The sequence below is a fragment of the Cryptomeria japonica genome, chromosome 5 (assembly GCF_030272615.1).
Source record: "Cryptomeria japonica chromosome 5, Sugi_1.0, whole genome shotgun sequence".
NCBI lineage: Eukaryota > Viridiplantae > Streptophyta > Pinopsida > Cupressales > Cupressaceae > Cryptomeria > Cryptomeria japonica.
The window spans coordinates 667,598,152-667,670,240 of NC_081409.1; the positions used below are offsets into that span (position 1 = coordinate 667,598,152).

The 72,089-nt window shown below is 33.6% G+C and overlaps 2 protein-coding genes and 1 long non-coding RNA gene across 3 annotated transcripts; all 3 read left to right on the forward strand.

The window, feature by feature from the left end:
* The first annotated feature begins 44,303 nt into the window (after nt 1–44,303).
* LOC131047360 (replication protein A 70 kDa DNA-binding subunit A-like) lies at nt 44,304–46,640 on the forward strand. The gene is made up of 3 exons (XM_057981242.2): nt 44,304–44,348; nt 44,752–45,029; nt 45,131–46,640. The coding sequence occupies exons 1-3, from the start codon at nt 44,304–44,306 to the stop codon at nt 46,638–46,640; spliced, it is 1,833 nt and encodes a 610-aa protein (XP_057837225.2).
* A 3,730-nt stretch (nt 46,641–50,370) lies between these two features.
* LOC131876042 (ATP-dependent DNA helicase PIF1-like) lies at nt 50,371–52,806 on the forward strand. The gene has a single exon (XM_059220809.1). The coding sequence runs from the start codon at nt 50,371–50,373 to the stop codon at nt 52,804–52,806; it is 2,436 nt and encodes an 811-aa protein (XP_059076792.1).
* Nucleotides 52,807–57,155: 4,349 nt separating this feature from the next.
* LOC131876379 (uncharacterized) lies at nt 57,156–59,885 on the forward strand. Its single transcript, XR_009372686.1, has 4 exons — nt 57,156–57,262; nt 57,983–58,066; nt 59,371–59,444; nt 59,544–59,885. It is a non-coding gene; the product is annotated as an uncharacterized LOC131876379 (long non-coding RNA).
* The last annotated feature ends 12,204 nt before the right edge of the window (nt 59,886–72,089 follow it).

Below are 72,089 nucleotides of genomic sequence, written 5' to 3' on the forward strand. Positions count from 1 at the left end.
AGGGTGCGAGAGGGAATCAGAGGCAGAGTGATTGGAGTATCGAATAGAGGTGTTCCTGGACTGAGTGTTATTCTTTCCTGCTAACAGAGGGAAATTTTTAAGTATGTTTCCACTTCTTCTGCATTTATGACAGGCGTTAATACCACCCAAGTACTCTAAAGGATAAGAGAAGAGTTGGTTTTCAATGCATATATAAATTATAGAGGGAAGGGCTGAGCCTGGGTTGAGAGCGGTAAGCACTCTCGCATCCATATGTGGAAACAAGGCAGCGGAGGAATCAATTTTGATTACCTTACCTAGGGGTTCAATAAATTTTGATATACAGTTCCATAAAAAGGTGGTATGCTTTTAATGGTAACCCATTTAGGGCTAGACAAAGCCAAGATTTCTTCATTACATGCAACTGGACTCCAAGGGATGACCCTAAAACATGAATTTCCAACATTCCAGAATTGTTTTTCTAACACTTTCTTTTGGGTTTCTTTATCATTAAAAAAAAAAAGAAACAATCCTTTTTGCAACATTCTACAAAAACAAAAAAATGAATGCCAAGTTTTGAAAACCAAATTCATCTTGAAACCACCTATTCAGATATTGTCTAGACGGTATTCTATCTACATCAAGGGCTACTAAATAAATTGCAGAATTCCTAAGTCTAGTTATTTCCTTAGAAATACATTCTACCATGGAAGCATTAGGTTTAATGACAACTTTAGGAGCCGAGGCAGCCTCACCTTCAACACGGGTTTGGTTTGTGGTTGCATCATAGGAGGACTCTGCTTCGAACCTTGCATCCTCCGTAAAGATGGTGGAGTGTCCATTGAGCGCCTATCGAAATGTTTTCTTCCCTTCAGTGTGCTTCTGAGCGTTTTTCTTCCCTTTTGTGGCGGTTGTGTTAGATTTGATGGTATCTCAGTCTTTATGCTTCTCCATTAATGGAGGTACTAGGCAAATTGAATGCGGGGGCCTCCCGATATGCTTGGGAGCCCCCGGCTAGAGAGTCGACCTGCTTCCAAGGACGGTTCGTTCATCCTTGGTTGCAGAGCCCTAATTCATCCTTTAATTAATATTTAGAAAAGGGTTGAATGATTAATTGAATAGAGATAGAAATTGAAAATGAATTTATTTAAATAATAAATATTATTTAAATTGAATAATTAATAATCACAATTAATTAAATAATAAATATTTAATTAACATTAGAAAAGGGTTTAAATGATTAAATGATGATAGAATTGAAATAGAATAATTAGTAAGATGATGAGGAAATATAATTTTTTTTAAAGTCCAAGAAGCTTGCTAATTTGTTGCAAATTAAGGATTGAAAGTTCAAAAATGTTTTTTTAATTTGAAGGGGTTAACTTTCATTCGTCTTTGTCTGTTGAGGCTTAACTAGTAAATCGTATCTCAACCAGCTCGATGTGTACATTATTTATGTGTACTTTGAATGTCAATGTTCTATATCAACTCAAGATTTTGTCTAAGGTGAGAGGTTGTAAGCTAGGTACCTCCCATGCCAAGTAAAAAGATCTAATAACGTCTTCAAGCAATACCAAATCTAGACAACTAAGGCAAACATTTTATTGAAGATTAAAAGTACAAAGATCATTCCCATAATAAAACTTTAAAACGGTGTTCAAGATAGAACCTATAGGTGTGAAGCTAATTTTGACTGTGAGTCTAGATTGAACCCAAATAGAGGACATCATTTGTTAGGTTGATAGAGCTTTATAATCTCATATTTGGTAGCAAAGAACAAAATTAGATAATTAGGTATAACTTATAGTAAAATATATCCACATTACAAAAAATCTAATTATTGTAAACCTCTATGGCCATTTTGAAAAGCATGTTTCTATTGTTTTTAATACATTTAATTATTCTAGGGTAATTTGTTTGATAGTGCATTTCATATTTATTTATCATGGATAATTAAATAAATTATTTCTTCTTTTCAACTTGCTAACCTTTACTCAACTTACTCCTCCTAGGGTTTAGCCTTTAGAGTTTTTCTTTTTAGTTTTTTATTTTTAGATCTATTTTTTATTATTTTAATTTTTCAACCAAATATGAACCAACTTTCAAGCTTCAACATGCTTTTAGTGATTCACCTCAAATTTTGACCTTGCTTGTCATTTCCCATATTTTATTATATCATTCACCATGAATTTTGTTCCTTAATGCCTCAAGGATATTTACAAGTTTTCACATGTTGTACAAAAGTCTTCGAATTTTAAAGATCTTATCTACTTTTATCAAAAAGAGGGTGCTCTACGATTTAAGAATATGTCAAAGTAAATAACAAATGTCTATTTTTTTTGTAAGATATATCAATATTGAAATTAAATATATGATTAAATTAAGATAAACAAAAAAGGAAGACCACATCTACTACATTGAATACCACATTGAAGCATGAAAATTAGTAAGCTTCAATTGATCATGCCCAATATATTTATCATTTGGATAGCTATATAATGATTCACCATTTTCTTCTCATACAAACCAAGATCCATATTTATGATTTTCATCTAAATAACTATATAAATATGCGCGACAACATAAATCTCAAGTACATAGCAATGACAACATGAAGTGTCTATTCCCATCTATGGGTGGGGCCTTATATTAGATCCAACATTAACTCATTATGAAGTTAAGAAAAATATAAAGAATAGATACATATTTGTATAACCATACATAGATCTCACAATATTTATTAATCAAAATACCAAACCTCCCATAAACTATCCTTCCTTAATCATAAGTAATATTATCCATATCTTTCCCATTTAACTTCTGAATGATTCTAGTGTTTTCTTATGAGTGTTCCATTCTTCCCAATTACTATTTCTATATTGCTATCATGCAAGTAAATTTCAATAATTCATATTCTAGTTAATTAAGATTGGTTAGGTGAACTATTCAAAAGAATCCATACCTCCCTTGTAGCTTTCATCCTCTGCCTAACCTTTACATAAATATATCTCCTTCTCAAATGAAGATTGTTTTCTTCCCCACAATTTTTCCAAGCCTGTACTCAGATCAAATTCTCAAGTGCATTGATTAGTAGATTATAGTAATATAACCAAAGAACCATGGATTTATTCATAGTCCACATATCTTAAAATAACTAAATCATCTAGTCCATATTACATTTAAAAGAGCACTCTTCACATCATAAAATTTATTTATCTTAGGTGTTCAATATTTAGTCTCCACTTACACATTTATTTCCCTATACAGGTATTCCTTCCGTTAGAGTTACCAAATATAATTGGCACTTGATCCTTACACTTAATCTTCTTTAAAAATAACAAAATAAGGCAAAGTAGGAAGATTGCTTACCATAACATCATGAGATTTCTTTCTCTCAACTTGCTTCTTTTGAGTCTAAGGTCAAATCACCCTTAGTCACAATTGCCAATACAAAATAGTATCATAGTCACAGTAACATGAACTTATAATCATCATATATTATCTTTTAAAATGTGTTCCCATTCTAAACTAATACAATTTATCAATGAAGTCATTTTGCATTTCCAAATTTATCTTGAAGTATAAAAGATTATATAAGTATAATGAAATCATTTTACTCATGCAACATAATCATAATGAAGGTCTTATCATAAAATAACTATCTGGATTATTTGAATCAACTAAACCAACTCAAAGTAGTATCAAAACACAAATATTTAATTTGCATCCAAAGGTGGGGCCTAACAATCATCATTAGGGAATAATTTGATAAGACAAATTCTAAGGTCTATATGTCATCACTATTACCACTATTATGTTTTGGACTTGTCAAAGAAAATGTTGATTGGTATGATCCCTACAAACACTAGGAGGTGCAAATTCAATTTATGATTAAGTCTAGATTATGGTACATTTCAAGTGTAAAGAGGTATAATTATAATTTCAAATCATTCTAGTGTGATTGGATTGTGCTTATGTTTCTATTTGTATCAAATTTTGTTTGATAGCGGAATATGCCCTTAGTGATTTGATAAATGATCCATTCCAAGGTAAATCACTCTAGTTCATATCGTGGTTGAGTAACATGTATCACATTTAAATTGATTACGTATTAATAATAATGGCATACATGCCAAAAGTTTGTTTACAGTCTTGATCATATGAATTTTGTTAAGGTAAGATTATAAGTGTGAATTAAAAATTGTATGATGTACCTATTGATCATTTTATTATTGATTTCATATAATGATTACCTCTATATTAGAATAATGAACATAAAGTTTTAGAAGAATCACAATGAATAATATTAATACTCCACTATTAACACTTGTTTCTATGACAACATCTATAATGAATAAATAAAGTATGTTGCTAATTGAATTTTCTCTAATATGGGGAATATGACAATAGATTCATAAAACACAACACAAGACACTCAAACACAACTCTCTCTCTCTCTCTCACACACACACACACACACACACACACACACACACACACACACACACACACACACACACACACACACACACACACACACACACACACACACACACACACACACACACACACACACACACACACACACACACACACACACACCATCTCTTTACCTCTAGCTCTTTATCTCAATGTTCATTCTTTTGTCTCCCCCTGTATCTCTAAATATGTCCCCCTCTCTCTCTCTCACTCTTCCTAGAGGTATCTCCCCTTGTATCTCTAGACATGTTTCCCTCTCTCCCTCTCCCTCTCCCTAAAGGTATCTCCCCTTGTATCTCTAGTCATGTCTCTCCCTCTCCCTCTCCCTCTCCCTCTCCCTAGACCTCTATATTGACATATCTTTACCTTTCTATCTCTATCTCTCACTATTTCCTCTTCCATCTCACCCTTTATCTCTATCTCATTACCTATCTCTCTATTACTATATCTCTCCCTATCTATATGTTTATGTCTTCTATCTCTATCTATCTCTCTCTTGTCCCTCTCTTGCTCTACATATACTTCTCCATCTTAAAATGTCCATCTTCTCCTATCTCTATCCCCTAAATCTATCTCCTTATCGTCCCCCCCCCCTCTCTCTCTCTCCCTCTCTACCTATTGCAAACATAACATGACTCCAGATTCGTAATGGAGCATGATTATCTTCTTGATTTAATTATCACTTCCCCATTGATACCTTTGTTGTACAAACAATATTATTTTCTAAATTTCCTCAATTGACCTCATGTACTACATAGATGTATGCAAATAATTGACCTCATGTACTACAAAAATGCATGCAAATAGACCAATTTTTTTTCTATTTGACCTTCCATACCTATTCGGCGTACCTTCCATAAATTTTGGTGTTCCTTTCAAAAATATTAAGATAAAATATTGTTGACTAAATCAAGCTTTGCACCTATTGAGATTAATTAGACAAACTATATTAGCTTATGGTGTATAAAAAGAGTGAGAGGTAAGAGGGAACAAAATGGTAGTAGAAGAGAAAATCATTCTATAAATGTAGAGTTGTCATAGAATGACAAGGAGGAATGGTAGTGTTTATATGAACATGAATAAACTCTATCCAATTTTAAACTAAAAACTTTAACTTATATATATATGTCATCAAAATTTAATATTGTACACATCCATAAAATAATTATTTCACTAGTTTCAACCTAAGCATATACCTCATGATTTGAACCTTCCTCAACTACCTTAAACTCAGATATTCTTTGCTAATTTGCATGTTGCATTGCAACTACAATTATTTATGATATCAACACTACTAAGAAATATGTAGCTACATTGTGCATAAATGTATACTAGAGTAGTTGCAAACACCTCTGAGGAAATTCCCCATCCTTTTGGATAGAGTGGGAAGGTTGTAAAGTCTAGCTTTAAACCTGCCAATTGCCAATTGCAAAGTCTCTAAAGCTTTTTCAATAAATCTATTTTGTTAATATTCTGTACTCAGGACGTTCCACTAGACAATATTTTTTTGAGGCATTCTACCAAACAGTTCACCTGCCTAATTCGGTCAAACAATTTTTGGAGGCATTTTGTCAAGAAGTTCGCGTTCCTTGTCTATGCGTACACTTTCTGCATACACATCTAGCAGATCAATTGCAGCTACATCTGACTAAATCCATCTATCGTTTGTCCTTGGATGTCCATGCCCTGTTCCAAACCTCTCATTTCCACACAGGCTGGGAGGATGCTGGAAAAGTTTGCAGAGTTTAGATTTATACCTTCCTATCGCAGTTGGTTGTATATTTTTATATCATTTTGGACAAACTCATTTTCTGCATTTCCTGCAATCAAAGCATTCCACGAAACAACATTTCCTCGAGCCATCGTTCAAACAGTTCAAAAATGATAATACGATCTTCTAGTGTAGTCTTTATCCTGAACTTAACTAGCAATTGCACCTTGGTGTGCAATGGGTATGTCAAATACAATAAAATTGGACCAAACAATAAAGAGGGGTAATAGAAGAATAGCTGAAAAGTCAATTTGATAAATTGGTATATTATAGTTCATTTTTAAAGAAGTTAAACAAGTTTAGTAATTTTTCATATAGAGATAATTCATTTATAGCAAAAGAAGGTGTTAGAATGAAGGATAGGAAGATTGAAATGTTAGGATTTGCAGTCTATATAAAAATGGGAATATGATCAACGGACAATAGTGTTTTTTTTAAAATATGTACAAAATGCACAATATAATTGTAAACATTATGGAATTGAGCATAAGGTTTACATTTGAAATTTCTTTGGAACGTCATAAGCAAATGCACAATTAATATATAAAGCTTGCAGGTCTTAAAAATCTTTGAATTGTACATAGCTGCATAGTTCATTTCAAACTATATAGAACATGAGTAACTAAAACAATAAGTGGGTGTAGTTGATTTCAAACTATAAAGAAGAATAGTGGCCAAATCAATATTTGGCAAAGTCACGTATTGTAAAATTAATATTTTGTATAACTTTGAATGAGTTCAATAATTTACCATATAGAAATCATTCATATATCAGCAACATCAAGTATTTGAAATAAAGGATAGGAGGATTCATATGTTAGGATTTGAAATATGTACAATATTATCACAACCAAAACCATTCTTTTGAACACCTCACACACAGTTACAAACACCACAAATTTGTCAAATAGAGTTCTTATTTTTCATATAATTTCAAGTTTGACATTCGTTATATATAGAAGCATGAGAATATGATAGAATTCTTAATGTTTGATAATACATGCTTGGTAAGATTAAGAAGATAGGTAGCTTTAATTGAACTGTGATAAGTTTCAATAGTAGGCACTGTATAAGTCTTGTAGAAATATGAGATGAAACCAACCTAGAGTTTTGTAGTTATGGTTGATTGCTTGAACAGTTTGCATTTGATAATGTTGTCAGGCGTGCCTCTTCTTTTTGTGAAGCAACATATGGTATTTTGTGTATCTGTGCATATCTTTGGAATGTTAAGGGAGGGTGAATGCGAAGACTTGCAAGTTCACAAACCCTTGAAATAGCTGTTAATGTCAAGCCTTGCTGATCAATGTTGTCGATATCGATTGTTTCTCTTTGAAGTGTGATCCCTTGTGATTTGTATATTGTTAAGCCTCATGCCATTTTTAGTGGCATCTGATGTCGAAGATCATGACTTATTGGAGTTACAAGGATATTTTTTGGGTTGTTTTGATCCCAAGATGGCAATATGTGATTTTTGGATTGAACAACACAAATAAGGGAAGTTGAGGTATTTTTTCACCATTATTGTATACAACTACTTTGACTTGTCTAAGTACACAAATAACAAGTCCTATTTCAACCCATAGATTTGTACATAACATAACTTCTTGGCCGGTACAAAAGAATATCTTAGGTTGAAGTTGTTCTTCATCTAGATTTGAGCATGTGAATCCCAAGAGTTATTTTACAGTAGATAGGGCAACAAGATTTGCTAAAGGAAATAACATGTGTTTATTATGCAATGACAACATTTAATTTGCTGCAAATAGATGTGTTGACGATAAGAAAATAGTTTTTTTCTGTAGAGGTGAGTGAGGAACTTGAGCAAGACATTAGTAGTTGCCAATCTCCAATTGTAGGTTCTGCATTTCGTTAATTTGAGAGAAGTGCACAAAAATAATTTTGGGAAGGTTGCTCTCTAATTTGATGAAATATTTTATTCAATATTATAATTATTGTGAAGCTACGTCATAGTGTACCTCAATAAGAAGTTGAAGCACACACAAGAATATCCTTGACAGGTGGTAGTTGGCCCAAGTCACCAAAGAGCATGATTAAGCGTCCTCCAAATGGGATTTGGTTATGGGTAAGGAATGCCTCACATAACCTAATACCAATGCATTGTATCAACTTTGGACCAATGAAGCTCATTTCATCAATTAGAATGTAACGAATGAAGTACATGCTTTCTTGGAAGTTTGCCAGTGTTTGTCCTTGTAGAGGGACCATTTCATTGATTGGAATTTCAAGGGTAGATTGAATTCTTGATGCTTTTATGTTGAATGTTGTGACACTTATTGGTGCATGGAGTACAGTAATGGTGACTATCCATTAGGTGTTGATTCCATGAATGTAGACTTTATGCTTGTTATCAAGTGTGATTTTCAAGTGCCTGTAGTTCCTTGAACAATAATTTTCAATGGTGGTTGTAAAGTATTGGAATGTAGATGTGAAATAACTATATCATATGCCTTTTGTTGTTGTAAAAATAGGCGGTTGTTGTAAAAATAGGCTACAATGGGTTGGCTGGTTGAGGACATGGTGGGCTTGAAATGTTGCACAGTTGGAGTGTATGAAAGTAGTAGCTATCACTTTTTGGTGTGGACTTAAGTGGTTTTCAGCCCAATCATGGTTAAAGTCAATATCACATTGGTCAAGCATATCAAGTTCATCTAGGTGAATAGGAAGCCCAGCGTATAAAGCTAATAGGACTTGCCATTCATTAAGAAAGTTTTCTTGCATGTCTTCTGGCTCACTTGAAGGAGTGCTACTAATAATTTCTTCAATTGATTTTGAAGTTGTCTGCCATACATGGCATGGATGGTAGTTGTGTGAGAATCTCTCTCATTGTGCTTTTATTCCATCATTTGATGAACCAAAATCTAGTTGAAGGTTGCGGAATGAATGGTACAACATTAGTTCACTGTAATAGAATGCTTGAATACATTTGTCCTCCTTTGCAAGGATGGATGTGGAGTGAGGAGATACTTGAACAATGACCACTCTGGGATGCTATTTCCATTGATCATGCTTTCAAGATACATTGAAGGACCATTTTTGAGTTACTTCAATAAGAGACATTGTCTCTAGATGTATAGGTCGTACCATGTAAGCTGCAATATAATTTGGGTATGTGGTTGTGTTTGTGGGTGAGAGTGATACATGTTGGAAGTTTTTTTGGTTTACATATAAAGAAACAAATCTGCTAGAGAGGGATAGTGGTAGCTTTAGCAGAAGGTGGCAGCTCTCTTGAGCACCTATATCATGGTCGACAAGGCTATCAAGAAGTATTTTTAGAAAAGCATTAAGAGTTGGTTTATTAAACTCAAAGTTGGTTTAAATGAGAGACAACATTGCATGGAATATTTTGTAATAGTTTTGATCACAACATCAATTGAGAGAAAATAAAAGACAATGGAATGTCCTTAATCTCTCTCTCTCCCTCTCCCTTTTCCATCCATCTCTCTCTCTCTCTCTCTCTCTCTCTCTCTCTCTCTCTCTCTCTCTCTCTCTCTCTCCCTTTTACTTCACATTTTATTTACTTCAAGTAACACAGATGGGATTTTGATAAGTTAAAAGTGCGTACGGGTTAGTGGGAATATGGATGTTGGTCTGCTGAGCATTTTGTACGTGGTTCTTGGAAATACTTTCGTTGCCGGCCAACAACCTCAACAGCCTCAAAAGAAGTTTTTGAGGTCTTTGAAGGCCCCACTGCAACTATTATTGCGCTTCTGTGACAGTTTTATATGTATAAGTAAGTGAAATTTTGGTTTTGCATGATTTCAAATGATTGAATTATTGTTCTTATTATTTTGGTCAATGTTATTGTGATTGTTTATTAGTTTTGATTTAAAAAAATAATGATAATGCTCAATTTTATGCTTATTTGATTGTTTAAGAACTTTTGTTTACATATATATGTAATATGATTCTATTTAGGATAATCAGTATTAATGACGGGAAAGAACAAGCGAGGAACGATGGAACAATGAGAGGTTGAAAAGGAAAGACAAAGACAATGTATGAAGACATTACATGACATAAGAACAATGGGACAAGAAGGTATGCCATCCTCAACATCTAAATTCGATTTACCAAACAAACATAATGCAATTGAAAAAGAGATCACAATGAATAATCAAACAAATGATGAAGATGCACCAACATTTGATTTATCGTATGAACCTAATGCAATTGAAGAAGAGACCACATTGAATATTTAGTTAAATGATGAACATACACTATCTCTATTTCATGCGATGAATGTACCTAATTCATGCAATGCACTGATGTTAACACCTCCTAGAATCATTCATCGGAAACCAAAGTATCAAATTGACATCGATGAGAATATTCTGAAGCCAATGTCCAATAAAATGAATGAACAAGCTTGTAGGAGAATGGTTAAAAGAATATGAAAAAACTATTTTGAAAACTTAAATCAAACTGCAATATGCCAATTAATTGTTGATAAAATTTGAATTTTAGAGAGACAATGAAAATTCTAGGTCTAAGATCATCCAAAAGTAATAGCGAAATAACTATTGTGAGAAATATATTTTATGCATATCAAGCTATTATTTCAAAACCACATACTAAAGATTCTAATGTTACTCGACGCGTTATTACATCAACCATAATGAGAAAGAAAATAAAAAAAGATCGTTTCATAAGCTAAACAAGTAAGTCATTAAACATAAGTAGAACAACATTACGTAAACCATTAGATAGGTGGGAGAAAATAGAGGATCCTAACAATAATTCTCTATGGGCATTCTTGGGTAGACTACCATGCAAAGACAAGTTTGTTGTTGAAGCACTAAGAACATTAATTGAAACTTTTTGACACGACAACACACGAGTTTCGCCTAACCAAAGAGATGTTGTTAGAAGGCGAATTGGATCTAGAAATCATGAGCCGCATGCCAAACACTATTTGTATATGACTCAAACAAAATTTTATGAAAGATTCCTTGAAAAGTTTCCTCAAATAAGAATTAGTCAAAGATTTTTTGAAATGGCAAAACCTTTTTATGTTAAGATTAATCATGTACGCACCACATGTTATTTTAGGATGCATATTGAATTTTTCATGCACTATGATATTTATCGTCATATATGTTGTACTTTGCACACTAATGATGTTTTACAAGAATGCAATATACAACCACCTCCTAAGCCACCAAGATAATTTATTTTAAGTGTGTTATGTAAAAGAGATGATGGTTGCATTTATTATAAGATGATGTGTTTGTAAGGTTCTTGTGCTACATGTGGTGGTTTGCAACATTTGCCAAGATATCTGCATTTGGATAGTGCACATGAAATTGGTAAGAAACTATTATCTTTTAGAAAGTACAAGACAGTGACATATGGGGTTAAAGATGGAAAAGAATTGAAGAGATGTGAGCTAGTGAAAAATGATATATATGTAGCTGATTTTATGAGAACGTTTAAAGAGAAACTAGTTTATGAGTACATAATGCATACACATAGAGCTCGATGGTTAGAAGAGAAATTCATGTTATGCAAGGACACATTTCCTCTTGGTACCATTTTATCTATAGTTGATATTGCTGAAAATTATACACTGCAACCTCAAAATGAAGTGCAATCTATGTATTACCATTCTACACAAGTTTCTATTTTTGTACACATAGCATTCATGCATGCAAATTATAGCACAAAGGAGGATAGAAAGGTTGTAAGAGAGTATCACTTCTACATAATTGACAATTGTACACATTCATCAGAGTTTGTGCAAGGATGCTTTAAAGTTTTCTATGATAGTTTAAGGGAAAGGAACACATGATACAAGCAACACATAATATGGTCAAATATTTGCACCTCACAATTAAAAAATGCAAGGATGTTCTATTGGTTGAGTAGGATGCATGTGACAAGCAGTGTACAACATTTTTGGAATTTCATTGAGGCTGGACATGGAAAGGGAGAGCACGATGGTGCTAGAGCATGTGTAAAAAGAGCCCTAGCTAGAGAAGAATTAAAGTAAAAAGGTGGTGCTGAGTTGATAGATGCAACAACAAGTGTGCGATGGTGTAACTCTACAATGGGACTAGGTAATGCAGGTATGTCAATGGTCCATAGATATTTTTGGTTGATCACTAAATTTGACATTGAAAACTATCAAGATTATTGTATAGTTGCAGGATCCAAAGACATGCACTCATTTCAAAGTTCAAATGCAAGTTCATCGGTAATTTAACATGCACTCATTTCGAAGTTCAAATGCAAGTGCATCGATAATTTATACTAGAACAATTGAATGTTTTTTCTCTTCATGTATATATTTTTTGTGGGAAGAATGTGAATCACGAGTGGGTTGACAATTGGTCTTGTAGACCGTTCGTACCTACCAAATTCTCAGAGCATTGCAGTTGAACCAGATCGAAGCATCAATTGATTTTGATCATGTATTCGACCTAGTGGAACCAGATGATTTTTTGGGTAAATTTTATTGCATGAAAATTTTTTGGCTCATTTTGTTACATCAAACATTATTTTTTGTATTAATTATCATTCTATAATATGCACGTCATGTGTACGTAGTTGTTGCAGAAGAGAACAATGAAGAATGAACATATTACTTTTTGTGTCGTTGTATTGAGCCTAAGAGAAAATTGACAACCACAATCATTGATGGAGAGGGTATTGAGTATCCAGTAGGGTCTGTTGTCGTGACAGACACATGGCTTAGGAGATACCCTATCAAGAATTCCGATGTTTGGTTGTTCAAGGATTTTGAAACACACAGACATATTCTTCATTTCTCCAACCTTGTTGTTGCAACAAATATTCATTTGATTAAGTATTGTGGTAGACCTCATAACAAAACTTTATGGATTCGTAAATCTGACCACAAGGCAATACTTGACACAATACGAGTTAGAGTTGATCTAGAAAGCTCACTTGATTGATTCTATGGTTCAGGGTAAAATAATTTTGAGAATTTTGTATATATCATCGGCAAATTATTCTATATTCGTTTTTTGTATATATAAATGCCCATGAGATGATCTGTACATATTTAGGGGCATAATTTTGTATGTTTAAATGGCCATGAGCTGATTTGTACATATTTAGATGCCACATTTTATACATTTAAATGGCGATGAGCTAATTCACACATATTTAAGTGCCAAATTTTGTATAAAATCCCATGAGGTGATTTGTAAAATATTTTTTGAATACATGTGACTATGTTTTGTGACTATTTTTTGAATATATGTGAATATATGTGACTATGTTTTAAATATCTTAAGGTTTTTGAGTTTATGTAATGTGATAAGGTCAATCATAACCATTCTTGATTATACTTCAAGTTTCTTCAACCCACCAATGACACACTCCTACTCCACAAACCCCATCCAATCATGGAACATGCTTTAAATAGGTCACAACAACATAGATTTACTCAAGACCAAACATTTCAACCCCAAACACCATACCAACCGACCATAACCAACCTTCAATTTCTTTCTATAATCATGTGCCCAACAAGAAGATAATGGGTCTTCATCCAAAAAACCTTTTGTCCAAGCTTCATCCAAAAAAGTTCTGCCATCTTTAGATCCTTGGGTCCAAAACTCTCACCAATTTGGTTTCAGTATCATTTGGGGTAGGATATTGTGGTATAGTACATTTGAACAATAATGATGGGAAATAGATTGGGTTGGCTCGGTTGGTTTTGGCATTGAGATAAGCCACATTCGGAAGTGGGAGTTATGGCTTTTCTTTTGGTGGGTTTGCAGTTAGAGAGCTTGCGAAGGGAGACTTTTAGAGGTGTACGGGCCATGACTCTGGCATTATCCCTAAAACTTTTGAATGCACATCAGTTGCTGACGCCATTTTCTTTTGGCTATGTCCTGCCAAGTTACAATAAATTATATATATTAGTATCATTGTACTTGACCATTTGTATCTTTTTTGCCCTGATAAAATGCTGTTGTAGCTGCCCTAGGGCTAGAATAGGCTGACATGAATTCATCCTATTGGGGATTTAGGGAGGAGAACAAAAATTAGGCATTTGGATTGTTTGAAGCAGGCCAGAAGAGAAAAAGGCCCCTTTTTGGCTTAGACGAGAGAAAACACCCTTTGGGGAGATAGAGTGAGAATGGAGGAGAGATAGGAATTTGTTGCTTTCCTTCCTTCTCCCTCTTTCTTTATGTTCCATTTCACCCTCATATTTGAATAGTTTGTTAGGAATGGGCTTGTAGAGGGTGCCATGATAGTAGTAGGATTAGAAACAACTGATAAGCATTTTGGGATGACCAGGAAGATAACCAAGATAGGTCATTGTAGACAAGCATTGCATGAACCTTTAGGCTCAAATGGATTGATCACATGTGTCTTGGATTGCAAGAAACAATCCGTCAAAGTTTGATAATTTTTTGGACTCAAGACACTTGAGAGATCGCGTCGGTAGGGTATGGATCTTGATGTTCCAATGCATTGGGAGGAACAAAAGGAGAATGTCTAGCGTAAACCTACCCTCTTAGACGTGCTCATGATGTTGGTTTGTGACCACGACCATCAGAATCAAATCTAGACTATCTTGCAACTTTGCATTGCATGCAACTAATGGTTTTTGCAACAGGTGAAAAAACACTACCATTTGAAAATGGCTCTGAGTCATCACAAACCAAGATAGGCCATTATAGAAGAGCCTCACATGAAACAATAAGGTCAAATAGATTGATCATATGTATCCTGGATTGCGAGAAACTATCCCTCAAAGTTTGACATTTTTTTGGACTCAGGGCACTTGAGAGATCACACTGGTAGGGTATGGCTCTCGACATTTCGACGCATTGGGAGGCACAACATGAGCATTCCTACCATAAACATGCCCACTCGGATGTGCTCATGATGTTGGTTTGTGTTCACGATGAATGAAATCAAATCTATCCTATCTTGCAACTTTGCATTGCATGCGACTAATGATTTTTGCAGCAGGTGAAAAAATGCTACCATTTGAAAATAGATCTAAGTCATCTGAAACCAAGATAGGTCATTGTAGATGAGCCTCACATGACCCTATAGGTTCAAATGAATCAAAAATATGCATCTTGGATTGTGAGAAACTATCCATCAAATTTTGACAATTTTTTGGACTCGGGGCACTTGAGAGATCGCGTCGGTAGGGTATGGCTCTCAAAATTTCGGTGCATTGGGAGACACAACAAAAGTATGCCTAGCGTAAAATCGACCATCCAGATGCGCTTGTGATATTGGTTTGTTCCCATGATGAATGGAATCAAATCTAGCCTATCTTGCAACTTTGCATTGCATGCAACTGACAATTTTTGTAGCATGTGAAAAAATACTACCATTTAAAATGGCTCCAAGTCATCAAAAACTGAGACAGGTCATTATAGACGAGCCTCACATGACCCTATAGGTTCAAATAGATCAATCCTATATATCTTGGATTGCGAGAAACTTCCCGTCAAAGTTTGACAATTTTTTGGACTCAGGGCACTTGAGAGATTGCACTAGTAGGGTATGGCTCTCGACGTTCCGACGCATTGGGAGGCACAATAGGAGCATACCTAGTGTAAAAATTCCCACACAGACATTCTCATGATGTTGGTTTGTGTCCATGATGAAAATTTGACAACATTGACAACTTTGACAACTTTGACAACAACTGAGCAACTTTGACAACAACTGAGCAACTTTGACAATAACTGAGCAACTTTTACATCTTTTATCCAAATGACCCCAAACTTTCACAAAAGACTACTAATGATCATTAATGATACCAAATCACCTTATTTAGATAAAATAAATGGAAAACAAGACAAAAACCAAAATTTTTCCATTGCAAGCATGAGGGTGCTCTTGCACCACTCATATTGACAAATATAAACGAAATGAATCAAAAGCATCAAATGATCATTACCATAGATCAAATTTGACCATTACCATTGAATTTCATTTTGATTGAGACAATGAATTTTGTAGGGTTAATTCAATATTTTAGAAAGCTTATCAGATCATATTCCATAATTGCAATGGTTTATATCATAGATTTTTGTTGTTTATATTCATATTGTTGATTACATAGGCAAACATTCATTTAACTTTATAAAAGGGCAGCCACCAAATACACCGAATAGTTTGAGAAAAAATTAAGCATATCAATTATAAATAATCATTTATATATATCAAAATGCACAATAATCAACACAATGAACAAATTCTATATGTATTGAATATGCCTATCAATATCAATGAAATGCACAATAATGAACACAATACACATTTATTAGATCGAATATCAACATTTATATATATCAAAAAAGGCATATATGCCAAGTCAATACAAGTTTTACAAAAATGTGGCAACTCTTATGAGAATAGTTGATGTTGTCATTGATGGCAACCAACTGGCAAGTCATCGACAATTGGTTTCTACATGCCCAACATCACAAACTTCATACACTAGCAGACACCGACACCGACAGGCACTTACACCAGCATTTAGATTACATTGACAACAAAGAATACCAACACTCCAGTTGACATGGGATAAAATTTTGTTTATTATAATATAATTATCTTTTGTAAGCCAACATGGTATATTGTACAAGACTCATATATGTATGAGATCTTATAAGTCATTTTGGTGTGTGTGATGAGACATTTTATTGTATGAGGTGATATAGTTGACAGTGAAGGTTTTGGTTATTGACTGAGCTTAAACCGATATTGAACCTGACATTAGAGATGCTATTTTGAGCAGTACATTGTATTGGGTTTGATAATCCACTTTTGTAGTTAGTGTGACTCTTTATTGAGCAGTGAGCTCTAGGTTGTTGGCCTCCCTACATGTGCAGACCCCTTATTGTAAGTAGTATTTATTCATTGGCCAGTGAGTAAATATTGTGGGTCACAAATCCTGCTGAGGTTTTTTCCATACCAGGTTTCCTCATTAAATATCTTGTGTTATGGTGTGTTTCTATGCTGTCTCTATCATTTTTGTTTACTGCATTAATTCTTATTTACTGGTACACTGTTTTGGGTTGCAAATTTATAATAAGTTTAAATATTCTGCTAACCGGTTAGACACTGATTCACCCCCCCTCTCAGTGTCTTTGGGACTGTCATTGAATCTAACAATTGGTATCAGAGCATGGTCCTCTATTTGCAAAATCCTAACAACTTGAGGGAGATTTTGACACTGGTACAGATGGAGAACTTAAGAAAATAGTTGGAAGGAGCTCTTGAAGATTTTGATGCAGAAAAAGTGAAGAATATCAAACTTGAAGATGATCTGAGGACTGCTAAGGAACTCATTAAAGGACTTCGGGAAAATATGGTTATAGCACAAAATAAGAGACATGAACTTAATGAGAAGATGCAGAATGATGATGATGAAAAAGAGACTCTTAGAGACATTGCAAATAAGTTGAGACAAGAAAACAATAATATGAAGAATGAAATGCAAGATATGACTATGAGGTTATGTAAGGATATTGAAGACATGAAGAAGAATGAAGAAGACTTGACTAGGAGACTCAATGATGCTGGAAATGAAAATCTAAGACTCGGTCATGAAAATGATATGCTAAAGACAGATCTGATTCACATGCAACATGATAAAGTTGAGCTTGTGAGACAAGTTGGAATTTTGGAAAATGAGTTGGTTACTACAAATAAACACAAAAAAAAAATCAAGAAAAGTTCAGAAGAACTTGATGACATGCTTAAAAGATAGAAACCTGATGGAGATACAAATGGAATTGGATTTGAACATGGAGAAAGTTCTGGTACTGCAAATAATCAAGATCAGAACAAATCGGTAAGAAAACCTAATGCTTATAATTTCACTGAGAAATGTTTTAATTGCAACAAATATGGTCATAGAGCAAATCAGTGTAGATTTAGAAATAATCAGAATATAAACTCACCCACCAGTCAATGTTCCAAATGCAACAAAGTTGGTCATAATTCAGAAAATTACAGAATGAATGTGAAATGCTATGTTTGTGGAAGATTTGGGAATTTATCTAATCAATGCAAATCACAAACCGGTCAAGGATATGGAAAGGCTATTCAGAGGAATAATGTAACTTGTTATGCATGCAACAAGATTGGACATATTGCAAAATTTTGTAGAAGCAAGAATGCACCGACAAACAACAAACAATCTAGTTTGAAGGGCAAAGAAAAGGTAGATGAAGTAAAGCAAGATTTTTCAAAATAATGGATTAAGAAGAGTGATAAGAAAACTGATGAAACTATCTCTGCACTAGTAGAACAGAGTAATCCTCCACCGACAGGAGATTCTTCATCCAACTGAGGAATAATCCTTAGGGGGTATTGTGACAAGTTGAAAATCATGCATTCTACCCTCGGTTGATGGTGAGAAGATACATTTCTTCTTTACCGACAGATGTGTTAAGTTTTCACTTAACCGGGGAGCATTTAATTGAATTTAAAGAACCTTTTTGGCTATAAAGCACCAAGAAACCCTCATTTCGAACTCACCAAGCATTAAAACAATTAGAGAGCACAAAATTGAGCAAGGGCATTCTAAGGCAAAGCTGCGAAGTAATTTTCAGGCATTCAGAGATGAAATGTGTAAATGATATAAAAATGAATATTGACCCTAGGTTTATATGCTCTTTTTGTTCAGATATGTATAAATGTATGAAAAATCATACTTATGAATTCACTTTTGTAAAATTGGACAATAGTATAATATATATATGTATATGAGAAATTGGTTCAATCATATATATATATATATATAGTTATAAATACCCAATTATCGTGAAATTTGATTACTTCATGAATTTTGTTTTATCTATACATAATCATTTGCGATTAAATATGTATATGTATTAGAGTTATAATAGTGATTCAATTATAGACTTATAAGTACGTATGTGAATATCAAATATGTAGATAAATTTGCATAAGTAAATAATTTTATGAAAATCAATACCATATATATATAATCATAGAAACGGTTTATTAAAAGAATTTGTTAACGATTTTAATATTTAATATATATAAATGAAGTCAATAGCTATATATATGTAAATATAAATAAAATTAAAATTAAAATTATAAATAATAATAGCATAAGGTGGCTGATTTATTAAATCAAGCTTTTAGAGAAATCCGAGTGGGAGTCGACTATCCCACGTCACTGAACTCATGCCATATCACAAGGGAGAGAATGCCCTATGGATCATGATATGCAGGGAGAGTCGAGGTGGTGTCGGCTAGACATATATTTATACCATCAAGAGTTCAAAATAATTAAAGGTTGTTTATATGCAACGTGGGCACCATGATGACTAATCCACGTAACAACCATCTTGCATGCAGAAGTCGATAAGTCGACTTAACACAAACTGTAGATTAACCCTTCCACATGGTGGCTCGCGACCGATGGGGAAGGAAAGCGACTCGGCACGTAGTGCCATGGCAATTTGAAAACCACAAACTTCTCCCCATTTCATGATGGTAGAAGAAAAGACTGTAGTTCCCGTGGAGATAACTAAGAAATCAAACAATCTCCTCCCATGATCCATGGTTGGAGGTGGCCAACTTAAGCACTCCACGACTGCAGAGAACAACAGACGATGGCCAAAGGATAGGGACACGTGTCGACAAGGGCAGATAAACCACGAGGTAGGTAAACTGATTGTTTATTGTGCTCTTGCTGTTAATTAAAACTCTAGCCAAGTCAAGAAGTGGTGAAGACGTGGAGCATAGGTAAGCAGATCTATCAACCATAGATACAAGATTTGTCGACAGGTATGCAACCATTAGAGTTGTAAATCAATTAGAACTAAAAGAGATTTTTATGATTATCAGTGGTGTCATTATGACCAAGATTATAGCAACCAATTTAGAATGAGGACAATATAAATAATAGTGAAAGCTCGAGGGAAGAGGAAGGAGAAGAGCGACAAGAGATTAGAGAGAATGGAATAGAGGAGATTTTGATGTGTTTACGACTAAGTCATAAAAGATTGACGATGATCATCTCCGATTTAGTGTCAAACTTAGGGGTTAGGCTCTTGAATGAGTGTTAGTTGCTTTGTTATTATCAGAGAAATTTTTATAAAATAGAAAGGATAAGGACTAGAAATAGAGAGCCTGTGAGATAGAAGAGTGCTGAGAAGGAAAAAGCATCCGAATCTTGTTCTCATCTTCATGCTAAAGATTGCATTGGCGATAGCTTGGGTTGCAGATCAATGGATGCATCTCACCCTTTACTTTGTATTATTTATTATTGAACTTATGGCAACTTGAAAAGCTTAATTATTGTATGATTGAGATACTACTTTTATCGATTTATTGAATGAAGAATCTTTATCTTTTATAGAAATTTTGTGTTTATTACGGTCTAAATGGAATGATCAAATGAAGCTATGGATAGAAAAGTGGAATGAAATAGATTTATTAACTAATTTATGAGTTTGTTTAAGAATAAAGAGTATTTCAGCTATTATTGAAGTTAGCACGATTTACGTCTTTACAAAATGTCAAATGCCTTAGACCTATATTTAAGATTATCCTTGAGATTGAGAAACAAGATGATTCTGTAGGAGCTTTTTCAAAAATACCGAAAGGTGTAGCATTTGTAGAAGACCCTAGAATCTACATACATTGCAACATAGAAAACCTAGGGACTGAGGATCTAAAGAAGATATTCAATGAGGTTATTACCAAAGGAAATGGTGTGATCAAACCTGAACATAAGATTGTGCAAGACTTAGGTTTTGTAGAGATTCTGAACATTCCCAAATTTCCAAAGGAAGTTGTCAGACTTGTTTTGAGTAGAGTCCATGGTGAATTCATGTGGTTAGAGTCAGTTTGCAAGATAACCAAGGAAGCAATTAAGGCAGTTACTGGTTTACCTTCAACCGGTAGTAGGCCTGATAAAAATAAGAAGATACCTAACAAGGGAGTTATGGATTTAACCAGGGCCACATATGATAGCAGGTCACTTAGAGTGAATGATTTTAAGGATATCAATGTGAGATATGTGAGTATGGTACTAGGATACAAAGCAACTCATGCAAATAGATTGAATTCTATTTCTAGCCTATGTATTCACAGTGCATATGAGATGGTGAGCAATAATGCTAAGATTGATGTGTGTGAATGGCTTAAAGATGAATTAATTGACAACCTGAAGAAGATTAAGGGAGACAAGAAAGGTACTTTCCATTTTGGAAACCTTCTAGTATGCCTAATGCTGTACTTTACCAAAGAGATACCCGACATAGGTCACAAGGATTTTGGTTATGAAATCCCGATAGGAAGACATATACAAGATGCTTTCACTGGTATGGGCATTGACAGTGTTAAAAACATCACAAACTACTTCAAAACATTTCAATCTAAGATGAGAGCAAGAGAGAGACTACCCCAGAGCATAATTGACAAATATGATAAGGAAATTTGTTTTGTGATTAAGAGAGATAAAACTTGGATGGAAGCAGTAAGCCCTAAAACTATTTGGGTTACTGAGATGGGTTATGAGGTAGACCTGTCTGTTCTGGAAACATATGCTAAAGCTCTACTTGATGCACCAAGAGAGCCATCTGAGAAATTATTTGGAAATGCAGAAACTATTGAGAGCAATATATCCATGCAGAAGAGGACAAAAAGAAGAGAAAATTTTATTAGAGATGCCTCCAATAAGGTCAAGGAAATCAAAGAAAATATCATGAATATCAGTGGTATATCAGCCTTGATGAACTTGAAGGACTACAACCTGAAGCACATGTTTCACCGGTTGTAACATCCTCTGATACTAATAGTGGTAAGGCTGCTGAGTTTAAAAGAGTAGAAAGGAAGAGAAAACCCTCACTAGTACCCTCTCCTTCACCTAAGAAAACCAGGACACTAAGGAAGAAACAACAGGCAGTTAGGGAATCGAAGAAGAAACTTACACCTAAGAAGAAACAGACACCGATTACCCCCACACTGAACGATCTATTGAAAAAAATAATAGAGGAAGGTAATCTATATAATGTAAATAAATGGTATATTTCCTCCAATGATTTTGACAAAAGTACAATTGAAGAAAGTATTATTTTGCACTTAGACATTTATAAGAAAGTTTTGATAGAAGCGATTGATGAGATACCCAATGATCTCTACATGAGATTGGAAGCTAAAAGGCTATCTGTAATGGAATTGGACAAAAAGTTGAAAGTTGAAGCACTCTTAGCTGTACATTTGGTAAATTCTAAGGAAGAAATAGACGAGCTTATCTCTAAAGCTAACTGGTCATATTTGTTAGTGGACACCGACAAGTGAGCATTATGGATGGAAGGGTAAAAGAAATTGCAGATGAGATTGTAGATAAATGGGATATATTCTTTGTAGAGAAGGAAAAGCAAGAAGAAAGAAGCATACCTAAAATGGAGAAAACATTCAAAGTATATCAAAAGGACAAAGGTAAAAGGTAAAGTAGGTGGTGTACCCTCCATAAAAATAATAGATAACATTCCTCCACCAACCTAGGACACCCCTCCATTAGCACCTTCATCACCGGTTCATACAGCTAATCCACCAGATATAGCTACTGAAGGTTTAACACATGATGATACTAACCCTGAGTCAGAGATACTCTTTACCATGAATGTAGATAATCAGGAGGTAAACATTATTGTGGATAAAGAATCTTCAAAGGTTAAGGCAGATAGTGTTGAGGAAAGCAAACCGACACAAACTGTTGACTCTCAGGAAACTGAGATACCAGCTCAAACAGAGCAACCGAAGACAAAAAATAGAGGATAAGACAGCTAGCACAGGGCCACCAAAGTCTGAGCAACCGACAGTGGTACTAACAAAGAAACAATCTAAGGTAGAGGTTCATGTTGAGTCTATAACATTGGCAGTTGCAGAGAAGCTTAATAAAATTGATAAACCATTAAAAGTAGAGGTACAAACACAGACAGATCCACCAGAGGAAAAGACAAGGAAAGTGGATGCATCTGATGGAAACAAAGAAGATATAGTGAAGGTGATTGGTCAAACATCTGTTGAGAAGAAACCTACAATAGAACCAAGCACATCTACACGTGAATTCAGACCTACCAATATAACAGAGGTACTTTTGGATTCAATTAAAATAATTATTGATTGCAATGCCTTAGCATTTAAGGCAATTGATAACACATTACCTATTCTAAAGATGATTGCACCCAATTGTAAGATAGATCACATTAATGATTCTTTAGGGAAATTGGACACATTGTCCAAATTTATTGTTGATAATGTAATAACTATAGATAAGGTGACCGAGGATACCATAAAGGAGAGAGTTGAAAAAGAGAAGAATACATTCTTTGAAAACACCATAAAGAAATGTACTGATCATGTGGATACACTTTTACTGGTACTCAATTGTACAATTTTGGAGTATAAGGAGTTATATAGGGAAGCATGTAAACCTCATTGTTGACTGAGGACATTGATGAGGAGATCAAAAAGACACAAAAGGAAATTGATGACATTTTGGACAATATAATAGGATCATCTGGACTTATATCAGTTTTTGAGCAGGAAATGACAGTTTTTGAGGACAAGTTAGAAAAACTTGAGAAAGAGAAGGCAAGGATAAGGTCTAATGCCCGGGAACTAAAGGATAAACTTGGTCTGAGGCTGGATAATCTGATTACTCAGAAAGCTGAATTATCTAAGGCAACAGGTCAAGGAGAATGATCACCGTACCAGCAAATGCACTATCTCATAGGTATGATCCAACAGACAGAGGCAACTTTAAATTACAGTAACAAGTTTATGTAGAGTTTGAATATAATTTTGGCAGACATCTTTCAGATTGTAACCAACTGGTTACAGACCTTAAGGTAACATTTTTTTACTCTTTTTGATTATTTATGACATCCTTCGTCATTGATGTCAAAGGGGGAGTAGTGGTGAGAAAAATGCATCTACAGAGGAGATCACTTGCTCAATGGGAGCACATCTTTTTGGATTTTAATTTTGGATAACAGTTTTGATTTTTCTCATGAGTGTTGCCATCAATGCCAAAGGGGGAGATTGTTAGCATTATACACTCTTATGAAAATAGTTGATGTTGTCATTGATGACAACCAACTGGCAAGTCACTGACAATTGGTTTCTATATGCCCGACATTACAAACTTCATACACCGGTACCGACAGACACTTACACCGACATTCAGATTACATTGGCAACAAAGCATATAGACACTCCAATCGACATGGGATAAACTTTTGTTTATTGTAATTTAATTATCTTTTGTAAGCCAACATGGTATATTGTAAAAGACTCATATATCTATGAGATCTTATAAGTCATTTTGGTGTGTGTGATGAGACATTTTATTGTATAAGGTGATATAGTTGACAACAAAGGTTTTGGTTATTGACTGAGCTTAAATCGGTGCTGAACCTGGCATTAGAGATGCTATTTTGAGCACTACATTGTATTGGATTTGATAATCCACTTTTGTAGTCAGTGTGACTCTTTATTGAGCAGTGAGCTCTAGGCTGTTGGCCCCCCCTGCATGTGCAGGCCCCTTATTGTAAGTAGTATTTATTATTGTGGGTCACAAATCCCACTGAGGTTTTTCCCACACCGGGTTTCCTCGTTAAACATCTTGTGTTATGGTGTGTTTCTATGCTGTCTCTATTATTTCTATTTACTGCATTAATTCTTATTTATCGATACACTTTTTTGGGTTGCAAAGTTATAAATAAGTTTAAATATTCTCCTAACTGGCTAGACACTGAGAGGGGGGGCTAGACACTGATTCACCCCCCCCTCTCAATGTCTTTGGGACTGTCATTGAATCTAACAATAAAAATGTAGAATATATCTACATGTATTGGTCATTCAATGAACACAACTAAAACTATGTGATCCTATACTTGTGGCGGATCATCAAAATCGAGCCTCTTTGATACAGTACACGACTCTATAGATGGCTGCACAACCACAATTCAAAAGCCAAGTTAGAATCCTTTTGTAGAATAGTTCACAATTATCAACATAACTATACATTTAACCATAATTTCTTTGCAACTGAAATATAGAGTACCTCATCTATTGATCTAGGATATAGTGTCTTCTTTGTCTTCTCCTTATCATTCTTAGGAGTTTTCTTGAGCACAAACTTCAAAGGATCCAAGTTATGGCCGAACTGCAAAGGGGCCCATTGTAGATTAAATATTATTAATACAATGTACTAACATATATAGATCAAAAACACTAAAAAATCTAGAATACAGAGAACAAAAAGTGTACCGGAGCCTCAGATGCTTCTCCAGTAGACTGAGGAGTGCTCACTATTGATGGAGAAAATGAGGTTATTACCTATACAAAAAATGATTAAAGATTAAATGTAATTAATATAATGATACGTATTGTAGGTTAAATACAAAAAATGCAATATATAAAACAAAAGTGTACCAAAGCCTGAGATGCTTCTCCAGTACACGGAGGAGGGCTCGCCATTGATGAAGCAGCTATGGATATTTCCTATATGAAAAATGATAAGATTATAATTTATCATAAGTTCACATGTACACATGCATATAATCATCAAATCAAGAAAATAAAATAGAGCTACGTACCTCTACCCTCTCTCAATCCTTCGACGTATCAAGTGCATTCAATAATTCTACAAAGCCCAATGGCCGTTGTATATAAAATAGACAAAAAACACTAATCAATCTACAAATTCCAACTAAGACAATTTCAACCTTTCCAAACAATTGTACAATTAAAAATGTCTTCAATTATCTTCTTCCCACGTTTAGGTGTCGTTGAGGATTTCTTTCGCTGAGGACAAGGCCTAGACACAGAGGGGTTACCCTAAAACAAAAATTGACACTTAAGATATTAGTAGATAATATTAAACATAAGTTAAAAAATGTAAAATTAAATGACTTGCATATTCCATCAAAAGAATACATAAAATAAGGTGTACAAAATATGATACCGCATAGCTTTGTAGGCCAAAAATTGATCATTGAGAGCATGACATCATCAATGTGGGACATTGGGTCCCTTGTCAACACCTACAAAACAAAAAATTGTCAAGCATTAAAGACAGTTAGTATATCTTATCATTTTTTTTGAATTCAAAGTACTATTCTATTTTAACATGTTACAAAATTTATACCTCAGGCGTCGAAGTAGCTACAATAACTACAGGAGGAATATCAGATGGTGTATTAACACTCGCTGCTGCATCCTGAAATGCATATTGTTTGTATGAATTTAAATCGATCTATAAATAAAAATTAATTTACAATTAAAAATTTTAAGTGACTGATAAATAGAATGCTATCAATTCAAATTAAAACACCCGTTTCTTCAGCTGACTAGCAAACATCATGTCCATCAATTCATCCGTTAGTGCCACATCCTCAGTCGTGCGGGTCTGACATCTACTCCCACAAATCGTGCATAGATGGGATGTGGAACCATCTACACTGGCCTCGACATCCATCCCTGTGCATATGCTTGAGATAGTGGGATACACATGCTCAATGAGCTGACCAACGCCAACTGCCTCAGCTAATATAACATCATCTGGGCCAAGAGGGTGTGCTAACTATGTCCCATGCTAGATGATCACATTAGTTAATGTTGTGGCCGCTTGAAGAGTCTGTATCTCCATCGACTATTTCAGGGCTACTGGGACTGTCGCATGCACCTCGGCTTTGGGTGATAGGGGGCGACGATTCTACGGGTCTATTACCCTATGGGCTCCAAGTCTATCTTGGGCAAAGCCGCCAGCTCTACCATGAAACTTTGTCATATCAAAATAATTAGGCCGCTCATTCAGGACAAACTCACAATATAGTTTCCTCAAATAATATAATGAAACCTCAAAATTATTACAAGGTGGTTCGTCAAAGACCATCCACCACCTATTCCAAAAAAAATTCTTCATCTGCACATTGGTACACCAATGTATGGGAAACTTCTTTGCATTAAGAGGTAAGGACTCACCAGTTCTAGGATCAACAAAAAGAACACATATTTGTGCTTTGCTTATGTTTTTTCATTTCACTGCATCATATGATAACCCATTAGCATAATAAGTGCGACACCTATCCCTATGATTTCCCCATTTTGTAATCTAACTCAAAATTGCAGTGGCACCCTAGCCAATGTTTCTAGGCTACTGGCAAGGGATAAATGATGCTCAAGCTTAGATATATTCAATCTATTAATCAGTCTAGTTATTTTAGCAGTTTTTTGCCCTAATTGATTAAGAAAATCCTCCCGTGTAGCTATTGTAAGGTCTAAAGGAGGAGCTGGAGGTGTATCCTGAGGGTTTTGCTATGGGTTTTGAGGTGTGTCTTGTTGTAGTTCTAGATTTTCAGAATCTGATATTGGTAACAAAAAATAAAAAAACCTAATCAAAATCAGCGAATTAAAATTGAAAACATCAATAAAATTTATCAAATGTGCAAAAAAACCAAAAAAAATGTGTAACCAACCTCTTTCCATGGCATCTGGGTGTGAAAATATGTAGCTCGTGCATGGTTTGGAACAAAAAAACCCCTGAAATTCTCTCTCGGCTAGAGAAGAAAAGAATACAGTCGACTGTCAAAAATAAATAAAAAATTGACAGGGACCGCATACGCGGTCCTTTAAGAACTAAACCTGCATATGGGGTCCTAGTTCCTAAAGGACCGTGTATGTGGTCTTATTTATTAAAGGACCACGTACACGGTCTTATTTCCTAAAGGGCCGCGTACGCAGTTTTGTCCCTTTAGGCTCGGGCACAACGAACCTAACCGCGTATGGGGTTTTTTAAAATTTTAAAACCATGAATGCGGTTGCTATTTTTTCAACTTTTTTTGGTGTGTGTCCACTTTTTTGCACACCATCTTGGTGCACACACTCATATTTAATTTTTTTTTTTAAATTGGTCAAATTTTACAAATTTGAATTGTAAATCCTTAAGTAGTTTGACGTGTGTGTGTGCGTGAGCACGCACGCGCGTGCGTGCACGCGCACATGCGCATATACATATACATATACACACATAATGTCATGCCTAATTCATGAGTGAAAAATGTTGTAAAAGATCTTTCAATTTTTAGAGTTCCTTTACCTCGATTCACAATCTTGATAAATATTGGATACTTGATGTTTTGATTGTGAATCCTTTATAAAAAAATCTTTACTAAGTTTATTTATAAAAAAAAGTCTTTTCACTTTACCTGATTTATTTATAATCAAAACATCAAGGTTTACTTTAAAGGGTTCACAATTAAAACATCAAGTATCAAGATTGTGAATCCCGGTATATTTATTTATAAAAAAAAGTCTTTTCACTTTCTTTTAGTATTTATAAAGTAAAATAAATGTTGGATACTTGATATTTTGATTTTTTAAAGATTTTAATAAATATTAAATTATGATATATAATTACAATTTAATTTTTAAATAATAAAAGAAATAAAAATAAAAATAATATGTTTGCAATTTTTAATTTTAATAATTATAATATTAATAAAGTATATATAAAAATAAATAATCATAATGGCATGAATAAATTAGTTATAAATATGAACTCATAGATGTGTTGTAGAAGTCTTGGGAATATCCTCAAACTCTTTCCCTCACTTCTTCATAAGGATTAATGCTTTTAAATAAAAATCCTTAATATTAATTAGGATTATGATGTGATGATATTGGTTTTTTGTTCATGTTATATCACTATAATTATTGGGGAAGGATTTCAAGCTCTTATTTACTTCATTTTTCTTCTATTGCATTGATGGATGATGTGGTGTTTGGAGGAATGTTCATGATGTTGATGTGGAAATGGATTCAGAAGAATGGATGGATGGGGTAGACATTGATATAGATTTCAACTATGTCATCTTGTGTTCATCATTACCAAATCCTAATACTACCACTTATTTGAATCTGTGGAGACTGCATTTGATCCATCAAAATTACATGCTTGAGTGCCAAGAATTTTATGAAGCTATTTTTTCACTAAGGTTGTCCAAATGTGTTGGTTTTACTAGAATTTTATTAGGTGCCAAAAATCTTTAAATTGATATCGTCTCTATTATATTATTGGTTGCTTTGCTTCTTCCCAAACTTGTTAGCCACTATGTCTTAGTGGGGGGTGACGAGACCTGAATCTTATGATGAAGTGAAGAATCATAACATCCTCTATTATATTTTCTATGAGGGTGGTATTTCTTCACATCTTGAATGACTGAACAAGTGTGACCTACTAAATTTTGAGACCAAAGAAATATTTATTTGGGAGGAGTGAGCTTTGAAGTTAGGGAGAAGGTTATTAGTAAAGCTATCGAGATGAGTTGCTAGAGTAAAAAGGTATGATGGTAGAGAAAGAATCTAAGTTACACTAGAAGTATGGAGATATTCTTCAAAGATGACAAAGAAATTGTTAACATCTAGAATTGGTTTGACTGCCAAAAGTTTCTTAGATCACGGGACTAGGTATGCAGGGTTCTTATTAGTACTTTACCTTTGACCCTCAAACACCATTTCCATTGTCACTACCACAACCACTTTTCTTTGCTAAATCACTTTATGCACAAAACCTTAATTAGCTTCCTATTTTTTCTTCTCTTGTATGTTGAGAATTTTGTTAAGGAATCTAGGGAAATTCATTCCAAAAACCCTAACAAGCTAGTCACCTCTTTACATCAAGTCCTAATTTCGTGTGTCTACTATCCATCTTGCTCTACATCTAACTAAGCCTAGTAAAGTCAACTTTTTGGAAAAAAAACCCATATAAGGGAAAAAAACCCCACTTTCACAGGGCCTTGATCCCAGCTCCTCTTGTTGCAAAGAATACCAAGGTTAATAAGGTGGTGGAAGGATCCAAACAATTTAAAGACAAAGTGGTTGTGTAGGATAAATCTCCCAACTTGGTCAATCCCCCTTCTAATAACCTAAAACCAAAACCAAGTCCTAGTGTGATGCGGTGGTGGGGCTCTTCTCTCTGAAACTTTGCTCCCTTGAAAATAGGACTTTAAAAAGGGGTTGGTAAAATGAAATTAGGAAGGAGATTCATGCAAAATTAAAGGTAAAAATATTAAAACTTTTTATGTCTCTGTAGCTTAGAAAGTATAGAAGGGAAGTGAAAAAGTGGTGAGTAGTCACCAAGCCTACGATAAATAGATAGCTTGTGCTAATAATTTTCCTGACACTTTGATTTGTGACTATGTTTTGAAGAATGAAATAATTAATCAATAGAAAAGTCTGCTTGATTTCTACCATAATCAATATGACATGGTTATCATTTCTAGGGACCTTTAAAGAAGTTGCAAGACCTTCAAATTCTCATTTTTTCTCGAGGACAAAATTATTTGGATCCAAAATAATAAAGGCCTCTTCATTGTTAGATTTTCTTATTGTCTACTATTAGATCCTTCACTAGATGTTGATTCTAGAAACAAGTTTGGAACCATAAGATATAACCCTCAAAGTCCACTTCTTTTGGTGGAATGTTGCCCATAAAAATACTCACATAATATAATCTATGTAAAAGAGAGGTTTTCGACTCTCTAATAGATGCACTATTTATTAGAAGTATGAAGAATTGTTGTCAGACATGTTATTCTATTGTCAGTTGCTAGAGAATTTTGGGAAAGGTGTGTACATAAATTTAAATTATGTTGGGTCATGAATGAGAACATGACCTTCTTTGTTGATGGTTGGTATTCCCCTCTATCTCATCCTATTATTAAGGAGCTTTGGAGGTAGACCTCTCCACATCTTGTGTGGAGCCTATGGAAAGAAATGAATAACTATATTTTCATCTAGATTCTGCTAAGAATACTAAGGAAGTCTTTTTCACCTTCTCAAACTCCTCATTAAGAATATTTCTATTTATAGACTAAAATTCCTAGAAGTTCTTCCTACCTCTATGAAACTAACCATAGCCAAGAACTAGACCATCTCCATGGATATCAACAAGGTTAATAGAGCCAAAAGAATAGCTTTCTAGAAAAGCTTTTGTAAGCCCCCCCCTTGATGGTTGGAGTAAACTGAACTTTGATGGTGTAGAAAAAAGAAATTTGGTACTTGCTAGCATAGGGGCAGTGTTCTAAGATCTCATAAGGGTGACTTTGTTGCTATCTACTTGGGTGGTTTGGGGATGAAATTCCATAACAAGGTAGAGGCCCATGCTTTTTTGTGGGGGTTTAAAATGCTCCATCCCTTGAAATACAAAAAACTACAAATTGAGGGGGACTTTAGGCTTATTTTTTACTCTACTTCAAGCAAAGTGGACCCTACATAGAATCTTGAACATTGATATAATTTTGGATAGTAAATTTTTTATCAATGATCTTGAGGAATATGATGCCCACCACATATAAAAGGAAGTGAACCAAGTGGCTAATGGCATGGATAACCTAGGTATAAATATGAACTCATAGAAGTGTTGGAGAAATCTTGAAATCTCCCCAAACCTATTCCCTCGCTTCTTCATAGGAACTTAATGCTTTTAAATAAAAATGCCTAATGAAAATTGTGATTATTAATAACATATAGATTATGGTGTGATGTTATTATTTTGTGTTCATGTGATATTGGTCTAATTACTAGGAAAGGGGTTCAAGCTCTTGTTACTTCATTTTCCTTCTATTAGAGCAATATTCATGGTGCTGATAAGACAATGGAATTGAAAAGATGGGTGGAGAGGAAACGGCTATCCAGCCAAATAAAACATAATCCTTATGAAGAAAACAATCAGTTCTTTTTTCTTTTTTAAAAACTGTTTTTTACTAGATTACATTTTAGTTGGCTGGATAGCCACTTTCTGGATGATGGACAAGGTGGACAGTAATGTACATTCCAACTATATCATCTTATGTTCATGATTACCAATCCAGTACCACCACGGACTTAAATTTATGGAGACTGCATTTGAAGCATGAAAATTGCATGTCTGAGGGCTAAGGCTTTGATCAAGCTTCTTTTTTCACTAAGGTTCCCTGAACGTGCTAGTTTTGCTAGCATTTTATCATGCAGTGGAACTCTTTAGATATTTCCAGTAGGACAACATCTTTATTACATTGTTGGGTTGCTCTGGTTCTTCCCAAACTTGTTAGCCAGTGTGTCTTAGTAGGGAGTAATAGAGTTCACACTGAGCCCAGATCTTGCAATTAAGTGAAGAAGGATGACACCCTTTGGTATATTTTGAGTGAGGGTGGCATTTCTTTATACCTTGAACGGCTGAATGAGTGTGACCGAAAACTGTCAATCCAATTTACTGAATTCTGGGACCAAAGATGTGTTAAATTGCAAGGAGTGATATTTGAAGTTAGTGAGGAGGTTAAATTCGTAAAGCTACTGAGATGAGTTGCCACAGGAAAAAGCTATGGCAATAGAGGAAGACTAAACACTGAAAAGTATAGAGATATTCTTCAAAGATGGCAAAGAAACTGTTAAAATCCAGAATGGGTATGACTGCAAAAGCTTCTTCAACTAAGGGACTAGGTTTGTAGGGTTCTTATTAAATACTTTACATTTAATTTGATATTTATAAATTTAAACTTGTAAAATACCAATCTTATAAATATTTGAATGAAGAAATGTCTAAATTCTACATTAGAATTTATATGTTGAATTTCATTTAAATTCATAATCGAAACTATGTTTTTATTACGTCAATCACTTAATTCTCCACTAAAGTAAATGCAGAACAATCAGTATCCAAATACAAGTGACCGTTGGGAAAGGCTGCATCTCTACCGCCACGCTAGATCTCTATTTGAGGATAAAATCTCATTGTTTTGCAAATGTATTCTCACTCAGATATAAACAAGTCCACCAAATTTGCAGACACATTTAAAATATTTAAAAATGGCGCTGAGGAAAAAAGCTTCAGAGAAGAAGAAGGGAAATCAGGCCTCTAATTTCCTCTCTAGATGTTTTCCTTACAGAAGGAAAACAAAAAAGCATGAAAAAATTCAAACAATGGCAGTAAAGATTGAAGAGAAAGAAAATCATCTGAAAGAGCCCAGAAATAATAATATTAATACTTGTAATACATCTTGTGAAAACTGTCATGATAAACAGAATGAAACAGCTTGCAGGAATAGTAATCATAATGAAAGACCCATTTGCATTATCTGCGTAAACAGATATCAAACAAACCATTTCAACTGGAGGTCATCACCAACAAGAAAAACAACCTGTAGAAATTTGAGCATTACCAAGCATAAGAAGAGAAATAAATCATTGGAAAAAATGGGTGGTCATTATAAAAGATCTAATTCATGCAGCAGTAGTGGAGAATCTTCTGTGAGCTCAAATAAAGTAAAGAATCTCAAGAGAAAACACTCAAATATATCTTTTTCTTGGAGTGATTGCACCCCAGATGTAATCAACGCAGAAATGCTGATAAGAACATGGGAGAAAAATGAATTTCAGTCTGAACACGAAATTGGCACAGATAGAGGTAGTGACATAGAAGAATTCCAAGACATGGGTACCATGGATTCAGAACAAAACCCAACAAATTACAATCAAGAAAAGGGTCCTTTAGGCCATGAATATGAGAATAGAAATCAAGAGAAGTTTGAGCATACAAATCATGGAATTGTGAATGCAGATAGAATGACAGAAAAATGCAGGGGGGATGATGATACAGAGCAGTGTGTCATGAGATGTGAAGTGGGTGTGCAGACGAGTATATTCCAATTGCCAGAGAGGCAGAGTAAATCGGTTTCAGTAGTTCAGCAACAACAGTTTTTTGCAGATTTGATGTCAAAAATAAACCAGAATCATTTTCTGTCTAATCTGATTATTTGGTCATTCTACGCCAAAAATGCTGCTGAAAAAGTAGCGAGTGGGATTTTTAAGAAAGCCTCACGCATAGCAACACAAGTCAAGTCTCGGTGGTCGGCGATGTTTTAGAATTGTTTTCTTTGGGATTGTGTCTTAGTTTGGATTTAGTCTCATTTACATTTTCAGGCTTTGAGGGTGTCTTCTTCTTTTAAGTTTGGATTATTTGTATAAATATTTTATAAATAAGAAATATCAATTCAGAGTGAGATGAAAATATTATTTTGTTATTAAATATTAGCATATTTTTTAAAAGTCTATTTAACAATGTTAATGTTGAAACTTTGCGAACACATTGGATTAGCAAAGGCACAAGCTGACGATCACAATGACCCAACAAGGGTTTGAACCTTGGTGATCACAACAACACCACCACTTAACAAACACACTATGAAAGAGCCCTAAATATTAGTATTTTAATGTTGTCAAATTTAAAATATAAGATAAGCTTTTTTGTTATCACATTTACGTCATTACTCTCCATCTCTTCTTGTCATTGTAGAATACATCTTTGCATTAATTATCTTTTTAATTAACTTTAAAAGTATTGTTGATTAAATTTAAGTTTTTTATTTAAAAATATCTTTCATAAGTTGTTGATCAAATTACATTTTTTTAATTAAAAAAAATCTTTTACAAATTTAATAATTACTAGTAATTATATTTTATATTAAAATTATATAATAAGATTTTTGAATTTTGACTATTTGATCATTTTTACATCATAGAATCAAAATTCATAATGTCATTATGTTTATACTAGCATACCTATATTAATATGTGAAAAATTCATGATTAAATCATGAAAGTCAATCTTTACTTATGTGTAATTGTAATTGAAACTTATGTGTAATCTTAATTGAATCATAACTTTTTTTAAACCCTAACCTTGATTGCACCCTATTCATAATTGAATCTTAACTCTATCCAACCCTAATGTAACTCTAACAGTAATTCCAAAATGTTGTACTTTAACACTAACTCTAAATCTTAATTAGACTTTGAGTGTAAATAAACTCTAATGTTAAACTATATAGTAATTGAATCCTCAACATAATTAAAAGATAACGTGAATTTAACCCTAAACCTAACTTTAATTATATGCTAACCTTAATCCTAACAATAACCCTAATTAAATCATATAACTAATTCTAGTTAAACCATAACCCTAACCCTAAATTGTATTGTAATTGAACACTAACCCTATTTAAACCATAACCCTAAGTAAAACATAATCCTAAGTAAACCATAAGAGTAATCCTTATTGAATCATATAACTAACCCTAATACAACCCTAACTAGAATCTTAATTGAACCTTAACCTTAACCCTAACGAAACCTTAACATTTATTTTCTATCTAAATATTATATCAATTTTGTACCTATAAAGCCCTCAAACTTCCAAAAGTAACATTCAAAATTTTCCCACTCTAATTTACCATTTATTTTGTTTTAGTTAGAATATTTTACGTTATACTCCCTAGTTCATTATAAAGTCACGAATGTTTGATTTATGATTTTACATTTAAATCACAATTAAATCAATTGAATATGAATTAAGATTAATAATTGTTGTAAAGTTATTATCTTTGATTTATTTATTAAAAATAAAAAAAATACTTACGTCTATTTTGTTTTAATATAAATGATTGAATTTTTAAATTGATTTGTATATAATTAATTTATATTTATTTATAATTTGTTTATATTAAAAAATAATTAAAAAATGAATTAACTACTATATTAAAAGATTTAGAAAAAAAACATATTAGAAAAAGAAACAAGAAATTATTAAAGATGAATAACAAATTAAGAGTTCTTCCTTCAATTCAAATTCAAATTGAAGGAGACAACACAATTCTTTAGCTTTCTTTGGATCAAGGTTTTGAATAGGTATACAATATTCACTAAGCCAACATATGTAGATCTCTTATGCAATACATATTTCGTGCAATCACTTCTTTATTTCATGTCATTGTACATAAAAATAGTGTTCAAATTATAAGGTAACCTATTTATGAGGACAATAAAAATTTAAACATAGAACAATATGTTGATTTATGTAACTTGCCACACAAATCTACTAGTCTACATGATTACAAGCAATCAAGAAATAGATAAAGGTGGCATAAGAATCTACAAATGGTTCACAAACAATTAATAAAATTGAAGCATAATATATATGAGAAATAAGTGAATGCAAATTTTAGGGATGAAGATAGTCTAAAACCTACAGTGCATTGGTCATACTAAGTATATAATTAAATATTTTGTAGAAGAAATATACAAATTTAACGTTTCTACACTCTATTAACAAGACATCAATAATTGATTTATATTTGAAAATAGTGAAAAGATACAAATACATATAAAAAAGGAAGGGTGCACGCAAATATCATTTATAAATATTTAATCAATGGGTGGCTGCAAGAAGTTGAGTCCCACTTCTGGGCAAAAAGTTGAAGTGTTTTCCCTATTTTTCAAATTTTCTGTCAATTGATGTCAAAATTTGAGGCACTTAGAGATTGAATCTAAAAAAACTTTAGCAATAGAAAATGTAGTGCTTGGAGTAATTTTCAAATATGTAATTTATTTCAATATCCACATGGTAGAAATTTCTTTTTAGTAGGCATGAATAAAAACCACTTTTTCAAAATGCCTATTTCAGGACCATACCACACATGTGTACGACCACCATATTTTGACGTAAATAAATATTTTTTTGCAAATCCTTCTAGGAAAGGATACCTAAGACACCAAATGTTGATGAGAATATTTTTTCTTATTTTTTAATTGAATATTTTTTTTTATTAATTTTTAATTGACTATAAACTACATTTTCAAAACATCTGGTGTACGACCACCATAATTTGATGAAAATTTCATATTTTTAAATTTTATTTTTTTAATCTTCCAAATAATTGTATGTAGATTGATGTCATATAATTTATTTTCAAAAAAACCTAAAAACAAAAAAGTTAATAAAGTTTTACTGAACCTCACTATTTTACATTCAGGTACCACTTCTGATAAATAATGCACAAATAGTAAAAATAATCATCACTATGAAATTTACATTTTTTAAATCAGGACAATGAGAACTCTAATGGTTTTTCGTTTCATCAAAATATATGATCAGGAAGACCTTCAAAAAATTACAGCAAGGCAGAAATTTGGTATTCCAGTGCCTTAGCCATTTTTTTGGAGGTCCAAACATAGGTTTGGTCCCACCAAGCCTAGAACCTGAAGCCAAAACCGAGGCATAGGTGTGTTTCCTGCTCCATCTTTTATGAAACGGGTGCTCGTTATTTAAAATTCAAAAAACAGGTACCCGTTTTGAAATTTGTAGCATTTTAAGAAACGTGTGCCCGTTTGTAAAAATCGTGCACCTGTTTCTCTATGGTGGTCCGATCCTAAATGGGCATCCATTTTTCAAAATGTGCACCCATTTTATTAAGCCGATAGGCTTTTTGTATGGGGGTTTCCTTGCCGGGAAAGTGTCAGCCATCCGGAAAAGGCATCGGGAAAAAAGGCGGCTTATAGTTCACTTGTCGGAAAGTTGCCACTTGCTTGTTAAGCCAATATTTATTTGACTGGACACACATTCATAATTACCATTTATTACTGCCAGTTGGAAACATTACTTCGCATGTTGCAAACTCGAAGGGTTTATTTCGCCGGGCATCAACTGGGCAATGGCATTTATTTCACGTGTTGTCTTCGTAACACCTGTACACTGCAGGTGCAGGCCAGTTCATCATTTGCTGATGTAACAATTAAGAAGCACGGAGTAGGGATTTAGCTTGTATTGTTTTTTGTTTAGCTCAATTTGAAGCAAGCCCTTGCATGGTGTTCTCACAGCATACATTGCTTCGAAAAGCTCAAACAGATTGAAGAAGGTACATACAGGTAACTTAAAAATTTTATTCTCCCTTCATACCCAATTGAGTGGAATTCTGTATTTGTTTATTTTATTATTCAAACTTGTAATTAGATTTTTAGTTTCTTCAACCTTTCATGGATGGAGCCCTAGTTCTGTTACAAAATTCATTTTGTGGTCTATCAATAATTATGGGATTCAAGTGGTAATGTTCCCTTCATTCGCAAGTAAGTTTTTGTTTGTCTTCCTGCATTTCATCAACGAAACCCTGTAGTTACGGTTTTTACTTTCCATGATTAAAGGTGCAGTGTTGTCTCAGAATTCGTTTTGTAGATTTATAACAATTAGGAAAATAAATTGTAATGTTTCCCCTCATACGCAGGTAACTAGAATTTGTTTTTTTAATGCATTTTGTCTGCGAAACCCTGCAACTAGAATCAGGATAAAACATTGAGCACATTAGATGTTGTTGTATTGTCTTAACTTTCTTCTTCTGTTTGTGTTTGCTGGCATCAGTAGGCTCAAGCCCTTTACCAGACTCTATACGTCGCCAGCTTCATCGACAACTACCGACAGGAGCTCGCTAGATACCCTGCTTTGACTATAGGTTAGGTTCATTGTTTGTCTGATATCATTGCCAGAGCTTAATTTCCTGCAAATCTACAAGTTTGATTATAATATGTGTGCATTTATATTCAATTTTGAGTCCGAATTCTGAGTTATGTTGAATCTATAATCCGCCCAATTCGTTCATGTTAGACTTTGTTGTGCAGAAATCTTTCTAGTCCAAGATTTAGAAACAGAGTATATATATTGTGATCCTTGTCTTCTACAATTTCGGCATTTGGATCCTTAGTTTGAAAATTTGTTTAAAGCATGAAATCTTTAGAGGGTGACTTATTTTTAATTGAGGTTTGAGTGGATTCAAAGAGCCGGAGAATTCTTTCCTCGCCACATAAAGTTGGAATAGTTCTATGATTTACAACAGATTCTGTGGCTCTTCCAGTACATAACATGTCTTATGGAGATCTGAATATGGGGTTTTGCCATAGTTTTAGGTTTATGTTTATTCCATTCAATTAGCTTTTAATACCAGACAAGTTTTCTGTGGATTTGAATTTTGGGTTTTACCGTAACTTATGTTTTATTTTTTTATATCATACCATTCAAGTAGGCTTTCAATGCTAAACATCTGTTATGATAATTTGAATTTGGGGCTTTGCTACAATTTTGCATTTAGTTTTCATCAGCTCAAGTATCAATATCTAACATGCCTTTAGGATTTGAATTTTGGGCTTTGCTATACTTTTGCATTCAGCTTCATTCCAGTCAATTGAGCTTTACAATATCACACATGTCTTCCACAGATTTGAATTTTGGGGTTTTCTATAATTTTTCATTTAAGTTAATTCCATTCAACTAGGTTTTCTGTAACCACTATAGATAGACTTTCAACATAACCGACAAGTGATCTCCCACCAAGGATCTCATATGCACAACAATAGAAGAATTTAATCAAGAATACTATATTTCTTCTATATATAAAGATTCTATTTTAATTCATCAATGCAATACTGTGCTTATCAGCAGTGTTGTTTGACAAAGCAAGCTAATGTAGTTGTGAAGTACAACACATATAATGCAACTGATTTTGAATTGTGATTATCAACAGTATTGTTTGTAGAAGCAAGCTAATGTCTACATTTTAGCATTATTTCATATTGTAAACAAATCACAAGTTGTTTGGATAGTAGAATAGTGACAATGTAGAGTTTGAACTATAGATCATGGAAGAGCCAAATGAAGAAATTCATAAAACTAAAAATAGTCATAGAGCTAAACTTATGAAATCAAAGGGCTGATCTAATAGAGCTAGAAAAAGAAATAGAAACAAGAAAATCGGTCACCATACCTACCAATGTCATACAAAATGTGTTAGCAGAGACGAGGCACATGAACTATTTGTTGAATGCCATAAGATTTTCTCATCGATTTTTAACAATAAAAAATAAAAAAATAACTAGCATTTACTGTTTATTCATTATATTTTTGCTGGCATTCTATAAATTTATTGTTAAAAATTAGCTGATAAATCCTTCCAAAAAATTAAAAGAATTTCTTTGTGTTTTATTCATTACACAACATTCAAAAAACAAATGGTGTGCCTTGTCTCTACTAACACAGTTTGTATAATGTGTGTAGGTACACAACAAGCACAACCAATATACAATATTACTAGGATTCATGCTTGAGGAAATACTTTTTGAACACATATCTTTGGCTATAGGTATGGTCGCTGCTTTTCTTTTTCCTATTCCTTCATTAACCTCTAGAACAATGCAAAAAACAATTTTAAGCACCCATTGAGGTGCACTTTCTATTCTTATCTCCAATTTTCGCTAACTAGAGAGATGTCAAAGCTATAAACAGTTGGTGCTTTTATTTCTACATAATCCGAATGTTGGTTATCCCATTCTTCATTATAGACTCTTAAAGATTCTAGCTGCACATGGAAAGCTGGTTGTCCCAACATCTGCATAACTAGTTTGTATTTAGTAGCCAGAACGGATAAACAAGTAGTCTTAAGAAGTCCACTGGAAACCAATCTCCCTGAGAACATTTCAATCTATATACAAAAAATCAACCTTAGCAAATGTATTTTCTATGTTCAAGGTTGAAATCATTCCAATTTTCCAAAGTAGTCTCTTTCCAGTTTCTGATATATTTTTAATTTGAAAACTGCAAATACACATTGAAAATTGCTATACCCATGTTGTATTGCTCGCCCAAGTTTCTAACTCAATATAATTGAAGAGTTTTTGCAATGGATCTTATCATAAATTAACATGGACTTGATTTCACTATGATTTATTCAAGTCCAAAACTTTTAATTACTCAACCATTGAGTTTTCCTATATCAGTAAATGATATAGTACACAGTGCAAGACTGGCAAGCCGAAGTCATAAAGTTTACTGATATAGTGCACAGTGCAAGACTGGCAAACCAAAGCCATAAAGTTAAAAACAAGATCTGGACTCTTAGAAACTTGGAGCTAATACCATGCACCTCTGACAGTCAATCAATTTAGTTAAGGTGTGGAAACATAAATTTATATTTCATTTCTTTGCCATATAGATGACTCAAATAATTTTATAGGAATTATGTGCAACCACCTTCCTTCTCTTGTTGAAAGATTTGCCTGGGAGGTGCAGCATGAGAATCTCCAAACACAACTCCACAAGTCATGACAGATCCAGATATTGATTCAACAACAACTTTTCAATCAAATCCATCCTCTTCTTCGAATACAAAAATTACTAGCACCAAGAAGGTAATTTAATTCACTCAAATAAGAAAATGGCATCCAAGCATCATCTATTGCCACCTCGCTTGTAAAATCTAATACTGCAACCCAAGAAAATAAGAAGAGTAAATGACAGATTTTTAATTGTTAGTCAAGAACTTTTGTTTACAACTTCGAATAATATAATGCAACGATTACTATATAAATTGACCTCAGAAGCTACTCTCAGCTTAAATGAATAAAATTTACAATTATGAATGTGTATGTGTGAGCATACCTTAAATAGCTACACATTTTAAGTTTTGGGATTTATTTTTCATGAGCACCATGAAAAATATAACAAGCCAATTAAAAGGAAAAAAATTTACCTTCAATTTGCACAAACTAATAGGGAAGAGCTGAACCAAAAACATAATAATATCAATCTATCAAGCTTTGAATTATACACAATGTTTCTAAATTAATTTATTCAACCTAAATGCATGGTACCTATTAGAATGCCTAGCTTTATAATTCCATATACTAAAGAATTCGTAAGCTGTTTTAAGAGTGGGGCAAACAATGAACAGTTTCAAGAATAAGTGATGCTACAGGTAAAGCTAAAAGTTTAGAAACCTAAAAATGGTATGGTGTCAAAACTATCTCTGAAAATAGCCAATGCTTAAAGATGAAGAGATCAATGCTTTTGGAGGGAAGAAAACATATCTGGTAATACAGATGATAGAACATAGTTAAATTTAGAGATATTTGTCAAACTCAAAGACATCCAAATATAATTGTTTTCCCCACACATATTTACAGGATTCGCTGAATCAAAAGCACACTTAAGACATTGGTGTGGGGCTTAAATCGCTGAGTTCAAAGCTCCTTAGGACTAAAAAGAATTAGTAAACTTCAAGATTGGTATGGCGGTTGCACATGGCGGGCTACAGATTTCCAGATCTGGTGACTACAAACCCTAAAGTGCAATACGTCTGATAATTACTACTACATAATTTAAGTGTTTCAGATTCAGGAAAAAGCAAAATAAAAATGCAAACAAGCGAATTAAACCGATGTTTTTGGGTTTTCTTTAGGTTTGCTGCAATTTCACCTAGTGATACGACATGGGTTTTAACCATAGCAAGCAAAATGGCATTGTGCAGTTATCTTCTCTTCTGTAAACTGCAACAAAATAACCAACAGGGATGTACCCCAATGTTATTAACAAGTTTTAATACAGGGTCTCCATGAAGCCAACAGACTTCCATGAACTATTCTATCACCCAAAAAATTAATATACTCTACTGTGATAATAAAATCTGTATGGTTCTGTTTAACATCACTGTATAAGAGGCAAATTTAAAACATGCATGTTTAGTAAGTTTTTGAAGTTGCATAGCTTGCAAATACCTTTGTTCTTACGGTTTTATCGATGGCTAAATCCGCCACTATTGCCCTGTGGTTTAACTTCTATGCCAATTTTCTCGTAGTTTGATTATTATTTTATTTTGTTTGACGATGGTTATCTTGATACTTATGACTGTTAAGCTCACTAAATTTTAGAGAAACACTCAGTACCACAGAACTTAAACATGATAATGGGTCACTAAGATGGTAAGATGACATCATATTTCAATTCTTCTACATTGTTTTGACATAAGCTTTTTAATGGTTATTCAAGTCGGTTACGCCCCTCTCACCTAAAAAAGTAAAGCTTGCGAGAAACCAATCTGATAAAACATCCAATGCAGAGTCAATTCATTGTTTGTGAAACCCAAAGCTCATACACAATTTTTTTTGAAATATTTGTGTAGCTTTTTTTTGCAAATTCACAGTCTACATTGAGGTGGTGTATACATTTCTTACCTTACAATGTAACAGCTATTAGAAAGTGCCCTTAAGAGTGATATCTCCCTTAGTGTGCTGACAGAAACTCCCTCATCATTATTCTCGATCTTGAGCTTCTTAAGCGCAAAAAACTGACCTGTGTTAATGTCCTTCACTTTGTATACCTTACCATAAGTTCCTTCTCCAATTACTCAATCTTCTCCAAGTTCTCGTAAACTTCCATTTTCTTTTCCTTCTTAGAAATGGCCATAACTCTGAAGATTGCAGGTTTTAAATTGTGAAAATCTGCTTAAGTTAAAGCATGAAGGAATATTTCTATAGAAGAAGAATGGACAAGGAATTAAGAGTTTTAGGATTCGCCACTTAGACCTCTGTAGTGTTGAACCGTATGTCTTCCAGTGAAAAAAAAATACAGAATATCAAAAGACGCATTTATTGACCATTTAATTTTAAATTCGGACAGCATTGCATGTCTTAAGATTTGTGAATTAATTATACCCATCGACCGCTACGAAACTCGCCCTCCAACTAAATACTCTGAACATCGTATATTTAGGAAGCTATGAAATAAATTTAACTTTGTTCGCATTTAATGTACAGCCTTAAATAGCTCGCAAAACCAAATACAAAATTCATTCTATTTCATTAATTTCATCTAATGTAGCTTATCACGTCGGAATATAATTGTTTTTTTCACGCATATTTAGAGAATTCACCGAATCAAAAAACACACTTAAGACAAATATGCTATACTAATGTATCATAAATACATCACAAAATAACCAACACAGATGTAGTCAACTAAACCTAAATATTGAACATTTGTGCATATATAAGTAATTAGAAATTTACTAGAGTCTAAAAAGCATTTATTGTATCTATGCAGCACTTGTTTTATCACTGATTAGAGCGTTTTCTATTTTTCCTTTCACTAAAACTCTTTGAAAGCAGACAAAGATATTCCAAGTATTCTTGATAAGTGCTTGTCTTCTAACTATACATATACATTGCTCATTGTAACTTTGAAATTTCATTGCGATCTCGTTGGACTGAAGATTTTCTCTTGATCCCAAGTGCAATATGAGTTGTTCTTACCGTTAAAATATATTCACTTGTTTTAATTGTTGTGACATAGACTCACTATTTCACCGTTCAAAACCCCATTCCTCATCTCTCAAACACAGTGGCCACCATGACATCTCCGATGGCCTCTCCTGCTACCTCGCAACAACCTTCTACAGAAACTTCGGTGAGCTTGTTTATACATTTGTTTTCTCTTATTCATATTATTTACAAAGATTATATCTCTATTTGTTCTTTAGTTTTCCGTAGACTTCTCATCCATCAATGCAAGTGCATATACCAACATATGTCGCTACTTGAACTATTTTTTTGCATCTGTTTACGTATTTATATATATAAATAAATTGAAACAGATGTTCTCTGCATTGTCCTTGTGCATTTGTATGCTTCAATACATCAATCTATAATCTCTCCATGCACACAAAAAAAACACCTGTAAACAAAAACACACATAGCTAGTAATACAAATTGGAAGCTTCAAAAAAAAAAGGGCTGTCATGCCCATGCCAATGCGTATGAATGTACATTACCTTGTGTATCTATTTGGTTGTCTTCTATTGTCCTTGTAGGAAGTGGAACAACATCTACAATTGACCCCACATGCACTGCTCTGCATCAACGCTAGGGATGATGTCCCCTCTCCACTGCTTCAGCTTTTGTCTTTTGAAAAATTGATAGACAATGAAAATGACAATGCCCGATATAAGGTTGTTTTGTCTGATGCCACACACATGCAATTGGCGATCCTCCCACCTAAGTATAGTGGTTTGCTGCTTTCAGAGACATTAAAGATTGGCACTATCCTATCATTGACAGCCTATGCTTGTAGAAATGTTTGGAACTCAAGGTATGGCCCTCTATATGTTATGTTGGTTTGTTCTTGCCTTTTCAAATCCCCCTTTCCACACTATCCAGATTATTCAACCTCTTATTTTGCTCATTTTACAGGACTATAATAATATTCAGCCTTGCTGTCAAATTTACCAATTCTCCATTGCTTGGGAAACCTAGATATCTGTTTAAAGAGCAAGAACAACAAATGTTGGGTCGAGACACACCTGCCACAACTAAACGATCCCTTAAATTTGGAATTCACCTCCCACCTGTGCAGCATGAATCTTCTGTTAATATCAGCCCGATTAAAGCCTTGAACCCCTTCCAAAATAAATGGACAATAAAAGGGCGTGTGACAAACAAGAGGAAGATGCATCAATACAGTACACCAAAGTCCACTGGCCAAGTATTTAGCTTTGACATGATAGATAGTGAAGGTACTGAAATTAGAATAACTTGCTTTGGCGATGTAGCAGAAATGCATTATCATAGGGTTGAACCAGAAACATATTATACTGTGTCAAAAGGTTGCGTTAAAGAAGCTAACACTAAATGGAATAAGCTTAACAGCCATCTTGAGATAACTTTGGACAACAATTCAATATTGAAGCGTTGTGATGATGTTGTTGAATGTGAAGCAAATAATTCTCAATTCACACCAATCAATGAAATTACATACTGCACCAACAACACTTTAGTTGATGTTATTGGTATTGTAGTTGCTGTTGGAGAACCCTCATTAATTCGCAGGAAGGATGGAAGCGAAGTAACAAAGAGAATTGTAAAAATAAATGATGCCTCAACTTTTACTATCGATGTTAACTTATGGGGAGAAACATGGCAACGACTAGGTGAAGATTTGAAGAGCATGCACACAACCCAAACAGCTATTGTCCTTGCAGTCAGAAATGCTCATGTTGGTTATTTCAATGGAAAGGTGGTCAACACAACCACAACAACAACCCTAAATATAAACCCTTCTATACCTGAAACAGAGACACTTATGTCAAGAGGAAAGATTTCAGATGCCCTTTTACCGCTATCATGTGTTGCTGGCCAGCTTAACTCACAATACAGTAGGATGACAATCACAGCTGTTTTAGAGCGTACAAGTGTTCTCTCTAAAACAGTTGAAAGTACTATTAGGGCTGTTGTGAGAATCATTAAAACTGATTCTTTTTGCTATCCAGCCTGCCCTTTGAAATTTAATGGAAAAGAATGTAAAAAGAAATGCACCCAGCAAAGTGATAATCAATGGTTTTGTTCAAGATGTCAAACTGCTGTGCCAGAATGCAATTACAAATACTTATTGCAGATGAAGCTCCAAGATCATACAGGGGCTCTTTGGGCTACTGCCTTTGATGAGGTTGGCACAAATATACTGCAAATATCTGCCAAGGAGCTTTACATGCTGCAGTACGATTTGACTACACAAAAAACCCCTCAGTCCATTATCAAGCATGTCCTTTTGTCTTCCTTTGTTTTCACACTCTCTATTACAACAGACATGTACAATTCAGAACCCAGGCTCAAAGCAACGATAACCAAAGTTGCCAGAATTGATTACCAGGCTGAAAGTGCTCTTCTGCTTGCAGAGATTGCTCGGATGACTACAACTGCATAGTTCCAAACCAATTGGATAGTGATGCTTTCCACGTGCCTTTTGATCTTCATACAATATATAGCTTGTTCCTAGTTTTTAGTCATCATTGACAGACAGAACTAAATTATCGGTCGTTGTCTATATCAACACTATCTAAAGTGTTTTTTGGGCTGCCTAGGACTTTTGGTTTTTGACATTGCTTTTGTTTTGTCATGCTTCCAATCATACAAAAAAAAATCAAATGCAGTTTCCCTTCTTTCCAGCTTATTATCTTAGATCCTTTTGTACCTTTTTATGTTATGTAATTATTGAACAACCATGTTTTCCAAAAACACTTATTTTTTATAACTATATTTATACTATGCTGTACAAATATGATAAGAAACAAACCATACAGATTACACATTGACGCAAACATTAAAACAAGAACCAATAGCTCCAACCTATGTTGTTTTAACACATTTCCTGATCTCAAAATCATGATTTCTATATTGTACTATTTCACCACGCTTTCCCTGCCCATTTCAAATTATAATCTGCAATGTCAATATCTTGTACAATGTTGTTTTATGTTTATTGTTATTATATATTCAAAGCATTTTGTTGACCTGTCTCTTTCTTTTATTGTAATATTTTGAATCCTTTTAGATACGTTTTGATACTTGGTCCAAACACACTTATGCTTCTCATTAATGTTGAACTGTAAATTAAAATACAAGTTTTGAGCTTCCAACAGCTTTCATATTCTTCTTTGTATTCATTCAATTTATGTAAATGTTTGTTGCCTTATATGTTCTCTCCAATATTTTACTGCCATGCATAAAGATAAATATCTCCATTTATGTATCACGATATACAAAGATACCTATAGATTTCTATGTGCATTTACATATATTTCCATACACGTACATGCATACATATGGTCCTCCACAACTGCATACTCACATACATACAACCATATATGCATCTCTATACATGTACATACAAAGGAAGGCATTCACAACAGATATATATACACATGAACAATCTTATATATCTTGAAAGTTATGTGCCTGCATACATAAGTAAATCCATCTGCAACATCTTTTTTATGTGCATGTATGCACCACTGCATAAATGATTGTATGTATGTGCTTGTGCTTCTGTATAGAAATACGTACACATGTATGTGTATATCATGAAAATTGGTATATACATTTATAAAGAAAAACCATACAAACACATTTTGACATAGCTACAAAGTACCACACACCTATAAACATGCTCACACAAAGGAAGCCACTCACGGTGCATAGATATCAACATACACAACATTGTGTCTCTTGAAAGTTATGTACCTACATATGTAACTAACCTTATCTCTAGCCATATTCTTTTATGTGCATACATGTCTCAATGCATGTATAGTTATCTGTATGGTCATGTGCTTAATCTTTGTGCAAAAGTATTTAACATGTGCAATTAAAAGATTGCATCAAACAGAAGTTTCAAATGTAACTATATAGATTACAACATAGACACTATCTTTACCAGTTGTTTCTTGCACACTCAACATCTTATATGCTCTGTTCATTTAAATTCTCTTAAATATTAATGCAGAACACACCACAAGGATGCAATCTTAGGAAAGCGAAAAAAAGAGAACAAAATTGTCGCTATTATGCACAACATAGAGAACAAATCTCTAAAAAGCGTCGCCTGGAGCGAATGAAACACAAAATGCTCTTGCCTACACCTCCACCATGCGACACCCAACAGATGATCGATTCAGATTCGCCTATTTTGAATCAAAGCCTTCCTTTCTCATCTGGCCAGACCAGTATTGTATCGCAGCAAATACAACAACCTGCATTGCATAGTAGCAAACTACAACAGAAACATGTAACACAAAATAGACAACCTCTATACCATCAGACAATATTGCAGCCTACAACAACACAACAATGCACAACAAATTGTTTCTCTTCTGTGCAGTACATTCAAACATTGCAAGCCTTCCGCCATCGCATTGATTCGCTGTCCATGCTTCAAACATGTAGTATTTGTAAGGAAAGATATATTGGAATGCTGCTATGCGGGAACCAACAACATATTATTTGTTCAAGATGATTTTCTGAAAATGGTGTTCATCGTTTCTCCTTGGCAAATAACTTAGACCCAGGCGAGCAACCTGTTGTGTTAAAAAAACTTACACAAGTAGAAGAGATGCTTATAGCTAGGGTTGCTCCTGTTTTGCAAGTCAGACATGGAAAAGGTGGCCAATACAAATATTCTGGTCACACAATAAGTTTTCCCCAAGATATTTCAGAAATTGCAAAGCTTTTGCCACGAAGACTAAAAGACCTTGAAGTTCTTATTGTCCACCGAAGTAATATACAAGGCACAAAATATGATTGTTATGTGAATAAATTCCATGTTATGGATGCATTGAGCTATAAAATACAACATGACTAGTACTATAATGATGTTGTCATAGACTTTGATGGTGTCAACCTGCTTCCTAATACTACAACAGATATATCAAATATGCTACGCTCTTTAGAAGAACATACTGATGTAACAGGTATTCCACCAACAGAAGGCCTTCTGGACAATTGTAATGAATATGATGCAAATATGTCATCATCTTTTGTTCCAAAACTGCCTACTCCACCCCGCGAACTAGATACAGTTAAGAGAACCTTGCAGTTAGATGCTAATACTAATAATAATATCCCTTGGCCTGAAATAAACTTGTCTCTGATAAATGAATATAATACAATAGGCTTGTTAAGCATGGCATTCCCAACCCTTTTCCCATCTGGAGTTGCACTTCCACTACAGCCACGTATCAAGCATGTTCATTTACATGAATATGCTCTCCACTTACTTAGATATGCTGATCAAAGATTTGGGCAGCATGTTAGATTCCGGTATTATATTTACAATCTAATTATGAGACATCGTTCGCAACAATCTGCAGCTATCTTCATTAAAACTAATTTGGGAGAGTCTATCCCAACCACTATCGAAGCACTCCATGGACGATTGCAAAACACTCCTGATGATCAGCTGCCTAGCCAATTGTTGCGCTTTGGTGCAACGCTTCGAGGCACCCGTGCATATTGGCGTAAATCTAGAAAAGAGCTTACTGCAATGATCTCCCAATTGGGGCCCCCAACACTGTTCTTTACATTAAGTTCAGCTGATACCAAATGGCCTGATTTGCATAGGGTTTTCTTTGAAAATGATGGCCAAACCACACAGTTTACAAGAAAACAACTTACAGACAATGTGATCTGCAATCCACATATAACAGCATTATACCTTCACCACAGATTTACAATATTTCGTGAAGAAATTATTCAAAAGTTGTTCCAAGCAAAGGATCATTGGTATAGGTATGAATGGCAACATCGAGGCTCAGGCCATATTCATGGCTTCTTATGGCTCCCTGGGGCACCAAATATGGAGACCATTAATTGGACAGATGATAATGAGGTGCAAATGGCAAAAACTTTCTTCGACCAATATGTTTCTGCTTGGAATCCTCGCATTGCAGCAGGCCGCATGAATGCAATGCACTACACTGCAATGGATGACCCTTGCCTAGCTGATACAAAAAAAAATCTTCACCATGGATGCTGCATTGGATTATGAAGCATTGCTTAATACTTTACAAAGACACACAAAATGTACAGAACAAACATGCCTCAAGAAAAAAGGTCCCACATTTGAATGTCGTTACAAAGCTCCATGGGTTCAACAAGAGATGTCTACATTGACAGTTGACAATGACAAAAACCCATGCTATAAACCTGCAAGGAATGATGATCGTTTAAATATTCATAATCCTTGGATGCTTTCACTATGGAGAGCTAATATCGATTGTCAACCAGTCACTTCAAAAAAAGCTGTCCTCCAATACATTTCAAAGTATGCTTCAAAATCAGAAAACAAATCGCAATCCTATATTGAAATGCTGAAAACAATACTAAATACAAGTAAATCTGAAGATAGCATTTTATTAACATATCAGAAATTTATGATGGGCATAGTAGTAGACCATGATATCAGTGCACAAGAAACTTGCCATATGTTACAGAAATTGCCTCTTCTAAGTTGTAGCCGACAATTTGTCTCTCTGAATGTTGGCAGAAAAATACTGCACCGTGTCATAAAATCAGATAATGGAGCTGACCTTTCCACAACTTATATCCATGCTTATTTGCAGCGCCCTTTTGAATTAAATGCAACAAATTTGCTACAGTCAGCACAACGGTTTTCCTATAATTCTCAACGCAAAAAAACAAAATGGCACATCAGGGATAAAAAAGCAATTGTGACTGTATATCCTCAGTTTACAGAGCCTCCAAATGAAGATACCAATCAGTTCAAGATTTTTTGTTTGTCTGAATTGCTGCTATACAAACCATTTCGTGACATCCCAACTGAAATAGGAGCTTCAAAGGAACAAATTATAAAAAATTGGAAAAACTTTAAAAAGACAAATTACAATCGTTTGGGAAATCAACAGATTATAGATGATTGCACCCTTCCAAATGAAGATGACAGTGACAATAATGGTTCCCAACATCAAGATGATACAAATCTATATGAGTGGGAGCAGCTCTCACAAATGGGAGCTTCAAATAACTTTGTCCAGAATGATCTGCAAATGCTAGGCCGTCGTGATTACGATATTAGCCACTTTTGGGGAGCAACTGTTGTGGTTGATCAACTAGACTCCACTGCCCTTCAGTTCATAGCTACAAGCAAGCTAAAATCCCAACACACTAGCATGCAAATCTCCAGCCAAGACACAAAAAAAAACCAGCTATCACCTCAGCAAAAAGTTGCGCTCAACATCATTCTACAACATCATAATAATCAATCTGCAACAACACCTTTACGAATGATTGTTCAAGGCACTGCTGGCACTGGTAAATCATTTTTAATAGATTGTATTAGAAAAGAATTAAACATATCTCCACCTATGACGACAAACCCATTGCTTGTTTTAGCACCAACAGGAGTTGCTGCATTTAATATACAAGCGACAACAATCCATGCAGGGTTGCGCATACCTATAAGAGAAATGCATCCTTTGACAGGGCAATCATTAATGACATTGCAAGAGCAATTGAAACATATCAAATATATTCTGATAGACGAAATGAGCTTTTTGGGCCCGAAACTACTACTTAAGATAGATAACCATTTACGCCAAGCATTCCCTAACAAACAACATGACAACTTTGGTGGCGTGTCCATGATTCTTGTTGGTGATCTTGCTCAGCTTCCCCCTATTATGGATAAACCTATATATGCTTCGCACTCTACAGCCCTCAGTTTATGGCATTCTTTTACTATTGTCATAACATTGGACACTATTTTCCGCCAACAAGGTGCATCTATAAGACAACAACAATTCAGAGCACTTCTTCACAACTTAAGAAACGCTCAAGCACTCCAACATGATTGGCAGTTTCTAATGTGCCAGACAAATGCAACATTAACTATTCAACAAAAGAAAGATTTTGACTCTTCCATCCACCTGTTTGCAACAAATGAATCTGCACGCTTGCATAACAGGAAAATGCTCAAAGAATTAAATTTGCCTGTCGCTCTAAGCTTAGCTAAAATTGCTAAGCAAACAAATACTGAATATGACACCAATGAACAGCTACCATTGGAAGTATTACTTTCTATTGATCAGCAAGTGATGTTAATAGCTAACTTGTGGATCAAAGTTGGCCTTGTTAATGGTGCTATTGGTCTTATAAAACAAATTGTATATGAAAACAATACAAAACCACCAGACTTGCCAAAATATGTGGTTGTCCAATTCAATGATTATAATGGACCTCCATGGGATATAGCACATCCAAAAGACATACCCATTTTGCCAATAACGCGAGGTAGGCGTACGCAAGTACCTTTAACAATGTCTTGGGCCATCACTATTCACAAATCCCAAGGTCTTACATTAGATACAGCTACCATTGACATAGGTAATACTGAAAAGCAAGGCCTCACATTCACAGCTATTTCCAGAGTGAAGACAATTGATGGAATACGGATCGAACCACCATTCTCTTTTGAAAGGTTTTCCAAACTACAAAATAATCCTTATACAACCATTAGAAAGAAAGAAGAAACTCGTTTGCAGCTACTCTCTGCGCAAACAGATATCTATTCACCTTAAAAAAATTTACTCCAAAACCATCTTTCTTACATTCCTCTACTTTCAACAAGGTAATTACAATTTTACATTGTCATACCTCTTCACAACATGCACTTTCTTAATCGTCCCTCATACTAACTCTTTTCCCCTCGCTGTTCATTTTAGATTCCATTCATTCTAAGACATCCTCCATGCTGCATTGAACACCACACACAAGTCTTCCTATCTATACACTCTTCAATGATTGTCTACAGATATATCAGGTAAAATACAGCTGCAACACATTGCGCATTCACATCGCTCACTGCTCCAACATATGTAGCTATCTCAGGTATGATATGTCACTTTTATTGCTTAGAATGTACTCTGTTAACAAACTTTTATACTAATCAATGTCAATTATACAAAGTTATACACAATAAAAACAATGCTATGCTTAGTATGTTCTTTTTGACTGCAAAACATCTGTTCCTCACCCCATAATTAAATTTCTAAGTATTTTAACACTAAAATGAGTATATTTCTAATCAGTTTAAAACTTTATACAACTCGAACATTTGTAACAGCTTTTATCAATCTCATTGTTAGAGGAACTATGTATTATACCTCTGATAAGTTTTGTTACAAAACTGTCTCTTCAATTCAAAAGTTACTGCTACAACATAAACAACTCTCCCAGGTATGATATTTACATTTTTTTGGCTTCAAGCATACTTTATTGACACCTTTTACTGCTCTAGCATTGCTCTCTGTCACTTTTAACTAACTTCCCTCCTTGTACGCCCGCTACAGTACATTGCCTCTCCAGTGCAAGCCTTCTCAATCAACCATTCAGTCTAGTTTTCCTACTGCAAATTGAAGGTATGCATACCTACCCAACGCATATAGTTTACATTCTCTTCTTTTTATGTGGCGATGTAATTCTTTCAAGGCATATTCTAACAAATCTTCGAATAAAATCAATTAATAAACAAACTTCTCTTTACCATGCCACTTCAGTTGTTTTGGCACATAAATTGTATATATGTTGAATTTAAGAAACTAATTCTATTCCTTCTTTTTGTTGTAGAGATACATATTAACAAAGAACAACATACCCATGCTTGCACACTTCTCACTTTTCAATTTAGTACTGGTTGTAGCTAAAAAGTCTTCTCAATGTCAATTATACAAAGTTATACACAAAAAAAACAATGCTATGCTTACTCTGTTCTTTTTCCCTACAAAACATCAACTTTCTAACTCTTTTAAAACTAAAATGAATATATTTCTAATCAGTTTTAAACTTTACACAACTCAAACATTTCTAACAGCTTTTATTAATCTCGTTGTTAGAGCATCTGTGTATTATCCTCTGATAACTTTTGTTACAAAAATGTTTCTTCCATTCAAAACTGACTGCTGCAACATAAACAACTCACCCAGGTATGACATAACAATGCTATGCTTAGTCTGTTTTTTTTCTTTGTTTTTTTTATATGCAAAGATAGAAGAGAGAGAAATAATAGTATCTAAGTTTCTATATATGCTATGAAACATTTGTTTCAATGTATACCACTATTAAGCTCCATCTCACAATATCAGAAATATCTATCTGTACAATTTCACAGTTAAATACAAGACGACATAAAACTTGTGGATGACTGCATCTTTCCCTCTCATCTGAAACTTTTGTTTTACAAATACTTTCCACATGTGATTTCAAAGGAAGGATGCAAGGCCTGCAACACACCAGGCAACCTGAGCCAATCTCAAAGCCTCCAATTTCCATATACCAGTTTTCAGGATTAGGCCATAGCAGGTAACGGCTTATAATAGAAAACCATAGCCCAATTTTCTATTTGCAATGCAAATGCATTATTCTAACTTCTTAATTATGAAAACCTTCTCGTACGTTATTTGATTAGAATTTATGTTTTGTAATGTACATTGCTACTTTTTGAATGATAAAAGATTCTTTTCCTACTAATGCATATCAACATACAAAGTTATTATTACAAGATTCACATATGTTATTTTATTACAAATTATGTTTCATACTGTACATTGGCACTTTTCGAGTAATTAAATATTCTTTCCCTGCCAGAGCATATCAAGATATGAAGGTGACTTGGTGGCAAAATGCTACTTTACAAAGCACAAGTTAGTATCGGATGCATTCCATGCAGCCCTGAAGAGAAAGATACAGATACAATTAGCTTTCTAACTCTTTTAACACTAAAATGAATATATTTCTAATCAGTTTTAAACTTTACACTGCTTAAACATTTCTAACAGCTTTTATTATTCTCATTCTTACAGCACCTGTGTATTATCCTCTAGTGACTTTAGTTACAAAAGTCTCTGTTCCATTCAAAAGTCACTACTGCAACATTAACAACTTACCCAGGTATGACATTAACTTCCCTTTGTCACGCCACTTCAGTTCTTTTAGCACATAAATTGTATATATGTTGAATTTAAGAAACTAACCATATTTCTTCTTTTTGTTGTAGAGATACATATTAACAGACAACAACATACCCATGATTGCACTCCATGTCGATTACAACCAAACATTTTCTGGTCATATCTAAATTTATACTTTATATCTGCTTTCCAACTTTACCAAATTAAACCTTCTGACATGCCTTTCTTCAATGCAGGCAAAACCTTTGACCAACCACACTAAATCACCTTTCCTATTTCACCAATATCCATTCATTTTGTTCCCCATATTACAGGTCATATTCCTTTTGGTTTCTTAAAATAATTCACATTTGACCATTATAGCTATTGACCACTTCTCCCATTCTTTATTCTAATGTTTTATCTCCTCATTGCAAACAGATTTAAATATCTCAAATCTATGACTGTGTTGCCCTTGCAAAAATTGCAGACAACAAACAAAAAAATTTAGGGTGTTTTCAACCTTCACTGCATTCCAGATTTATGACACTAATCAGGTTAGTTACAAATTTCAATCCTTCTTTTTGTTGTACACAAACATATTAACAAATAACAACATACCCATGCTTGCACACTTCTAACTTTTCAAGTTAGCACTGGTTGTAGCTAAAAACTCTTGTCAATGTCGATTATACAAAGTTATACACACAAAAAAAAATGTTATACTTACTCTGTACTTTTTCTTTGCAAAACATCAACTTTCTAACTCTTTTAACACTAAAATGAATATATTTCTAATCAGTTTTAAACTTTACACTGTTCAAACATTTCTAACAACTTTTATTGATCTCATTGTTAGAGCATCTGTGTATTATCCTTTGATAACTTTTGTTAGAAAACTATTTGTTCCATCCAAAACTCGCTGCTGCAACATAAACAACTCACCCAGGTATGACATAACAATGCTATGCTTAGTCTGTTCTTTTTCTTTGTTTTTTTTAATATGCATAGATAGAAAATAAAGAAATAATACTATCTAAGTTTCTGTATATGCTATAAAAAAATTCTTTCGATGTACACCAATATTAAGCTCCATCTCACAGTATCAGAAATATTTATCTGTACAATTTCACAGTTAAATAGAAGACAACATAAAACCTGTGCATCACTGCATCTTTCCCTCTCATATGAAACTTCTGTTTTACAAATACTTTCCAGCTGTGATTTCTAAGGAAGGATCCAAGGCCTGCAACACACCAGGCAACTTGAGCCAATCTCAAAGCCTCCAATTTCCATATGCCAGTTTTGAGGATTGCGGCATGGCAGGTAACGGCTTATAATATAAAACCATAGCCCAATTTTCTATTTGCAATGCAAATGCATTATTGTAACTTGTTAATTATTAAAAGCTTCTCATACGTTATTTCATTAGAATTTATGTTTCATAGTGTACATTGCTACTTTTTGAATGATAAAAGATTCTTTTCCCGCTAACGCATATCAAGATATGAAGTAATTATTAAAAGATTCTCATACATTATTTTATTAGATTTTACGTTGCATAGTGTACATTGGTACTTTTTGAATAATAAAAGATTCTTTTCCTGCCCAGCATAAAAAGATATGAAGGTGACTTCATACCAAAATGCTACTTTACAAAGCACAAGTTAGTATAGGATACATTCGATTGAACCCTAAAGAGAAAGATAGCCATAGAAATAACTTTCTACCACTTTTAACACTAACATGAATATATTTCTAATCAGTTTTAAACTTTACACTGCTCAAACATTTCTAACAGCTTTTATTATTCTCATTGTTACAGCACTTGTGTATTGTCCTCTGGTGACTTTCATTACAAAAGTGTCTGTACCATTCAAAAGTCACTGCTCCAACATAAACAACTCACCCAAGTATGACAATTACTTCCCTTTGCCGCGCCCCTTCAGTTCTTTTAGCACATGGATTGTATATATGTTGAATTTCAGAAACTAACCATATTTCTTCTTTTTGATGTAGAGATACATATTACCAGACAACAACATACCCATGATTGCACTCCATGCCGATTACAAACAAACATTTTCAGGTCATTTCCCGATTTATACTTTATAGCTGCTTTCCAACTTTACCAAATTAATCGTTCTAACGTCGCTTCCTTCAATGCAAGCAAAACCTTTGACCAACCAAACTAAATCAGCTTTCTTATTTCACCAATATCTGTTCATTTTGTTCCCCATATTTCAAGTTATATTCCTTTTGTATAAGACTTGCAAGGGTTGGATAATTAGTGAGATGTTACTTTATAGATAACGGTAAAGGCACTTTTTGGGTTGTGGTCAACAGACATTCTTTAGTTATATGAGGCTGCCTTTATGTAAGCATTTCACAATAGAATTGTTTTTTTGTTTACCGTCCATATTATTCAAATGAGGTGGGTAACCCATCAGGGATTCTATTTCAACCAGGGAAACACCATTTAATTTTCCATTTCCTCCTTACTGTTTGAGCTATCTCTTTATCTATATTACACTTCCTCCCATTCGTATGATTACATTGCTACTTGTGCTTTATTAATAACAAAAAAAACATATTTAATTGATCTTCCAATTTACATACAAAGATAATAACCATTCACAACTTGCTACTTTTTTTTCAAATTAGATCTATTAAAAGAGGCCTAATTGCAAATTCCTTGAATTCATAGTTCACTGCACTAAAAATTTGTTCAATAAACAGTACAACATTTCAATCGTGTTTATATTTCCACTTTATACATGATTTCTAATGAATATTTTCACAATTGTAGGCGCATGTCACAAGCTCTGCTCATCTCATACAACAGATTCCCAAGATTGATGCTTAACACCCTCTCCAAGACCAAAATCAACTGGTATGCCGTTCTCCCTTGCATTAATAAGATTCTTTGCATTCTTCTTTCTCATTTTTAACTATTCTGCTTTGCTAATGATGTTTCTTATTTCAATTCACTACTTCCTTTCTCACTTTATCAGTAGTATAACTAATTATTGTCATTTTGTTTCACAAATAACATTACTCTCAACCTTTCTCTTTTGTGAACGACCACCACCACATACTCTTCTCGGTTTTCAAATCTTTGCCTCTTCTTGATTCTATTATATTCGAATTTTCTATTTTACGACGTTTTGCTTACGTCAAAATGTTTTGCGGGGTTTTGCATAGTTTGTTATAATGTATCATTGAGAATTTTAATGATATTTAATTTTAGACATTCTACTTTGTGCTACTCATTTCTTTAAATGACATCAACACAACACTCGTAGTTCCAGCTTGTATGCTCAATGATTCAGAACAATTCTCATCTTAGAATTTGCATTCACTTGTTTAGACTTCGTCATACAAGGCCCACTTCCCATTGTTCTAATTTAGTGATTCAGAAAACAGAATTTTTTCACATTAAATCATTATTTTCTGCCTAATTATGAATATGACACACTTTGCCAGAAAATTGCTTTTCTATGTTAAAATATTTCAAATGCTAGATTAACAATTATCCTTGCAAAATTTTCTTGATACACCCTCCATGATAATCCTTTCCAACATTCAATACAACTTGCAAACTTTCTAAGGTTCATCTTTTCCTGTATTTTCCACTTTTTTACTTGCCTTTTGCTCTTTTCCTGCCAACTGTTCTATACAATTAGCATTTCTTACAGCTCCATGTTTTTGGCACCTTCCCATCTTACATACTTCTCTCTACAGGATTGCACTTCATTCAAGTTGCAATAGTTACAAATTGCCTCTTACAAAACTATGAAGGTTGACTTGCTTGATAGACATGACCTTCCTCACCATGATAAGCAAAATATATATTGCCAGTTCCTCTTTCTTGTCAGGTATTACTTGTTACTCTCATTTTCACATGCCAAATTTTTTTTGTATTTATTAAATTATTTTATAAATTGTAGCATTGTACTATTCAATAAAAGTAACACTTGAAAAATTCCAAAGTTACAAGCTTTAAAACTCTTTCAATACTACAATTTTAATGTATATTTATTCTACTTTACCAGGTCATTTGCTCACTCCATACTACTAAACATGACATAAATAATATATTTAACTCTTCATTCATTGAAACACAAAATTCACTTTTAAATGTGCCCAACACTTTGATACACAACTTTAAAATTTACCGTATTCCAAAATTTGCAGGCTTTAAAACTCAGCAGGCGTTGTAATTTAAAACAAGTTGCTCGCATTGGCTTTATGCTGTTGCTCATCAAGAAGTAAGTTGTTCTCATTTAGGTTTAAACCTTGCATATTTCATTCTCTGTAACACTTTCTATTGCTAACAAATGTATTTACTTGATTTCCATGCACTGCAGGTCAATCCGTCATCAGCCATTACACATCTTGCAGCTTTCAACAGCTTTCAAATTATTTGATTCTTTCAAACCTGCTATTTTACATCTCACAGCCCTATCTTCTCAAATATTAAAATGTTCAAGATGACGACACCGTTACCGTATCATGTTTTAAAGAGTCGTTAAGATCTACACTCCCACAGTGACTGCTTACACTTATTGACATTGTAACATTCACGGTTTCTTACTTGTGTTACACTCTTCCATCATTGCTACATTTAATTCAATGTTCACCTTTGCTGAAATCCACTATGTTTAACAACTGAATTCAATGAATGAGCATAACTTGTTGCTTTCTCTTCACCCTTGTGCAAATTTGTCACTCAAATATTAATATTTTCTATACAAAGTTTTGGTTTTTGCTATGATGCATTTTTTTTGGGGTGATTTGGTAAAACAGAGGTAAAAACAAATTTGGAAAATTCACACTGCCAAATGCTTATTAAAATATTGCACATATTTCTGCTTATTAAAATACTGCACATATTTTACCTATCGGCTTCCCGTTGCGCGCACAATAGCGTGCAACTGCTAGTTTTTATGGGTCGGGGCCCCGAAGCTAAATGGGTGTCCGTTTCTTAAAAAATGGGCACTCGTTTCTAGCAATAAAATTTTTTGCTCACAGACTTCTGCAAAATTGGGACTCAACTTCTTGCACCCACCCCAATTGTTCAATAGAAAATTATAAAGTAAACAAACATTTCATTAAATAATACTTACTATGATATATATTGCTTACGTGGGTATAGCAATTATGATGACAACAACTATATATATGTGTGTGTTCATTGAATATTATAATCTTATATCCAATAACTCCACCCACACTATTACTATTGTACACGTATTACTACCTTGTGCTACAAATATCATTTCAATTACCTAGATATAATTTATCTTCTGTTTAGAGAAAAGTAATATTAGTGTATTGACCATGTTCTATTTAAAGTGTTGTTTGCCTCCTTTATGGTGAATTTGTGTCATACATATTTATAGCTTGACAATATTTTATTAAAAGAAATATTGGCGTCCAATGCATCTTCTACTATTATGATTGTCTCTTTTAGATTTTGACAACTTACAATCTTTTATTTAAAGAATGGTTGTGCTCACCTTCTTTATGATAATATTATGTCATAGCTATTTATAATCCATTGAGACATGATTAAAAAAATAAAAAATTAAGTCGTGATAAAGGAATATTCTTATGTGTTGGTGTTATGTCCTAGTTCTTTTCATTTTATAGGAATATCAAAATAAATTTTTACTTAATAATATCTATAAGAAAAAATAACTTTTATGTGTTAGTCATGTTTGCTTGATCTTTACAATGTTAAGGAAATAGGATCAGATTATAATACCTCTTGTTCTTTTTTTATGTATGTGCTCCTTGACCTGATAACTAATTCAGATTTACTGATGTTGTGAACAAGTAAGTTTGATTTGTAAGCTTGTAAGAATAAGATTCAAAAGATTGCTACACTTGTAATGGCAATATCACTGTACTTGTAATGGCAAGATCGTTGCACTTGTAATGGCACTGGTTTTTACGTTATGTGTTTTCCAAATGCAGGCCGAATGAATATAAGTATGCAGAGAGGGACATGTCTCTACATGAGACATGTCCAGTCATGTATAACCAACGATAATGATGCATAACAACGATAACAATGCATAAGAAATGTTTTACTTATCGTTGTGGTTAATATCGATTTTTCTTTAAATCAATAATGATTATCGGGTTAATGATAATTTCTAAACACAATTAATTTATTTGATTCAATCATCATAAATCACTTATTTAATAATTATTAATTAGTGATAACATAATGATCTCCATATACTGATTAGACAGTTGTTTCTTGATCAACTTAATTTGATCAAAGCTACAACATAATTAACACTCCCTCTCAGCTAGGGAGGACTGTGGAATGATCAATATACAGTACTCTCAAGTTATGAGAGAGGAAATAATCATATCAATATGATAACATAGAAAAATAATAAAGGATAGAAATATCTATCCATCATTTAAATGTTACCTTACGGTGTCATTAAGGTATGGTACATTCAAGAATATTCACCATACTTATATCTTCCTTGATATGTGCATTGGCATCAAGTCTCATGAAGCCTATCAAAGAAGATATCTGCACATGATGTCTCTATTGATACCTCCACCACCACCACCACCACCACCACCACCCCCTAGATTGGATGAAATTTGTTTAAGAGAACAAATTAATGAAAACCTACAAGTGATTGAACAAAATATTACTGCTATATAAAATGAGCCAATCACGCCACCCCATCTTCTAGAGTTTGCAAAATCAATGTAAACTATTGTCGAGTCAGTTAGATATGCTGATTCTCAATTAGATCAATTTCATAGACGACGACAAGAGTTGCATGATTTTTATGCCAATGGTTTAACTTATAGGCAAATCACTTATCTCAAAATAACCAAAGCTCATTTATGTCCATATTTTACTAACCCAAAAACAAGAGAATCAATGCAACCTAACCAGAAAAGAATTTCAATTAGGTGGTGTGTGCATCCAGAAATGGCTAGACACTTTTGGGATAGATGGTGGATGGTTTTTGATTATCCACCACATCGTAATTATGAGGTCCCTTTTTATTTTTTGAAGAAATTATACTGTGAGTTTGTAATGCACCAAAAACCAAATTATTTTGATATTAAGTCATTCCAGGATGTTGGTCGTGGAATGCCACAAAATAGATTAGGGGAATAAAGTAATAATCCCCTACCAGATCCACCCATAGTTCCACTTGTTGCTCCATCGATTCCTGCAGATGTCCAGAATACATTCTTCATTTCGACATTAGATGCTTTGACTTCCCTCACAGGTAACCAGAGTGAGAAAGCTGCTCACATGGCATCCGCTCCTCGATGGATGCCACATATGTGTTCGAGTTGTCATGAGATGTGTGTAGGTCCTACTGCTGATGCAGGATCTACTTCAGTTCCAACTGAGCATGATGCAGCAGATGATAATATGATGACATCATATATGGATTTTCTTTGCTCTGATGATCATCTTGACCAGGTATAGATATATATACATGTACATGTCAATTTGTAAATACTTCATTAAATATAGGTATAAATTAAGTGCATGCCTTTTTTTTATACAATCTAATACTTAAATAAATTTGGTTTATGTAGATAAGGACTACACCTAATATCAGAGTCAATATTGCATCTACTGGAACACAACTCGGCACACCTTATGGGGTATAGTATAAATTTCTATCTAGACATTGCACTATCTTTTTAAGTTAATATGTTATCATCGTATACTATATAAATTTTCATGTTGATACATTGAATGCTTCTTTCTCTAGGATTCAGGTTATGAGGGACCCTCTACATCACATCGAGAATAGGGTGTGACTATTGTGACACCATCTATGGTATGTATCTTATAATTCATAAATTAAATATGAATTGTTACAACATTGTAACTTAACTTGAAATTATTTAGTACACATATATATGCTCACTAAATATGATTTTATTAAATGCATGTTTGCAGGTGGACACTACTATTAGGATAGGTTATCCTCATAATTTTTATTAGAGCCAATTTGAACGCACATCGACATCCTTTGAGGTATTAATATGTAATACTTAATTTGAACTTATTTTGATTCTTAATTTAAGATTTAATTGGACACTTTGAATTTGACCTTGTACAGGAGTTAGCTAGCACTACATTTGGTGTTGATACTGCACAAGATACTGCTAGAGGAGATACCGCTAGAGGATCTAATGAGCATATGATAAGTTTGTAACTTAATTTATGAATTCCAACTATATTTGATAAATGATTCTTTTAATAGTTATTTTCAAGTATTTTAATATTATTTTTTCCTTGTACAACATGAGACGGGTGGATATGGACCACGTCCCGGGGACAAGAGACCACAAGATGTTATTGATGATAGCACTTAGAAATATTATGTGGACTTGAAATTATGTGAAATTATGTGAGATGTTATTGATGATAGCACTTAGAAATATTATGTGAAATTATGTGGACTTGATATTATGTGAAATTATATTTTGTGCACATTAGATCATATATATTTTGTGCATACTTTATATATTATGTGGACTTGAAATTTTATTTATGGAAGTTGTGCTTAAATAAATTTATATGGATTATGTGGACTTATAATTTTATTTTTGGAATTTTATTTAAATAGTTCTTGTGATTAGATATTTATTAAAGGTGTACATCATGAACTAAGTATCGAAACATATCTTATAATTATAACATATTCTAAATTTAAAAGTATTAATCATCATAGATATGCAAAATATATAATCAAATATATAATTACCATTACAATAATAATGATGATAAGAGAAAAGTATCAAAACAAATATATTGAATAGAACTTGATTAAAACATAATTATCTCATTCATAAATTTGACCAATAGTCTCTCATTTATGTATATTACACAAAATGTAATCAAGAAGACCTATCTAAAATAAAATAAACAGTCTATTTAAATTATAATACAACATAAAGTATGCACAAACAATAGTAGTCATTGAGACCAAGTCTACTCTGAGAGACCTGGAAAAAAAAATACATATGATTAGTTTTTATAATCAAGATGCATTGAATTTAAAATACAACATAAAGTATGCACAAACAATAGTAGTCATTGAGGCCAAGTCTACTTTGAGAGACTTGGAAAAAAAATACATATGATTAGTTTTTATAATAAGGATGCAATGAATTTAAAATACAACATAAAGTATGCACAAACAATAGTAGTCATTGAGGCCAAGTCTACTCTGAGAGACCTGGAAAAAAAAATACATATGATTAGTTTTTATAATCAGGATGCATTGAATTTAAAATACAACATAAAGCATACATCACGACTCTTCAAAGGGATTTGCCTTAAGGGTACATAAATTTAACTTACTTGTAATTATTCAAAATGAAACATAAAGTACACACAAATAACTTTGTTTTCATTGATGCCTTCTACTTGTGGTAGACCTGAAACAAAATTACTAGATTAGATTTTATAATTATGATGCATGATTTAAAATGATATATAAAATATGCATCACGACTTTTAAAAGGGAGGTGGATTAAGGGTTCAAATTATAACTTACTTGATATTCATTCTGTTATACCATCTGCATCCTCTCTCTTTTGCAAAGCATTTATAATTGTCTCGTGCTCTTCCATAGAGAGAGTCCATAATTGTTTATTAGCAGGCCTGCCATGATATCTATCCAATTTTATATTAGTTGCCACTACCAAATGCGAGTAAGGTATAATCTTCTTCTCTAATTCATAATCTTCAAATGCGGGCAATCCTTTCTTTATTGTTAGATATTTACGTAGCCAAGTTCCAACAACAACCACAGATCCTGTTGGATAGTCATAACCATCATCATCTACTCGAGGAGTGGCTAGCTTATGTTTTGGCTCTACACATCGAGCCAACCAATACTCTATCCCCTCTTCATTGTCCTTTGGTGCAACAACATCATATACATGTCCTATGCATAAAATAATTTTATTTTAATATTTAATGAGAAATAAAAACAAAAATATACACTATAAGATTTCATAAATATGTACTATTTAATAAATCAAAGCAAATTTCAAAAACAATTTTATCTTGTTGTATAAGATCTGAAATGCGATCATAGTCATTTGATGCAAACATCTGTTCCATATCCTCATCAATTCTTTCGTGTGGATCATTTGCATCTATGGGTGTCAATGATCTTAGTTTCCATTCTTCAACCCATTCTTTATTCTCACAAAATTCTCGATCTCCGGAAACACAAAACTGACAAAAGCAAGCAAGATGCCTTGTGAATATAGTCCAGGTGTTTGAATTATAACTCTTAAAAGAATGCCATTTAGCTGATCCAATGATTGTATTACAATCATGCCGAATAGGAATACTATCTTCCTCTATCAACCATAAGAAACGTCAAATTGCAGAGTTTTCGGTTGATCCTTTTGACAACTTTGAATTGCACCAATCTACAACTGCACGAGCATCTCTGAATTTCGCTGCATCCTCAAATTTCAATTGTTCTCTAGCAAGAGCTCTTTTTACACAGGCACCAACTCCATCGTGTTCCCCCTTACCATGTCCCTCTTAAAAAAAACTCCATAAATGTTGGATATTGGTTATCTTGTGAACTTTGCATAGACAATAAAACATTCTTGCATTTTTGAATTGTCCAGTGCAATTATTTGACCATATCATATGTTGTTTCATGTCGATTTCTCTTTCCTTAAGATTATCATGAAATACCTCGAAGCAATGCTGAACAAACTTTGAAGAGTGTAATCGATTATCACTAACATAGAAATGATACTCCCTCAAAAATTTTCTGTTATCTTTTGTACTGTCATGGTCATGTCTATATACAATGTGCACAAATATGGCCACTTGCACTGAGTTGTAGTATTGTGATTGAGTTTCCTCTTGTGGTTTTAGAGTATAATTTTCTGCAAAATCCATAACTGATACTATTGTTCCAACTAGAAATGTGTTCTTGCATATGTGAAACTGTCCATCAAGCCATCGGGCATGTTGGGAATGTTTCACATATTTTGGAACAATATGACTTTTAAACTCACTGATAAATACATTCACACTATTCTATTATGTAATCAATTCTAAACGTTTCCCCATATTTCCATCCTTTAGAGGGTATTCTATATTTTTAAATCTCCTAACATCAACCATTTTTTGTCCAAACTCGGATGAAACATGTTCATGCAATCATTCACCTATCAAAGAATAGTTCCCACATAAATTGCAAAGGCCATAAATGCATGATCTAGAAAGAAATAATTGTTCATTAGGTGGTTTACAAAATAAACTTCCAATAAAATCTTTTATAGTTTCAGGTGGAACATAAACACCACAATCCTGCACAAGATCATTACCATGCAACATACAACATATATATAAAAAAACATCATAATAGTAACAAAACTGAACATGAGTTTTACAACAACAAGATATTCTTTGTTTATTGATTTTAACACACCAGGGTTTGCATTTTTCAAATGGTCTTTGACTAATTCATAAATTCATTAACACAGATTCATCACTAAATTTTTTAAAGAATTCAGTTTGAGTCATGTCAAGAAGATGTTTTGGACGAGGATTACTAATTTTTTATCCCACCCTTAACTTTAAAACATCTCTATCATTTGATGAAACTCTAGTGTTATCATGCCAAAATTTTGCAATTAATTGTTTAGTTTCATCATTTAATTTCATGTCCGACCTTTGAAGTCTACCATTAAAACCCCAACAATAGTTTAGTGGATCAATTTCAATTGTGTCTCTTCTTTTGGCTGCTCTTGACAAGGTTCTACGTTGTAAGTTCAAATAGCCACTTATATCACTTAACATTCTTTTGCTAACAATCATTTTGTCAACTATAGCAGTTGTTATAACTCTACGTGTTGCATTCTTATCTTTAGATCGACTTGTTTTTCCGATAGAATCGATGGCACTGGAAATAGTAGATACAAATTGCTTATATGATTCATCTTTTCTTTTTGGTTTTGTATAAATACCTATTTTTTTCATGACTTTACGCATTTTTAACATTTTTATTAATTGTAGCATTAATTGACATTGGAATCCTAACTTTTTATTACAGAAAAATTGTTTATATAATCTGTTCGCATGTGTTCTAATTTGTCTCCAAGAAACTAACCCATTAAGATTATCTAGCACATTGCTATCAATAGTAAACAAATTACATTCATTTTCTTTTAGAGAGGGTGGTGTAATATTTTCAATTTTTATTTCTTTTCATATTGGTGTATGAAATTTATATCCAACTTCATTTAAATCAGCAATTTGATTGGCATCATAGTCATGGGGATTTAAAAACATACCAAGATTCGCATCCACATGAACATTTGCATCAACAGTCATACCTGTGTTTGGTTCTACATTTCTTGCATCCATCATGATGTCTTCAATGTTCTCCTCTACAACGGGCACTGAACTAGATGCTTCAGAAGTGTTATTCAATTGTCATTGTTGTGATCTTCGATCTCTTTGACGTTTTGCCTCCTCTCTTTGTGCTTGAATTTCGTCCACTGTCATTGTCCTCTTTTTTTTCTTTTTCTTTTGACATTTCTTAGAACCCATCTTTACAAACTCCTCTTCAAAAAATAATACCTTTTTATTGAGTTCTTCAAAAATTTATGTAAAAAATATTAAAAAGTACTGCCAAATGATGTAAAAAATCTTTGTCAGTATGGATTTCAATGATAGTGTAGTAAATTGATGCAATCGGTCTTTTTGTTTTACAGTAACAGTTATTTAGGAACGGGGGGCCGTTAGTAAATCCAACGGGCAAAAAAATGGAACAGGACCCCGTTTATAAAACGGGGCCCCATTCTGTGGAATTTGAATCCACAACCCACCACTTGGCTCAGGATTAGACCCGGGATAGGCCTGGGATGGCCACACCTGAGACATGGACCTGCAAATTCAAATCTCCATGAATGAAAGCACAAATATGAACTTTTGAAATAGTTTATGTGCCTCTAATCAGAGGATTTTTATACGAAATTAAAACCCATTTCAATTATACTGTCTAGATTCTAAATATGTAGATTTATTTAAAAATTGATTATTTTAACTATTTTTCATTTAATTTATACTAAATCGGCTCCATAAATTTGAAATATTAACTAATTTTGTTAATTTAATAACTTTTTTATTTTAATGAATTTTGAAAAAAATTTATATGTTGTCAATCTACACAAAATTATTTTCTATTTAAAATAAAAAATAAAAAAATGTTAATTTTACGTCAAATTATGTGGGTCGTACACCTCAAATTTTTAAAAACATAATTATGGCCATTAAAAAATTAATTAAAAAAAAAATATTAGAAAAAAAAATACAAAAAAATATGGTCATCAATACTCAGTGTGTGGCAAATCATTTCTCAAAATGGTTTGAGAAAATAATTTTAATTGTGTCAAAAAGTGTGGGTCGTACACATGCATGGTATGGTCCTGAAACAGACATTTTTAAAACATAGTTTTTAGAACTCCATTCAAAAAGTTATTTTTTATTATGTGGGTATTAAAATAAATTACATATTTGGAAAGTAAACTGAGAGGGCTATCTTTTATATTACTGACTTTTTTCAAGATTCAATCTCTAAGTGTTTCAAAATTTAAGCTCAAATGAGACAAAATCTGAAAATCAGGGAAAACACTTCCACTTTTTGGCCAAAAAGTGGACTCATCTTCTTGCACTGACCCTAGTAACTACTTACTCAGTTACATAAGAGATACACACTATAATGATCTCCATGGACATTATTCATATAATATCCATCATGACAACAGGTTAGACTATTTATAAGATTGTCACCTTACAATAGTAACCATAATCAGACATTAGTGAAAGATCGTCACCTTTCACGATGTCTCTACAGAATCATGTAGTAACTCACATGATAAAAAATAACATAGATATCTTTTAACATTAAAACATTACTGAGACTCAACCTCAGAAAATATAATTACATTCTCACCATACCAAGTTTACCTCTGAAGTGATCCACTTTTAATTTAGAGAGGGGCTTGGTTAAGATATCTACAGTTTGTTCATCCGTGTTGATGTATCTCAATTGTATGGCGTTTCTTTCCATCACATCCTTGATGTAATGGTAGGGGATCTCAATATGTTTTGATCTGTTATGAAATACCAGATTCACAGAAAGCTTAATACAACTTTTATTATCACAGTGTATAATATTGGGGTTCATGGATTGTCCAAACAGTCCTACTAGTAGTTTCCTCAACCATACTGCTTCTCAAGCTCCCATTGATGTTGTAATGTACTCAGCTTCCATAGAGCTCTGTGCAACTGAAGATTGTTTTCTGTTGAACCAGGATATCATGGTAGATCCTAAGCTAAAACAACATCCTAAAGTACTTTAATGATCAATAACAATACCAACCCAATATGAGTCAAAATATTCACGTAGACATATGTCTACATTATCATATTTTAGTCATAGTCCAATGGTTCCACGTAGATACCTCATGATGTATTTTGCTACTACAAGGTGTATTTTCCTGGGTTCACACATGCATTGACTGAGAGCGTTTGTTGCATTACAAATGTCTAGCCTAGTATTTACCAAGTACATCAATGATCCAATTATCTATCGATAGAGAGTAGGATTGACTAATTCTAACTCAAAGGCTGCATCTTTTAGTTTATGTAGATTCGTTTCCATGGGTGTAGACATAAGTTTGTTATCCATCATTCCAAATTTGTTTAGAATATCAATAGTGTATTTACCTTGATTTAGAATGATATAATTGTCTTCTTGCCATACTTCTAGTCCCAAAAAGTAATATAGGAGACCCAAGTCTTTCATATCAAATTCAGAAGCCAGATCTTATTTGCATTTTATGGTGAGATGATCTTCACCTATGGGTGAACTCACAATAATGGTTCCCACTTTTTTGCCACTTTTGACACTGAGATGTACATTTTTAAAATAATCTTCAACTTCCGAGAACTATAACTTTTAAACTATTAAAAATTTGAAGATGATGTAAATTAGTGATTTCTAGCATTTTGTTTGTAGATTCTATATACATTTTTTTCAAATTTTTTTGAAAGATTTTTTAAAATTTTTTCCATCTCCCTCGAAAAGTAGTTTTTTACAACAAACTACATTTTTTAAGAGTGATGTGCCTTCCGTAACGCATAACTTTTTTTCTATAAATGATAAAAACTCAATTCTTTCGAATTTTGGTTTGTAACATCAATATCCAGGGCATGCATTTGGTTTTATAGTGATATGTTCAATATTTTTCATTTTATAAAGTTTTGAAGTCTGACTAGTCATAATTCAAACATAGGTTTACGTTTGAACACATAACTTGTTCTATATAAATCGAAATTCAATTTTTTTTTTTTTGTTAGAAAGAAGACATCAATACCAAGGGCATAGATATTTTTCAAATTTTTTTTGAAATAGTTTCTTATTTTTCCCAATGCGTTGAACAGAGAAGTTCATGTTCGGTTAAAAACCAACTTTTAATAAAATTAAAAAATCAAGAACATAATAAATTCAAAATATAACAAAATTATATCCGTTGGAAAGCTTGTTTCGAGTACTACCATCTAATATTTTTGGGTTATGAAGATTATTTCATTCGTGTACTGAACCAGAGCTCCGAAGTCATTAATTCTTCAGAACTCTAAAATTTTTTGGGAGAAACTTCCAATTTTGGGGTTTCGATCGAACACATGTTCGATCGGATTGGGTTCGCTCGAACCAAAAGGGGTTCGAGCGAACCCCCATTCGCTCGAACAAGTGAGCTCATTTTGGCACGTTTGATGTTCGAGCGAACCCACTCGATGTTCGAGCGAACCCAACTGAACAGTTTGGTTCGCTCGGACTCCCAGGGGTAGTCCGAGCGAACATTTGTAGTTCGCTCGAACACTGGCAAATCCGAAATTCCCACTTTCGCCAAATTCCTTCGTTGGCAAAAGTGGGAACCAGATTTGTGAATTCACCCCTATGATTAATAAATCATCAACATAAAGGACAAGAATTAACATGTTACCATTTGTTACTTTGAATTAGAGGTTAGGATTTGCTTCATTCTTAGATAATCCTAACTTGATGAAGTAACTATCTATTCTTTCATACCAGGTTCTAGGGGCTTGTTTGATCCCATAGAGAGCCTTCTTCAATTTACAAACATGAGAAGTACTATTATGAATAGTAAAGCCTTCAGGTTGCTCTAGATATACTTCTTCTTCTATGATACCATTCAAAAATGTAGTCTAAATACATTCATCTAGTGTATTTTCCATCCTTTTGAGGTGGCAATAGCAATTATGCTCCTTACTGAAGTGTACCGAGCGACTGGGGCAAATGTTTATTCATAATCGATTTCGGCCTTTTGGGAGAACCCTTTGGCAACAAATCTAGCTTTGTGTTTTTCAATACTTCCATCTACTGCATGTTTGATTTTAAATAGCCATCTGGATGAAACAACTTATTTTCCTTTAGGTCTAGGTACAATGTCCCAAACATCATTCTTTAGAATGGATTGGTAATCTTCGATCATGACATCCTTCCAAACTTGATGTTTTAAGGCTTCTTCAATATTTGGAGGTTCAGATTTAATGAGTTCACTCATAAGGCTAACATAGTTTAAATAACCTCTTGGTTTCTTGCTTTCTCTAAATATCCCCTTGGGTGCAGCATAGATCTCCACCTCTTCAATTATTTTCCTTTCCTAGAGTGGTCTTTTTTTGTTAGTAGCAGGTTCAAGAGGTTTAGGAGTAGAATTCATAGGTTCATTATCATCTACAAGTATCTCCCTCTGAATCTTAGTGTCAGGATCCTCGGTCATGTCTTGAGAAGACTCATCATCTACTTCATTAGTGTTTTTAAAAACTT

Excerpts from the sequence above, each read along its gene's own strand:
- LOC131047360 (XM_057981242.2), top strand. The coding sequence starts at position 44,304 with ATGGCCTCTCCTGCTACCTCGCAACAACCTTCTACAGAAACTTCG. Across the intron at positions 44,349-44,751 it reads AACCTTCTACAGAAACTTCG|GAAGTGGAACAACATCTACA; the intron begins GTGAGCTTGTTT and ends TTGTCCTTGTAG. Across the intron at positions 45,030-45,130 it reads AGAAATGTTTGGAACTCAAG|GACTATAATAATATTCAGCC; the intron begins GTATGGCCCTCT and ends CTCATTTTACAG.
- LOC131876042 (XM_059220809.1), top strand. The coding sequence starts at position 50,371 with ATGTCTACATTGACAGTTGACAATGACAAAAACCCATGCTATAAACCT.